Source organism: Diabrotica virgifera, chromosome 1 (assembly GCF_917563875.1).
Source record: "Diabrotica virgifera virgifera chromosome 1, PGI_DIABVI_V3a".
In the NCBI taxonomy this organism is placed as follows: Eukaryota; Metazoa; Arthropoda; class Insecta; order Coleoptera; family Chrysomelidae; genus Diabrotica; species Diabrotica virgifera.
The window spans coordinates 150,765,472-150,837,560 of record NC_065443.1 but is presented as its reverse complement, the minus strand read 5'-3'; positions in this window follow the sequence as shown (position 1 = coordinate 150,837,560).

Here is a 72,089-nt window from a genome sequence, read left to right as displayed (position 1 = left end):
ATATGATTCTTTCATGGCCACCTACTGCACAAAAATTTATTTATCCAATGAAAATAAAATTTAGATCTCGATCATCTCGAAGGCATACTTTTCCTTTATTAACTATAATTAGTATTAGTTAGCATGACATACATTTACATTTTTAGTGTACAAGAAAGAAAAATACGATATACATAAATATACACTCACCGATACAATTAACCGCCCACCTTGTATTTCTTTCAATTTACAGAAATTGAGATCTTAGACCACATTTTATGAAAGATATGGTGAAACCTAACTTTGAGGAAAAGAAAACGATAAATTTATTGAAAAATAAAAAAATATGAAAAAAATATTTTTAAGAAACGCCTTTCTTTAGTTAGGAGGGACTAAAATTAAAAATATTATAAAAAAAATCAACCAAAAAGCAAAAAATAAAAAAAATTGAAAAATCTAACACATTCGTCAAAGAAAAGCGTGGCGCATCTTCATAGAATAAACGGTTTTCGCACCAGCTTTTCTTTAACGAATGTGTTAGATTTTTTCAATTTTTTTATTTTTTGCTTTTTGGTTGATTTTTTTATATGTTTAATTTTAGTACCTCGTGTATGTTTTTACTTTTTAGTCTTACACTTTTCAAACACTAAAAAATATATAAAAATATGTATTAAACATATGATTTACAAACATGAAAAGTAGTCGGAATCGGCAAGAAATTTGAAACTTCATTGTTTATTTGTGAAGTATAACGTAAACAATTAACGTAAAAAGTGAAATTATGTATAGTTCATATTATTAGCTTCAACCTGTAAAAGTTTCAAGTTTCTACATTGTAAAAAACAAGAGAATTTAAGCATTTTCCGTTAAAGTCGTTTTTTTATTTAAACAATTAATAAACAAAAAAATGTTTTTAGTCATTTGCATTGAAGCAAAGGCAGTCAAATTAACGTCCAAAGATTTGACCCGAACGATTGAACTAAAGAAATACTCTGGGATAATTAGCAAAATTCATGGAAAAGTTATTTACCAGCAATTTTATTGCTGGAATCGAATTATAAGATCCTATATATTAATAATATAGGTATGCAAAGTCCGCAGATAGTATGCTACTTTTTTTATAAACAAAATGGCGCCGACAAATCGTATTTTTTTCAATTATTGCTCTATAATTCCGAAGATTTTAACTTTACAACAAAAACACTCAAATAAAAATTCACGGCAATTAAATTCTGCATAGAGATATGTTTTTCACGATTTGCCCCGACGAAAATTTTCCTCAGAAAATGCGGGTTTTCCTAACAAAAACTATAATTTTCAAATAAAGTTTTAGGTAAGTAATTATTAATCAATAATTAAATAACTTAGTGACATCAAAGATTTCTTGGTATAAATTGTAATTCCAGAAGCCGGTGAAAATTAAACGAATATTTTAGCAACAATTCAATTGTTAATTAACAATTTACGATCGCAATAATAACCAAAATAATCATGATACATTGATCAAACTTATAAAGATTATAAAGATGAGATGCTTGTTTAATATTTTATCGACAAAATATAAATTTTTCTTTTTTTTTGCATAATCTTTAAATTTTGAAAAAAAATAGTTATAATACGTTGGTCTAATTAGTAAAGTACAAAGAAAGGTTATTTACCAGCAATTTTATTGCTTTAATCGAATTATAAGATCTTATATATTATTAATATAGGTATGCAAGGTCCACAGATAGTGTGCTACTTTTTTTATAAACAAAATGGCGCCGACAAATCCTATTTTTTTCAATTATTGCTCTATAACTCCGAAGATTTTAACTTTACACCAAAAATACTCAAATAAAAATTCACCCCAATTTAATTCTACATAGAGGCATGTTTTTCTCGATTTGCTCCGACGAAAATTTTCCTCGGAAAATGTGGGTTTTCCCAACAAAATCTCGAATTTTCAAATAAATTTTTTGGGCCAGTAATTATTTATCAATAATTATATAGCTTCGTGAAACAAAAAACTTTCTTGGTATAGATTATAAATTCAGAAGCCGGTTAAAATGAAACGAATATTTTAGCAACAATTCAATTGTTAATTAACAATGTACAGTCGCAATAACAACCAAAATAATCATGAGACATTGATCAAACTTAGAAGGATTATAAAGGTGTGATGCCTATTTAATATTTTGTCGACAAAATATAAATTTTTCATTTTTTTGCATAATCTTTAAATGTTTAAAAAAAATTGTTATAAACAATGTAACATTTCTTAGAAATTGTTTATTATATTCTCATTGTAAAAAATACTTAAAATGCATATTTCATAGGTCTTGAAAATGAATGCTTTAAAAAAAATTTCCAACCATTTGCAAAAAAGTTAGGAAACGGCAAAATAAATATACGATATCTTCATTGTTTATAATTTGTTTTAATTGTTTCAAAGCTTAAAAGTGAGTCTATGGTACAATCTAATTACTCACAAAGAATGTCAAAAATTAGTGCAATGGTTATATTTTAATCAAAGATTAAAAATACTTTTTTTTGTAATTTTTAGCGCGAAAGTAGGCTTGATACAGAGCCGGAGATAAAATGTTCACTCGAAGCGACTGACACGCTTAAACTCGCGCGAGTTGTGTATGTGGGCGGGTAGCTACGGTACTGTATTATTCTACTTTCGCGCGTGTAAATTACAGAAAAATATATTTATAATCTTTAATTAAAATATAACCATTAAGCTGATAATCGATATTGTTTTATAAATAATTAGCTTGTACCTTAAACTCACTTCTACGCTTTGAAAGAATTAAAAAAAATTATTAACACCGTAGTAATAGTATGTTTACTTTGCTGTTTCATAACTTTTTTGCAAATGGTTGCAAAAAAGTTTTAAAGCATTCATTTTCAAGATATTTGAAATGCGCATTTTAGCTATTTTTTAAAATTATAATATAATAAAAACTTTCTGAGAAACGTTAATTTGTTTATAACTATTTTTTTTAAACATTTAAAGATTATGCAAAAAAATAAAAAATTTATATTTTGTCGACAAAATGTTAAATAGGCATCTCATCGTTATAAGATTTCAAAGTTTGATCAGTGCATCATAATTATTTTGGTTATTATTGCGACCGTAAATTATTAATTAACAATTGAATTGTTGCTAAAATATTCGTTTAATTTTCACCAGCTTCTGGAACTATAATCTAAACCAAGAAGGCTTTTAAGTCACCAAATTATTTAATTATTGTTAAATAATTACTTATCAAAAACTTTATTTGAAAATTAAAGATTTTGTTGGGAAAACCCGCATTTTCCGAGGAAAATTTTCGTCGGAGCAGATCGGTAAAAACACGTCTCTATGCAGAATTTAATCACGGTGAATTTTTATTTGAGTGTTTTTGTTGTAAAGTTAAAATCTTCGGAGTTCTAGAGCAATAATTGAAAAAAACACGATTTTCGGGCTCCATTTTGTTTATAAAAAAAGTAGCACACTATCTGAGGACTTTGCATACCTATATTATTAATATATAGGATCTTATAATTCGATTCCAGCAATAAAATTGCTGGTAAATAACTTTTCCCAAAAATGGACTATTCTCCGATAATCAGCCTAGACTAAAAAGCGTTTAATTAATTAATACGACAAAACGAATTCTAATGTTAATTGTAGCACAAAACGTCTCTACCGGTGGTTTTTCTAAGACTACGATAAAAACACGAATTTTTTGAATTCGAGTTTTGGTTAAAGTTTTGTTTCGTGTCGTATTGAAATTTGACTCGAATAAACGCCGATTTATATATAAACACATATGAGCGTTCAAAATTTAAAACTTTATTGTTTATTTATGAAGCATAACGTAAACAATTAACGTAAAAAGTAAAATTATGTATATTTAGTTCATATCATTAGCTACAATCCGTAAAAGTTTAAATTTTCTACATTGTAAAAAAGAAGAGAATTTAAGCATTTTCCATTAAAATCGTTTTTTATTTAAACCATTAATAAACACAAAAAAAAATTATTGACTATTCGTGTATTGTTCCCGCGAATGCAAATTCTGCAAATTTTATGTCTGCAAATTTTCATTCATTTGCATTGAAGAAAAGTCAGTCAAATTAACGTCTAAAGATTTGATGCAGTCTATTGAAGTAGGTAAAGAAAAGCGTTTAAAAAAGCCGTTTGTCAAGGGGTAGCAAAGAGCCAATGTTTAAAAATCTAAGAAAATTTAAAAACATAATTTTGAAAATCATAGTCTAATTAAAAAAAAATATGAATATTAGTAATGGACTTTGCCGCCTCTGGTCCTTAGGATTTCTTGGAGTCGGCTCGGCAATCCATTCATGATATCCTGGATATCCGATTGGAGGATATTGTGCCACTCCTCTACCGCAGCCGTCTTGAGCTCTCGGAAGGATGTAGAAAATTACTCGTTTTTAAGGTTGTCCCAAATGTGCTCAATTTTGGCACACCGGATTGAAATTTGAAACACCAAATTTTTGCTACATGTTGCAAAGTGGTCCACAAAAAGAACCACTTACTAATCTATTACTCTCAAGTTATATCTACGCAAGAGGTTTGTATTATTTATTCTCTCTGTCCATATTAAGTATAATCGTCAATTGGTAAAATTCCCACGGTTTAGTTATCAGTAAAAGTGAGGTCATTTTACACGTGCAATTGTATGTTTCTGTGCCGCAAGGGTCTAGAAAATCTAAAAAATTTCGTGCCGCACATAGTTAAGATCGGGACTGTGTGCTGGCCATGGTAAAACTTTGATGCCGAGAATGACATGATCTTGGAGAACTTCTTCCGCGATATTTGAGCATTCAGACTGCCTCTATTGAACACAACAAAATCGGTATGAGCTTCGACAGCGGTACCTCTCCAAATAATTATTTACCCTCCTCGATAAGCCACTGTTTCGGTTATAGTGCATGGAGCAAACCTTTCATTTTGACGCCTGTACATAGACCCGCTGACGTCCACCTGGACATCTTTGAGCTATTCTGCCAGTCCAGTCAGTCCAGTCAGCATATTCTCGCGCAAAACCAAGTCTAGATCTACGGTGTTGTGGGAGCAGCTGTGGGGCGCGAAGTGGATATAAAGCCCTCAAATTTCTATCTACCAGTGTTCTTCTACTATAGTGTGACCAAATCATACTTTTGAAAAAACGGGACACATTCAAAGAGGTTTGGGTGAAGATACTGTTCAGCTAAAGGGGGTCCGACGGGCCTCCATCGAGACGTAATCATTGAAAAACGCCCTGTTAGCTAATTTGAGACATAAACCTTTTTCAATTTACCTATGAATATGTAATTTAATTTAAAATGTGGGGCGTACCTATAATGCAAACCATGTGTTGGAACTCCTCGTCTCACTAATTAATGATTCCTTTGAAAAAGGTTCCAGAGTGCCTAAAGACAGCTATTATTATTCCTCTTTATAAGGGTGGTGAAAAATCGAATGCCTATAACTATAGACCTATTGCCTTACTACCGGTACTCTCCAAAATTATTGAGATATAAGAACCCGACTTATGTCCTTTCTCATTGATAACAACATTTTATCACAAAATCAGTTCGGCTTTTTAACTCATAAATGTACAACTGATGCCATGTTTTCTGTACTACATGAGGTTTACCAAGCACTAAACAATAATCTTTATACTGCCACTGTTTTCTGTGACTATGCCAAAGCATTTGATTGTGTAAATCACGACATTTTGATAAAAAACTAAATTTCTACGGAATTCGAGGTATTTCTTTGAATTGGTTCCAATCTTACTTGGATAATAGGAAACAACGGGTTATAGCAAAAAGTGATACTGACTCTAATCTCAAAAACATTGTACGTGGAGTACCACAAGGAGCAGTATTGGGTCCTCTACTTTTCCTTATCTTTATAAATGACATCAATAATTTAAAAATCGATGGAAAAATTTTTCTTTTTGCTGATGATACCACTATTACTTTAACTATTGCAATTCTTCATGCAACTATAACTTCTGATATTCTGATCTGTTACGGTAAAAACCTGGTCTGACTCTAATTTACTCTCTTTTAACGTGGATAAGACTAACGTATTACCCTATAAAGGTGTTCTTCAACCCTTGCTTGTTAATAACAGCCAGATCACTACCGTTTATTCTGTAAAATTTCTTGGTATTTTTTTTAGACAGCAACCTCAAATGGTCTCTTCATATCGATTTGTTAAATAAGAAACTCGTCTCAGCTTGCTATACTATAAGATCTGTTTCGAAGGAAATCAAATCTTCATATCATCTTATAAAATACCATATTTTTCTTTGTTCGAGTCTCATCTTCGATATGGTCTTCCTTTTTGGGGTTCTGATACAGCTGCCCAATCTAATGTTATTTTTAAATTACAAAAAAAGAGCAATAAGATATCTGTTTGGCCTCAGAAGAACAACACACTGCAAGTTACTTCAAAGATCATGAAATTTTAACCCTTCCATCTTTATATATTTTAGAAACTGTTTATTTAATTCGTAAACACCTACATGTATTTCCAGCAAGGCCTCATTATGACTACTCCACCAGAAATTCAACCTTTTATGTCTATTTACCGATGCCGTCCTCTGAGTTAGTAAAATAATCCATATATTATATTTCGCAAAAAAACTATAAAACCATCTCCCTGTACAACTTTACAATCTGCAACATATTTTCCCAAGTTACGTAAAATGACAAAAGCCCATCTATCTAAAAGACCATATTACTCAGTAGAAGAGTTTTAGTTATGATTAAGAAATTACAGTAAAGTACAAGTATCTAAACCTATAATATTTATCTATATTTGGGTGTTACATGCAGCAGCTTAAACTTATTATTAGTTCCTATTAGTCAAGAAAGCCACTGCGCATCCGTTAGGAAAAATATTCTTATTTGGATTTTTTGCACAATCTTTTTCGACACTATTTTCCACCGACAGTATGGTGCAAATGAAAGGAATAAATTCGTTATTTCGTAAACCGGCGACTTTAAGGAAAAAACCCGAAACAGGTCGATTTTGATTTATAAGTTATGATATTGTGGCATATATGGTATACTAGTGACGTCATCCATCTGGGCGTGATGACGTAATCGATTATTTTTTTTTAAATGAGAATAGGGGTCGTGTGGTATCTCATTTGAAATGCTCTTCAATTCTCTATTCAGTAATGTAAACATGTACCTAATTATTTATACAGGGTGTCCAAAAAAATTTTATTAAATTAAATTATTTGACAAAAAAAGAAGTAGAAGGACACCCTGTATAAATAATTATATAAATGTTTATATTACTGAATAGAGAATTGAAGAGCCTTTCAAATGAGCTAGCACACGACCCCTATTCTCATTTAAGAAAATCATCGATTACGTCATCACGCCCAAATGGATGACGTCACTAGTATACCATATATGCCACAATATCATAACTTAAAAATAAAAATCGACCTGTTTCGGGATTTTTCCATAAAGTCGCCGGTTTACGAAATAGCGAATTTATTTCCTTTCATTTGTACCATACTGTCGGTGGAAAATAGTGTCGCGTACGCTTGATTAGCAATTAAAAAACAAAGAAGTATTGAATATTGTATTGCAAAAAACTCTTCGGGATTTCATCAAACGATGTTTAAAGAATATCTACCTACCTTGGCAACATTCAAATTTTCAGTTTTTCACATAGTTTTTGAGGGTTAAAAATGTCCAATTTCGCTTTTTTTCAATTTTTAATCGCTTATATGTCAAAAACCATCAACTTTAGAGAAATGTCACTAAAGACCTTTTCTGTTTGGAATGATCCAAAAAAACTAAAAAAACTTCGTTCCATGCAAACAAAAATAATTTTAAGAAAAAACAAAAAAAGACGTTTAAAAAATTTTTGACCCACTTTTGGTCCTGGCAACATGCAAATTTGTTAAAAGGGGTCCTTTTTGAGTAAGATTGTGCAAAAAATCTGGATCGGAATATTTTTCCTAGCGGATGCGCAGTGGCTTTCTGGACTATATGTTTGTATTTTATTTTTCGTACTTCCGGGCCTAAAGTGACAACTTCACTCCCTTGTGACAGGTACTAAAGTGTCACATTTAATCCCTCCGGGATTAAATATTGACGAAACTCCCGGAACGATTAAATCACAAACAAACGAATTTAAGGGATATTTTATTGAAAAATATAATTAATTAGAATGGTAATTAACGTTAATATTCAAATTAATATTGTGACAGTTCGTCATATTGACCAGTCTTTCAGCGCATTTTCAGTAGGTTGTCTCACATTTTTTAAGCGGCACCACTTTTTAAAAGCATCGTACTGCTGCTCGTATAGTTTTCTAGATTTCGGTGGTAACAATTCTTCACCTACTTCGGCTGCTCTTTTATCAATATCAGATACACCTTCTTCACTCATGATACCAATAATTATCAATAACAATGTTTCTTTACAATGACACTAGTAATGACAATGTTTCTAAATTATAACTGTCACAACGCAATGTTACTATGGTAACTTATTTTAAAGACAGTTTATTAAATGAGTTGAAGAGAGAAAAAACTGATTGAAATTATTGAAATAATTAATAAAATCATACCGGAAGTACGAAAAGTATCGTATATACCTTGCGACTGAAGTACATTTAATCCTTCAGGTAAATTATGGCCCTCCCTGCGGTCGGGCCATAAACTTTACCTTCAGGATTAAATGTACTACTTCAGTCCCGCGGTATATAATGTACTATTGTTGTATGTTCAAATTGCAAATGACATTTATGTTACTATTTCAATATATTGTTTTGATTTATACTCTACTTTATTAACTTGAATTTTTTAAATAATATTGACGAATTATCTAATTTCATAAAATTGTATTTGTTATTATTTTTTTTACTCTATATAAGCTTTGTCCATAAAATTGTAAAATTTTCAGTGACCATAAAGCATATTTCTATTCTATTCTATAATAAATAAAAACAACAAATCTACAAGGAAATCAGTTTTCCTGTAGCTGGCTGTATATCATGTATCACAAAAAATGTTGTCAATTAAAATCCTTTATAAAAGATATATAATTTACTAACAATTCCCTTAAAGGGGTACATCACAAATGCAGAACGTTTTTGATCTAATACAGATCATCAGCATAATAAGACGTTTTCACTTCTTTCGCCACTCCCCAAGTCCACACTTATACGTGTAATTTTTAAAAATGTATAATTCTTGGAAGCTTTCTCTATCTAGTCCGATTTTATTCATCTGTATTTCTTCTACTGATTCATATAATACAGAGAGGTTTTAAAATATGGAATAAATTCATTTTTTCGACAATAGGCCACTTTGGAGAAAAATCACGAGACAGGTCTAATTTTATTTTTAAATTATGATTTCTTAACATATATGCCATAATAGTGACGTCATCGATATTGGCGTGATGACGTATATGATAATTTTTTTAAATGGTAATGGGAGTCGTGTGGTAACTCATTTGAAAGTATATTTAATTCTCTATTCAGTAATATAAACATTAATATCATTATTTATACCGGGTGGCCACAGAACTAATTTTTGAATTAAATTAATTGCTGCAAAAACAAGAATGTATGTAATTTATTTACCTGAAAATACATTTTACTGCTATCAGCAAGGAGAAAAAAATGTTTATTTGACATATAAACATTGCTTTTCGCTTAAATTAAATGTTCAAACTGTCTAGAGACAGGTGGGTGGGTTTTTGACATTTAATTTAAGCGAAAAGCAACGTTTATTATGAAATAAACATTTTTCTTATATTTTCTGACATCAGTAAAATGTATTTTGAGTTAAATAAATTACATATATTCTTCCTTTTGCGTCAATTAATTTCATTCAAAAAATATTTTTTGGTCACCCTGTATGAATAATGATGTTAATGTTTATATTACTGAATAGAGAATTAAATGACCTTTCAAATGAGCCACCACAGGACTCCTGTTGTATTTAAAAAAAGCATCGATTACGTCATCACGCCCAAATGAAAATTAAATTATTCCATAATTTTGAACCTCTCTATATATAAGACATATCAATATTTAATTCAAAATATAAGACTAGACATAATAAGTTCTTTTAATTGCCCATTAAGGAATTTTCCTCACAGGCCAAGTGATCCTATTTACTTTTATTTTATGGTATGGGCATGGGTGTCCTTGTTGTGTGGTACAACGAAGGCTCGGCTCTAGGGAGCCAGTCTCCTTTGTAGAAAATATACATTCAAATGAAGCGGTGGAGGCCTCGAAATTTGAGATCAGCCTTTTGTATACAATTTAAATTAGAGGTCTGCAGGATCACGGCTTGGCCATCGTCGTTTTAAAGTGTGTTCCATGAGAATTCGCCATCTTGGATAATAGGAAACGCATCACAAACAATTTTAACATTTAAACAGCAGTTGACGCACATTTCTATTATTTTTGAAAATTACGTGTGAAATAATATATTGTAGATTGTGTTTGACTTCCTAATCTCATTTCGTTTTATCAAACACAAAAATATGGTATCCTAAACCTCAAAAATTGCAAAATATTAGCGTGAAATGATAAGTATTTTGCTAATATTGTATAAAATATTTTTTATTGTATTCGTAAATGTTAAATGATCATGGATAATATTTTTACTATAAATTATCAACATTAATTATTACAAGGGAGTGAGAATAAATTGAATTTTTTTTAAACTTGTTGCCTGGCAATATACACGAGAGTCCGCAGGGTACGAGTGACTATTGCCGAATGGAAACAAGTTTTAGAAACAAATTGGAGCATTATTTTCTTCAACGTGGAATGAAGTAAACACTTCTGTTGTATGTAGGCATATAAATTTATTAAAAATCCTTAAAATTTATATACAAGGGAGTGGAAGTACTTTGTTTAAGGCACTTACATCTCTTTTAACGATATTTTCCTCTTTTAATATCAGTTCTCATTTCATTCTATACTTCACACAATTTACAGATATTAATAGTATTTTCTTATTCTACGTGCTACGTGCTACGTTTTCTCGACTCTGTTTTACGGAATGGAAGCATGGACCTTGAATGCGGCATCAATGAAAAAACTGGAATCATTCGAGATGTGGGTATATAGAAGAATTCTAAAAATATCGTGGACAGAACACGTCACAAACAAAGAGGTTCTGAGAAAGATGAATAAAGAAATGGAAGTCTTAAATACAATTAAAACCAGAAAATTGGAATATCTCGGACATATTACACGTGGAGAGAGATACAACTTGCTCCAACTCATTATGCAGGGAAAGATTCAAGGAAAAAGAAGCATAGGGAGACGCAGAACATCGTGGCTGCGCACCCTGAGAGAATGGTACGGATGTACATCAAACGAACTTTTCAGAGCAGCCGTCTCCAAGGTCCGAATAGCTATGATGATTGCCGACCTCCGTCGCGGAGATGGCACTTGAAAAAGAAGATTAATAATTAGTTTCCTGAAACATATGCAACCAACCATGCATTAAATACCACTGTTTTTTTAAATACTTTTAGATAATTCAACGATATTCATTCATCACAATGTCACAACTTTACTTAATTAAATTTAATTTTTCCACTCAGTTAATTTTGAAAAACAGTTTATGACGTCACATATTGTTGGAGCAGACTTTTGCTTTTAAATTCAGTTTGTACTAATGAATGTATTACAACTCATTAACCTTTAATTTCAAATTATAACTCACATTAAACTTTTTAATACCTGCATATTTCAATAGACCAATTAAAACAAAATATTAATTCCTGTTATTAAAAAATTTTTTCGGATGACAGATGAAAAATTCACCTAACTTCCTTTGACATCTTGTCATACATTTCTGGCACCAAACTGTCTAATAATCAGTTGGTTGTCTATGGTTGGTTGGCAACCTCTCACTTGAACACAAGTACTTACCTTGTGCAATTTTCGAGCAAGGATGAAATACATTCACATGTGATCTGTAAAATCTTAAGACATCGACTTCATGTCGACCACTTTTTAATATAGAATGTAACAATAATGTAGTTTAGAGGTTTTTATACCTTTTGAAGTGGCTAGGTACAATTACTTGTACACTGGACGTAAGTAACCACATTTTCTTAAATTTTTTCAACTGCCAAAATTTCACCCATTTGCTTTTTAACCTTAGTGGTTCACTTATTTCCAGGTTTACACTGATGATGGTCAGTTTGACCGAAAACGTTTTGTACTTCCACTCCCTTGTGGATAAATTTTAAGAATTTTTAATAAATTCATATTCCTACATACAACAGAAGTGTTTACTTTATTTCACGTTGTTATATTGAAGGTATACAGCCAACTACAGGGTTCACCCCTTTTTTAAAATTTCATTATTTTTTTATTTATTCTTACTATCGTGTAATATTCGTAAGATTATTTGTTAATACTTACAAACAAAATTCTAGTCTTTATAAATAAACCAACAGTGACATTTATCACAATTAATGTTTTTCATTATGTATGATGATCTCTTAAGAATGACCAGCAATTTGGTCGAATCAGTGAACGGTCAACAAATAGGAAGAGTAAAAACATACACCTACCTTGGTATGAACGTCAATGAAAATTGGGACCATTCCATAGAAATTAAGTGTAGGATAGAGAAATCAAGATCTGAATATCAAAAACTTGCTAAGTTATTAAAATGTCATGTTTATCAATATCCATAAAAATCAGGTTACTACAATGTTACATCTTTCCTATACTGTTGTACGGAGTTGAGCTGTGGACTCTCACAGACGCCACCACCTGCATGAAAATGGAGGCTTTTAAAATGTGGCTTTATCGTCGAGTCTTGAAGATATCTTATATCGACCACATTACTAGTCAGGGTGTTTTGCTGAGAATGCATAAAAAAAGAGCTCTTAATCACAATAAAAACAGCCAAAATCGAATGTCTCGGTCACATAATGAGGAACAGCGAAAGATATGGACTGCTGCAACTAATCTTGTAAGGAAAAGTAAGGGAAAACGCGAACCAGGAAGGCGAAGGATTTCCTGGCTGAAAAATCTACGTACGTGGTTGAACACAACATCCACAAATCTTTTTAAAGTAGCAGAGTGCAAAGTACAGATTGCTATGTACAGACTGCAAGCGGAAACAAACAGACTAGAATAATCTCAGAAGCTCAATTCGGATTCAGAGCAGAGCACTCCAGCGAGCTTAAAGTACTCAGACTAACTGAGTACATAGCAGCTGGATTCAACGACAAGCAGTACACTGGAGCAGCATTCCTGGACGTAAGCAAAGCTTTCGAGAGAGTATGGCATAAGGGGCTCATATATAAAATGCAAGGCTATGGGTACAGCACGGCGATGACGAGGCTGATCTCTTCGTACTTAGGCGGTCGGAATTTCAGGGTTCGGATAGGACAAGTCCTGTCCGAACTCGGAAACCCGGAGACTGGAGTACCACAAGGAGCAGTCCTGTCACCTCTGCTGTACACAATATACACCGCAGACGTACCTAGAACACTAGGTACCCTTATGAGTCTTTACGCCGACGACACAGCGATAGCGGCCAAACACAGAAACGTAGATATAGCAGTGACCAACCTGCAAACAGCGTTAGAAGACATCGAGGAATGGAGTATAAAGTGGAAGATAGCCATCAACTCCGAAAAGACGCAAGTGGTACTATACAAGAAAGGAAGACAACAGCCAGAAGAACAACGGATGGTGCAGAACAACCCCATCGAGTGGAAAGATGAAGCCAAATACCTGGGAGTCATCATGGACAAAGGACATCATACCAAAAACATATAGAAGCCACAGTCCAGAAGGCCAATATGGCGAGAGCAACATTAAGAGGACTCACAGGCAGAAAAAGTAAATTAAGACTAAAAACGAGGTTAAGATTAATAAACAGCATAATATTACCGGTACTAACATATGTATCTCTCGCATGGGGACAAGTGTGCAAAACACACAAAAAGACGATCAAGCGGTTCACAACAGCAGCCTAAGAGAAGCAGCCAAAGTCCCGAGATACGTCGCAGAAAGATTCCTGTTCAGAGAGCTACAACAGGTGAGAGTCACCGAAATGATGACAGACAAGGCAAGGGTCAAATTCGCGGAGCTGCAGCACCACCCAAGCCCCATACTGCGAGAGATGCTAGGGTATGACGCTTTCCACCGATGGAAGCACAAACGTCCTAAACAGCAAATAGTGGAATAAAGTAAAGGAAATAAAGTGAAATAAATAAAGTTAATAAAGCGAGACACAAAGAGTAAAGTGAAAGTAAAGTGATAAAGAAGTAAAAATAAAAAATAGTAGATAGTTCGTAGCTCGAAACACCAAGTGCCAAAGAAACACGTAACCCAAGCGTAGGTGCAACACCACGATCAGGTAAAGTCAGTCCATAAAAAATAGAAGAAAAAGGCGCAAGCCACCAAAAAAATATAAAAAACAAAAAAATACTTGAGCACCAAGCCATTGGACTGATCTCAGTGGGGCTTGGTACAATTACTAAGGGCCTAAGCAAGCAATTTTTAGTTCCGCGGATAAGTAATTAGAAGATAAAGGCATAGAGCGCTTCATGCTGGCCTAGTTTTGAATTCGATTAGGGTACCACATTGGAATCTTATTACCCAGGATTCCATTGTGAAGAGCATGTGGCTACGATAGTTGTGCCCCCATCGCGCATCAGCGTGCTATGGGGGGGAAAGGAATGGCCTGGGCATTGGAGCGAGGTGGAGTGATCTCTGTTTTTACTCGGGTCAAAACACCTCGCCCCAATGAATTGTTACACCCAAATGTACTTTTCGATAGGGTGGACATCTCCCACAGGTCGGGTTAAATCAAATTGCTTGCTTGCTAGAGATTGCTATGATGGTCGCCAACATTTGAAACGGATAGGCACTACAAAAAGAAAAATGTTTTTCAACTTGTCAAAGTGAACAGCACAGTTTAGCAAATATTCAGACAAAGATATCAATAAAATATTAGTCAAAATTATTTATAAAAATGCAGTTTTATTTATGAAATAGTCTTACCAAATTTACTCGAGCGCTTGAAATTACCGATGTGTATTGTCCTCGTGACAATTTGACATTAGATGCAGAACTAAAAGTTTATTATGGTTCATTTTCTTAAATGTGACAGTTGTCAAGACTAGAAAACTCGTTGTACTTAAACAGAAAGAAAATACTTAAAATTTATTCCCACTGTAATAATGTAAGTAGATTATTCCCAGTGTAATAATAATCTGATTGGACAGAATTAAACACGTGATGAAACGTTTAACTCTTTTGAAGTTATGGTTTTGACGGCTCTCCCCAAAGTAGAGCTTCACGATACGATACAATATCGATACTTTTTAAGTATTGAGTATTGTATTGGTTATGCCAATGAAGTATCGTATCGAGTATCTATATCGGGAATACTTTCTTATAAAAATATCGTATTGATATTGATTTCGATACGAGATCGATACAATACTCGATAAAATATCGACATAAAAAGAACAATTATACATCTGAGCTATGTAGGCTCTTTATGCCCACTTTTGCATGCTTGACAAATGGGCATTATTCTAAAAATATTACAAATATTTCTTATAATTTATAGATTCTTATAAAAATTGAATATGGCTGAATGCTTCTTTGAAACGACTTAATACTTACTAATTCTGTATCTATTGTTTAAAAACTACTTTTGAAAAGATAGGGAAATCCCGGAGATTCGGAATAAATCGCAATTCATTATTTTTGTTGAAAATTATTTTTGCGTCATCATCATTTACTTCCATAATATTGCCACAAGATATAAACAGTGTAACCATAACAGTCATTTAGTCACTCTCGAGAGCTTCAATTTCAAGCACTCAAGTGTAAAATATTATAAAATGCCGTCTACACTCTCGCTGAAGTCGATCGAAGTTCAACAAGTACGAGAATGTAGACGGCCACTTCTTGCAACCTTGCCTCGCTTCGTTCTACTTACGTTCGCTGTCGGTCTGGCGCGTCCGAGTCAAAGGGATCTTTGTCGGTATTGCACCGCTTGAATGTGTTCCTCGCGAAGTAGAACGAGGGTGTAGAGAGGTACTTCGAACTTCGGTCAACTTTGGCGAAGTAACTTCACCGAGAGTGTGGAGCCCGCTTAACAGTTGATGCTTGGGTTGCAGATCACTTATCTAAATGCCTATTCCACGAAATATAATTAAACAACTGTGGCGTTTTATTTTTTTTCTCGATATCGATATTTTCAATAATATAGAGGCAAGCGTATTGACAATACAAGAGTATTGTATTGATTTCAGATAATGAGAATCGTATCGACATTTTTATTGCTAAGGTGTGTATTGTATCGGTATCGTATTGATTTTCGAGACGATATCAATACAATATCGATATTTTTATCGAATATCGTGAACTCTACCTCAAAGTCCATCTCCAACAACTATAATACTTACTAAAATATCTGTACCAATAAGAGTATTTAACTCTTATTACTACGACTATAAACGCAGTACCTAATCATAAGTAGCTACAACGTTCTCAAAATTTTTTAGGACACGGAAACTTTGAGCATGCCTTGTATTTTCAGAATACCGCCCAGAGTAAATTTCTCGTGGGCCATACTCTTGTCAAATCGGTTGATCGGCATCTCGCGCTTTGGTCTTGTTATTATCTCTCGGTTCAAGAACCAGAGTATATAGAGAAGGTATGCGTCTCTGTAATTTGTAAATATGATTTGGGTCGAACCAGGCCCAAAAATTTCAACCCGCGAGCATGCCATTAGTACCCATACTCCTAACTTAGTTTCCAATCCGATAGTTTTTCGCTAATGGACTTATTACTGGAACCGTCTTCCGACGATATTTCGTGATCAGCCATTAAACAAAAACTACCGGCTCTTTTAAAATCCTGTTTTTAAAACGCTACGATATACATTGTAGGTAACGTTTCGGTAAAATTAGAAAATTTTATATATAGTCCATTCACTCACGGTAAATATTGCAAAACCTCCCAATCGTAAAGAACCGCTATGAGATTTGGCATACACATAGTTAACATGTCAAAGAGAAAAGGTGATATTGTACCGATGCGTAGATTTGCCCTGGGGGTGAAAGTTGCCCCTACTCGGGAGGTGAAAAAACATACGATAAAGATAAATCCGGAAATGGATTTATCTTTATCAGAATTATATAAAAATAAAAATCGACTAATTCTAAGCAACTTTTGTTCTGTATTTTAATAATTTTTTAAAGTTTAATAATAATTTTTTCACTTTCAATATTTTCTAGTTATTTGTTAGTAGTAGGGGAGGAAAGTATGCTAAATGTGCAGTCACTCGAGCGCTTTGGGGACCTATTGGGTTGTGAAGAGTAGGTTCTAAAACCAAAAAAAGTTAAGTAAAGTTTTCCATTTTAGTGGGGACTTTCCATTTTTAATTTAATTTTCCAGGCTAAATTTTTTTATTTGAAAATTCGTGTTAAAATACTATCTTTTCGAATATATAAAAGGATTGTCTCTACTGACAACATTTTTAAAGTTATTCTAAATGTTTATAAACTACAAAATTTCAAAAATTTGGCATTAGGATTTTTGACTATATTAATTATTTTTATCTTTTTTAATACATTTTGATACTATCACTCTTTTACTTTCATTTGGCATACTCAGAAGTGCCCTATCTTCATTATTTTCTGTCTTATCTTATTGCAAAATAAAGGTCTCTTGAATAAGCAAATAGAATAACTCTTAAACTAATTCATGGATCGGTCTTAAATTTTTAAGGTTTGTTAAGTACGCCAATACCCAACTTTGGGTGAAACACTAAAGTTCTAAGGTAGTTTAAGTAAAAGTTATTAACAAATAACGATTTTCACTTATTTTGCAGTTTGCGTAGCAACAAATTAATTTTTTAACTTTCAAAAATCGGCATTGTGAAGGTTTTTAAATGTTCTAAAAAACTGAATTTTGTAATTTTATGTCAAGTATTTAGCTTTTGAATGGAGTGCAATAAAATCGAGAAAATCGCGATTTTTGCACTAAATTGTTAATAATTAACAAACGGACGCGAACTCTAGGCAGGAAACAGGTTTTCTTCCTATAGGTCTACCATAACTAAAAAAGTAGTCAGCTATCTGGATCTTTGAGTGTCCCGATAAAATCCTTATTACTCTGGACTATAAGTAATTTTCATTGTGACTCAATCCCATAATATAACCATAATACTTAAATTAGTATATTCCACATTCCTATAGACATTCCACAATAAAGCAGTTTCAGAGCCTTGAATAAATTCTTTGTCATGAAACAAAAAGAATAGATAATATATCAATATTGTTTGTTTATTTTGATAAATATCTTTTGACAACGATTCCCGATTGTTATAATGAAAATAGAAAAACTGCGTTATCGTATATAGATATGTTTTAATATACTACATAATAGATTTTCCATTTCAAAAGGATTCACGACCATTAATAATGCGATATAATCTGCATATAAAGTGCTATACTATACGAGTACATAATATACATATTAATACTAAATCATTAAAGACAGGTCTGCTTTTTAGATATTACTACTACTATAAAAAGTCAATACTTTAGCTGATATAATCAGGACTTACTTTATTTTTCGGAAATTTCTAAAACGATCCTTTATATTACTGCGAAGCATAAGATAGGGATATAAAAAATTATGTTCTATTTTCATAGTTGATTTTCTCGTGAACAGATTAACGGACTCCGCTAAGTTTGATTTAATATTTTAGATTTTTCTTTATTATTTACACAGTTGTGCAAATGTTTACTCAAATTTCTTTTTTGTACTTATACTGGGTGGAAGAAAAGGGATGTTTTTCTTATGTTAAGTTTGAGACACCCTGGGGGGAGCGGGGAGTAGGAGTTACAAGTGTGAGTATACATCGAAATCGTGTTGTTGAACATTTTGTTGTTTGAATATCCCTGATATCTTTAGAAACAAAGAAAATATACGGTTTTCTAGTTTAACATATGTTTTAACCGAAACAAAAGTTTGAGACACCCTGTAGGAAGGAAAAGGTACAAAGGTTTATAAGGATTATAAATCAATATTATATTGCAGTTTCCAATATATTATTGTGAACATTTTATTTTTTCAATTTCTCTGATATCTTTAATAACAAAAAACTAGACGGTTTTACTTTTTATGTGTTTTTTTAACTGACGACATGCGATACGTGAGTAGGCCATGTCTTATCATACCACTAAGGTACCACTAAGATGAAATATTTCCTATATATTGCGAAAGGAACAGAGTGTTTAAAGAAACAAAATCTGTGTAATGTACAATTTTAACTATTTAGAATGGGAAATAAGCCACAATATTATTAAAAAATGATTTTTATTAACGTTTCGACGCCCAAATCGGGTGCCGTTGTCAAAATTAGTATTTTGTATTTTGACAACGGCACCCGATTTGGGCGTCGAAACGTTAATAAAAATCATTTTTTAATAATATTGTGGCTTATTTCCCATTCTAAAGAGTTAAAATTGTAAAAATGCCACAAGAAAATAGCTTCAAAACTGTGTAATGTACCTCTCGCTATTTAAAGAGCCTCTACGTAGACGCCAAATGCGTACTTACTCTCAAGGAAATTCCACCCCAAAACATCACAGGGCCTCTATTAAACAATCTCGTGTCTCTTATGTTGCGCTGTGCATACCGCTGACTTGGTCGACAAATAACTCTTAAAGGCGTCGATAAGAACTGTTTACGTTATGTGCCTTTTTGTTTTTAAAGTTTTGTTAACTGTTATTTTTGATTATTAATTTAGTTTTGTTTCAGTTAAAACACATGTTAAAGAGTAAAACCACTTATTTTCTTTATAGGCTAGGGTAATAAGGCAAAAATGTACCCTGTTCGTGACACTCGAGCAGCCAGGGTACTGAAGCGTTTTTTCGACAGGTAATACATATGAGAACAAATTGTAACTATTTCCTGCGTAGGATCTGGCGGCCATTTTTATTTATAAACAATTTAATCAAATAGATGAAATAGAGAATGTGGAAAAATCCCCTTACGAACAATTCACACATCCACCATTTCGGGCTGGGAAAAATTTTTCGAATAGAATCAAAGATCCAAACACCAGTTCTTAGAAAAATTTTTCCCAGCCCGAAATGGTGGATGTGTGAATTGTTCGTAAGGGGATTTTTCCACATTCTCTATTTCATCTATTTGATTTCGTACGAGTGGTCGTTAAACCAATAACCTTGGATCTTTGGTTCACTGAGTGTGTTTCAAAGATCTACATCTTATGTTTTTAAACAATTTAATGTCGAAAAACGGCATTTTTTCCGTTTTTTCTCAAATCAATGGAAAACAGTGTACCTTGTGGTTACATTAGTACAAACATCTTCGTCAGCATGGAAAAATCTTTAAAATGACGTATTACATAGATTGATATACTTATTTATTGTTAAAATAATTGAGAAAAAAGGTCTAAATTCCAAAAAAATTAATTTTGCAATAACTATTGTAAAAATTAGTGTACAGCTTTGAAATTTTTGTCAAATGAGGATTCTTTAGTGCGTAATATGTGACAAAAATTTCGAAGCGATTTATTCAATTGTTTATATTTTATTCAAATTGTTTATCCCAGAGAGCTTTTTTTTGCAATAAAATAAGTCAGAAAAACAGAATGTTAGAACCATTCTGCAGGTGTCAAATAAAAGATCATAAGCTAAACTTTCAAACTTGTTTAAAAAAAGTTAATAAAAAGTGCATTTATTAGTAATAAATAATTATGCAAAAGTCTCGTCAATTTTTCCTTATAAACAATTTGAATAGCTTTTTTGTTATGGCCGGCACAAACATTTTTTTACATATTCTACAAGATGGTATTTTTATACGAACTGTAAAAAAAAATAATTTAGCCTAGGTCAATTAGGGCCAAAGTTAGCAACATTTTTGTTTAAATTTACAGCTAATTTGTTTATAATAAATAAGGATCGAAAATAGCGCTTTTTCACTTTTAAAGACACGAAGTATTCATAAAAAAATTTTGGCTCTATTTGCCTTTCAAGGAAGTCGTCAATAAAGCTTTAGAAATGAAGTATGTAAATCCATGCGACCTAAAATTGAAATATTAACTTTAAAATCCTACAGTTTTTTGTATCTTGGGAACCAACCAATGGACTTTAATGTTTTTTTTTAATTTGTATGTACTTTTAGCGTACTTTACAAGTATGGAGTCACTTGACTCATAAATTATAATAACCAATTTAATTTATTTAAACAAAAAAAAAACAATTTATTTAATTTTTTACCGTGTTTTAGGTGCACAACTACCAAGTAATGTTATGTATATAATAATTGATAAAAAATTGTTATGAATATATATAATATATACAGGGAGGGGCTAAATTATGGAAAAAATTAATTTTCTCTAAAATGGAGGATTGTGGAGAAATCCCGAAACAGGCCGATTTTTATTTTTAAATTACCATGTTTTGGCATATATTTCATATTAGTGACGTCATCCACCAGAACGTGATGACGTAATCTATGATTTTTTTAAATAGGAATAGGGGTCGTGTGACACCCCATTTGAAAGGGTGTTCAATTCTCTATTCAGTAATATAAACATTAATATCATTATTTATACAGGGTAGCCAAAAAAATAATTTTTGAATTAAATTAATTGACGAAAAAAGAAGAATGTATACAGTTTATTTATCTCAAAATACTTTCTATCGCTGTCAGAAAATTGAAAAAAATGTTTATTTGGCAAATAAACATTGATTTTCGGTTAAATTAAATGTTAAAACTGCAAAGAGGTTGTCTGTGATTTAATTTAAGCGAAAAGAAATGTTTATTTGTGAAATAATTTTTTTTATTTACTGGCAGCAGTACAATGTAGGTATTTTGAGTTAAATAGATTACATACATTCTTCTTTTTGCGTCAATTAATTTAATTCAAAAATTATTATTTTGGTCACCCTGTATAAATAAGGATATAATTGTTTATATTACTGAATAGACAATTGAACACCCTTTCAGATGAGGTGCCACATGACCCCTGTTCCTATTTAAAAAAATCATCGATTACGACACTAGTATAAAATATATGCCAAAAAAATTGTAATTTAAAAATAAAAATCGACCTGTTTCGGGATTTTTCTTCAAAGTCGTCGATTTTAGAGAAAATGAATTTATTCCATAATTTAGCCCCTCTCTGTACATATTATTATATAATAAAAGAAAAATTTCTATAAAAGTGTGACTTTTACTCTATAAGTTTACTCACAGTTGCAGTAATTTGAATTTTGTGATTCATTGTTTATCAAATCATTTTTATGTCTTAGATTTTATATTTATATGAATAAAAAATAATATTACCTGGGGAATAGTCCGATATTCCTCTACCAAGGCCATAACTGTACCAAATTTTCTGGAGGCCTGGGATAACGGCGAATAGCTCTTTATAATTCATCCCATAAATGCTTAACAGGATTGAGATCTGGGCTGCATGCGGGCCATTCTAATATTATCAATCCAACCTCTATTTTATGAGTCAATCAATGTTTTACTTACAAAAAATGATACAGCTCTTACACGAAAAGAGATATTCGGATAATTCAAAAAACAAAATTTTAGTGATGTCTCTGGGATAATATGACAGGACTATGACACAAAATGAGCCCTTCCGTTTTTCCACAGAATTTTTTAAAGTTAGTAGAAAATACAACGCTTCCATTCACCCCTGTATAATGCCACGCAAGCAAATTTTTTTTGTTACCGGAAAAATACGAAACAATATCAATATACGTATCTACAAATTGGTGCAAGAATCTTAAAAATCGGAGCACAAATAATAAAGTTATAAACTATTAAACTTGTAAACAAACGGTGAGTGTAGTAATAATATATTTATTACAATTTTTTATCAATTATTACATACATAACATTGTAGTTGTTCACCTAAAATACGGTAAAAAAAATTTTTTTGAAAAAATTTTTTTTTAAACAAATTAAATTGTTTAATAAATCATTCATAAATCAACAGACTCCATCTTTGTAAAGTACGCTAAAAGTACATACAAATTAAAAAAAAAACATTAAAATCCATTGGTTGGTTCCCAAGTTACAAAAAATTGTAGGATTTTGAAGTTGATATTTCAATTTTAGGTCGCACGGATTTTATGCTTCTACTTCATTTTTGAAGCTTTATTGACGACTCTCTTAAAGAGCAAATAAATCCAAAAATTTTTCTGAATACTTCGTGTCTTTAAAAGTGGAAGAGCGCTATTTTCGATTCTTATTTATCATAAACAAATTAGTTGTGGATTTAAAAAAAAATGTTGCTAACTTTGGCCCTAATTGACCTAGGCTAACTTATTTTTTCCTAAGTTCGTATAAAAATGTCATCTTTTAGAATGTGCAAAAAAAATGTTTGTACCGGCCATAACAAGCAAGTTATTCAAATTGTTTATAAGGAAAAATTAACGAGACTTTTTCATAATTATTTATTACTAATAAATGCACTCTTTATTAACATTTTTTAAACAGGTTTGAAAGTTTAGCTTATGCTCTTATATGTGACACCTGCAGAGTGGTTCTAACATTGTGTTTTTCTGACTAATGTTATTGCAAAAAAAAGCTCTCTGGGATAAACAATTTGAATAAAATATAAACAATTACATGAATCGCTTTGAAATTTTTGTCACGTATTAAGCACTAATTAACCCTCATTTGACAAAAATTTCAAAGTTGTATACTAATTTTTACAATAGTTATTGCAAAATTAATTTTTTTGGAATTTAGACCTTTTTTCTCAATTATTTTAACAATAAATAAGTATATCAATCTATGTAATACGTCATTTTAAAGATTTTTCCATGCTCACGAAGATGTTTGTACTAATGTAACCAGAAGGTGCACTGTTTTCCATTGATTTGAAAAAAATCGGAGAAAATGCCGTTTTTCGACATTAAATTGTTTATAAATAAAAATGGCCGCCAGATCCTACGCAGGAAATAGTCACAATTTGTTCTCATAGGTATTACCTGTCGAAAAAATGCTTCAGTACCCTGGCTGCTCGAGTGTCATGGAAAAAACCTTATTACCCTGGACTATTATTTCCCAAGATATCAGAGACATTCAAAAAACAAAATTTTCACAAGACTGCAATACGATTTCGATGTATACTCGCATAATGTACCTCGTCCTTCCTACAGAGTGTCTCAAACCTAACATAAGAAAAATAAGTATTTTCTTCCACCCGGTATAAGTACAAAAAGGAAGTTTGAGTAAACCTTTGCACAGCTGTGTAAAGAAAAATCTAAAATAATAAAACAAAAATTAGCGGAATCCGTTAATCTGTTCACGAAAAAATCAACTATGAAAATTAGCATAATTTTCTATTCTTCTCCTTCTTCCTGCTTCCTGCCTGTTCCATCTTCGGATGCCTCCTCATCAGACATCCAGGTTATCACTTCATCTCTTCCTAGATCTTCCTATACTCTTTCGGCCGTTTGGTGATCTGTCTCGTGCTATCTTTACCATTTCCAGTCTTCCTTCTTCCATTCTGCTTATATGATTATATCATTCTTTTTTTCTTTTCAGTGTCCAGTCATTTCTTCTTCTTGATGTGCCTATCCGTGACGAATGTTGGCGATCATCATGGCAATCTTCACCTTATTTGCAGCAACGCGGAAAAGCTGCACAGATGTTGTGTTGAGCCAGGTTCTGAGGTTTTTTAACCAGGATGTTCTTCTTCTTCCTGGACCTCACTTTCCAAATATTTTTCCTTGCAGGATGGCTTGTAGGAGGGCATATCTGGATTCATTTCGCATAATGTGTCCAAAGTATTCCAACTTTTGAGATTTGATGGTGGTTAGTATTTCTCGGTTCTTCCCCATTCTTCTAAGAACCTCCTTATTTGTGACCCTATCAGTCCATGGGATTTTAAGAACTCTCCGATATAGCCACATCTCAAATGCTTCCAACTTTCGGCACATATCCTCGTTCAAGGTCCATGATTCAACACCATAAAAAAGGACAGAGAAGACGTAACATCTCAGCATTCTTACTTTTATATACCAAGAGAAAGGTTGTGGCTCTTGAAAAACGACCCCATACGGTTGAAGATTGATCTAGCTTTTCCGATGCGCGCTCTTATTTCTTGGTTATTGATCCATTCTTCATTTATTATGGTGCCGAGGTAGTTGTAGTGCCTCACTCTTTCTATAGGGGTTTGGTTGATATAGAGTTGACCTTCTGTTATCTTTTTCTTGCTGACAATCATAAGCTTTGTTTTCTTTACGTTTATATTGAGTCCATATTGCTGACTGTAATACGTGATTTTGTCCATGAGTACTTGTAGGTCTTCTAGGTTGTCCGCAAATACTATGGTGTCATCTGCATACCTGATATTATTTAGCCGGTACCCGTTTAGTAGAATACCTTTTTCAGTTTCGTGCAAAGCTTCGATAAATATTCTTTCAGAGTAAGGATTGAAAATTAGGGGGGACAAAATGCAGCCTTGCCTCACTCCACGCATGATTTTGACATATTCGGTGAGTGCACCGTCAACTCTGAGGTTTGCTGTCTGATTCCAGTAAAGGTTTCTAATTATTTTCAGATCTTGGTTGTTAATTCCTGCTTCTTTTAGTATTTGCATCATCTTGGCGTGTTGTACTCGATTAAACGCCTTCTCGTAATCAACCAGACATGCGTATACGTCGCAGTTTACGTCTCTGCATCTCTGGAATAAGACTTGTATTGAAAACAAAGCCTCTCTCGTACCAACAGCATTTATGAACACGAACTGGTTGGGCGAAATTTGACTTTCACATAGCTTGTAAATTCTCGTACGGATTACCTTTAGGAACAATTTTAGGAGATGACTTATCAGGCTTATCGTACGGTATTCTTCGCACTTTTTGGCTCCTGGTTTTTTTGGAAGTGCAATAAACTCAGACTTCAGCCATTCTGTTGGTATTTGTCCAGAGTTGTATATGTTGTTGAATATCTTTGTAATTATTGCTATTGATTCGTTGTCCATCAGTTTGAGTAGTTCTGCTTGTATATTATCGGGACCTGCTGCTTTGCCATCCTTTAGCTGTGGTATGGCAGAATAAACTTCCTGCTGTAATATTCTTGGTCCATCATTTACCTCTTCTTCTAGCTCAAAGGTGTTATCTCTTTGGTCTTCAAACAGTTTTTCTAGATATTCTTTCCACGTTCTAATTTTACTCTGTTTATCTAAGATGATGTTTCCGTCAGAATCAGTTAGATTTCCTCCCTGTCTCCGTCTTAGTCCACCTGTGGGTTCTTTAACTTTCCTATGTACATTATGACTATCGTACTTTGATTGTAGAATCTCAATTTGTTGGCATCTCTCCATTGCTTCTTTTTCTTTCGCTTCTCTAATTTTCCTTCTTATTGATATATGTATTGATTGTTTTGTATGTGTCGGGGTCATTTTTGGCATTTCTTCTTTCGTCCATTAGTTTCAGGATCTCATCTGTCATCCATGATTTCTTCTTGGTTAATTTATCTGCCTTTAAGTGTCTGTCCTTTACATTTTAAACTATTTCGGTCATCTGTTTGATCATTTGTTCTTCGTTCGATGCGTCTCTAATTGCAGTCACTTGCTCGTTTAACGTGGCTTAGACCCTCATTTTCGTGTCAGGGTCTTTTAGCATACGTAGATCGTATGATTGTGATTTCTTTTTCTGCACTATTTTGAGTTTGACGCGAAATACTCCCACCAGTGGAACGTGGTCCGTCTCTAAGTCTGCTTGGATAAGTCTTGACAGATGTAAAGCTGTTTCGGAATCTTTTGTTTACTAAAATGTAATCTATTTGATTTCTAATAATTCTCCCGGGTTTGTCTTGAGGGGATTTCCATGTGTACAGGTTTCGAGGTGGTAATTGGAAAAATGTGTTAGTGACAACGAGTTCTGAGTCTTCTGCGAATTTTTCTAGGAGGTCTCCTCTGTCGTTTCTGACTCCAAGTCCATGTGCGCCGATGTACTGCGTCTTATCTCCAGCTCCAATCTTGGCATTAAAGTCTCCCATAATGATAAGAACTTCCTGCCGTGGAATTTTCTGTATAATTCTGTTGATATTCTCATAAAACTCAATAGCTTCTTCCTCTTCTTTGTCTGCAGTGGGAGCATAAACTTGGATAATATTTATATTGATGGGGTTGGCTTGTACTTGTAGTAACATCACTCTCCCTGATATTGACGTAAAGTTAGTAACGCATTTGGCAACTTTGGGTGATACGATAAATCCGACTCCATATTCATGTGATCCATCACTTTTTCCCGAGTAGTATACCTTGTGATTTTCCACTTGTATTTCTCCAGAATCTGGCCATCTCATTTCTGCTATTACCATGATTTCAATATGCATTCTGTTTATCTCCTGTATTGCATTGTGGATTTTTCCTGCTTTATATAAGGTTTTGACATTCCATGTACAAATCTTGATATTCTTTCTACACTTCAATTTATTATCTTGTGGTGAACTCAAAACTGTCCTCCCCGGAGAACCGATCGGAGGACTTACTCCGGAATTTATTTTATTGTTGAGCATTACCATGATTGATTGATTAAGCGTATCGCTCTGGATCATTAATGGGGTGTTTGCCCTACTTGTGCTTCCCCATCCTTATACCGTTGACCAAAATATTTGGTTCATCCGCCTTCGGGGCCGATTTCACAACCTCAGGACAAAAGGGTGCCCTACCACTTACCAACTCATCCGCCCGAAGCCGTTGGTCAGTAAGTGGGGGATTGCTTATACCGGCAATCTTTCGGTGAAGAATATGTAGTAGAAAGAAATATAGCGACCCGTTTGCCTTCGGAAACCTAATCGCCATTCGGGGTCGGAAGAAACAAGAGTTAGCCAAGAGAGGCTGATAGGAAAGATTAAAGACATTTCACTCAAGACAAGTTGAAAAAGAGCAAAATGTGAAGGCCCTTATGATCCGGCAGGTGCGTTTCATAAGCGTATGAGTATTGATACACCTTGTATTCCCGCTCATACTTCGGGGTGTTGACTACAGACTGTATGGCTCGTCCAGCATGCCATAGCATGTAGTATAGGGTGCACGCCATTTTAACAATGTGCACACCCCAACTACATGGTCTGACTGATTTAGGTTCTCCAGTCATTTAGGTTCTCTATATTACCGCTTTGGGGTGTAAAGCTAGTTCGCGTCCGTAGTAGAATACTACACGTGCACCCTGGGTAATGCTAAATGAACTAGCACAATAGGCAGCCAGACAATCTAGAATCTCTAGATCTCCTGGCAAGGGACACATTAAAATAATTAAAATAATAAGATATGCCTCCTACCAATAACTTAAAGGGACCTTCTCAGGACCAAGCAACAAAATGACTCGGACCAAGCGTCCGAATATGCCATTTAAATATAGAAGGTATTAGTAGAAGTAAATGTGAGTAAATTCAAAAGGGAATCATTGAAAATAATATCGACGTAGTCGCAATTCAGGAAACTTATGTAGAAAACGAGGAACAAATTCTCGCTAGAGGAAGAATTCATGGTTACGATTTACTGGGTGAAACTTACCATCCAGCTTATGGAGTAGCAACCTATGTCCGAAACAAAATAGTAAATGCACACATATGTTCTACATCAGACATAAATAACATTCATACGGTTACCATACAAATTGGCGAAATTACTGTCAGCAATATTTATAAACCCCCGGCAGTTTTGTGGCCTCCGCATGTTATTCACGCCCACCCATACCCCTCAGTGTATGTTGGAGATTTCAACAGCCATCACGAACTCTGGAAATATAGACAAAGTGATCAAAATGGCGAGGCTTTGATAAACTGGAGCGAAGGGGCTGGCACGTATTTAGTCTTTGACGATAAAGATAGGGGAACTTTTCGATCTGCAGCCTGGAGGCGAGAATACAACCCAGACCTATGCTTTGTCTCCACAAACTAAAACAATCAACCCCTGGCAGCTTCACGTACAGTGCTCCCAGATTTTCCACATAGCCAACATAGACCAGTTGTAATAGAAGTTGGCATCAAAATATCAATAATAACATATTTCCCTCGACCTAGGTGGAACTTTAAAAAAGCAGACTGGGCGACTTTTACTGCGAGATTTGACAAATGTCTCGGATGGATAACCCCAACACGTACAAACTATATGAGATTTGTTGGCGCGGTTATATCTACAGCGAAGAAAAGTATACACAGAGGATATCGTAGAGATTATGTCCCAGGATGGGATGAAAAATGCAAAAAATTATATCAAGAATACAACGAAAGCCAAGACCGAGAAATTGCGGACGAACTGCTGCACAGTTTGGATGCAGCCAGACGGCAAAAATGGATGGAATCTGTGGAAAAACTAGACTTTAGTAAATCAAGCAGAAAAGCATGGTCCTTACTTAGAAAACTTGGTAGTAGCAGACACTCAACTAGAGATAAAGTACCAATAGTTCCCAACAGAGTGGCCTCCCACATTGTAGCAAACTCAAGGGCACCTAGAGATCGTGATCACACCACCAAAGTAAAACAAGAACTAAAAATACTAAAGTCTGCATGCCCACCTACATCTGAATACTCTGACGAGTTTACTCCAGAAGAAATTACCTCAGAAATATCAGAAATTAAGTCTGGAAAGGCACCCGGCTCCGATAAAATACATCCAGAATTTTTACTCCATTGTGGCAAGTATGCTAGGAAATGGCTGACTGATTTCTACACAGATGTATTAAAATCAGAAAAATCCCCCATTCCCTTAAAAAGGCCTCCATTATAGCCATATTGAAACCAGGAAAAGCAAATGATCAACCCCAAAACTACCTACCGATTGCACTGATGAGCTGTGTCTATAAACTGTTGGAACGCTTAATCCACAACAGAATTAGTAACAACATATTGGGAGTGATACCTATTGAGCAAGCAGGGTTTAGACCTAACCACAGCTGCACAGATCAGATCCTATCCCTAACAACACATATTGAAGCAGGTTTTCAAAGGAAGCAAAAAACATCCGTTGCTTTCATTGACCTATCAGCTGCATACGACACCGTCTGGAGACAAGGACTAATCTACAAACTGATCCGTGCCATCCCATGCCAAAAGGTAACCAAACTCATTGATAGCATGCTCACCGACAGACCTTTTCACGTTATAATGGGCAACTTAAGAAGTGTCCAAATGAAGCTCAGCAATGGACTGCCACAGGGATCTGTTTTGGCACCCTTACTCTTGAATTTATACATCGCGGACATACCTAGGACAACTTCGCAGAAATTTGACTACGCTGACGATTGGGCCATTGCAGCAAGACATAATAACATGAATGTTACAGAAACAATACTGACGGATGACTTTGCTGTTATGGGTGAATATTTTTGCAAATGGAGGCTACGGCCCAATGCAACGAAAACTGAAGTGTGCTGTTTCCATCTGAATAATGCCCAAGCCAACAAAAAACTCTCCGTTGACTTTGAAAACAGACTACTCACTCATAACTCAACACCAAAATATCTTGGAGTGACTCTTGACAGAACTTTAAGTTTTAAGGAACACCTACAAAGAACGGCAAAAAAACTGAAGACGCAAAATAATATAATCCAAAAGCTATGTGGCACCATATGGGGGTCCTCAGCCTCCGTAGTCAGATCATCCGCTCTCGGACTCGTATACTCGGCGGCTGAATATGCTTCGCCGGTATGGCTCAATAGCAAACACACGAAGATCATTAACACCCAATTAAACCAGACAATGCGAATGATCTCAGGTACAATTCAACCAACACCGAACTATTGGCTTCCCATTCTGAGTCACATTCCACCGCCGAAACTAAAAAGAAGTCATTCTCTTCTCAGAGAATATCGAAAAATCGAGGCTAACCATCAACTACCCATCCACCATGATAAGCTTGATATCGAAATGAACAGACTGCGCTCCAGATATCCCCCATTGTTAAGGGCCACCTCCCTACATCAGGAACATTTCGACCTCACCAACGCTTGGAGAAAACAATGGGAGAGCGACTCACCACAGGAATCACACCAAATGGCCTGTATCGATCAGAAACCGCCAGGCTTTGAACTGCCCCGCAATATATGGACGGCGCTGAACAGAATAAGAACAGGTACCGGTAGATGTGCTGACAGCTTGCATAGATGGGGAAAGGCCCTTACTCCTGAGTGTGACTGTGGTGCTCAACGGCAGACCGTCCGCCTCATTATTGAGGAATGCCCCCGAAGGCGGTACCCTGTAGTTTTCGATGAGTTCCTGAATGCGACCGAAAATGTTTTACATTATATTAATACATTAGATGTTCGTTTGTGATACTTCATGTAATGTTTTATATACTTTTTTTTAAATTATGTGTCCTTATTGTATCTATGCCATACGATAAATAAATAAATAAATATTACAGCTTTGCCTGAGGTCTGTGTTACGTTGTCTGTCCCATAATGATTTTCCTGTGATATCTTGGACTATTTTCATTTCACTATTTAACAACGACTATCTTCATTTTCCATCAGTGTTTTTGTCCTTGTGGTGTCAGGTCTTCTTTCCACAGTGTTAGTCATAATTGGCCTAACTACTGTCCTATAAATCTTGGCCTTTGTTTCTGTCCGTAGATATGTGTTGCGCCAGATAGTGTGTTTAGCTTTGTTCAACGTTCACGTTGCAGGTCCTAAGCCCTGATAAAGGAGAAATATTCTCGGGTGAGGCTATTAACTTGCCCGGAGTAAAAAGAAAGCATACTCACAGACCCGGAGACATGATTCGGAATAGAACTGATTTAAAATTGAAGAACCATTCAAGGAAACGGAAACATCAATGTCCTTTTAATTGACTAATGAAAAGTGTCTTTTCGGTCTATGAATATTTAACATTTCGTATATGAATTTCGCACCGAATAACATTCCATATATGCGTTTGGCACCTCGCCGCGTATTGGTTGAAATATGATCGCGTGCTGCAAAGAATCAATAGAAAACTCCTAGGTGCCAAATACATATACGGAATGTTTAGATACCAACGGTAGTGATGAAGACCAATAAATCGGATTTGTTCTAATTTTTTGTATGTATCTTTTATTTTCTCAACCAATATTTTTGAGCTTAAGCTAAGAAACTGTTTTACACCCCTGCCCCTTGCCAATTTCGACAAGAGATAGGGACTGATAGTAAAAGAGGAAATATTTAAAGAAGAAAAATGATGAAGTACGTTTTATTTTACTTGTTTAATACAAGTGAAAAGCTTCCTGATGACCAATGAGGATTCCTTGATACAAGACATCAAATGAATGATAAGTCTAGCAGACAAGCGGTATTAATGACGATGCTAAATACAGTTGAGTCCACGAGTCTTTTCCCGTGCGTCATCATTTAAAGCATACCAAATAAGTCGGAAATTTACTAAACGCAACACAAAGTGGGTATTATTCCGATCACGGGTTATAGTATAAAATTTTACGTTATAAAATAAATAAAATGTCAAATTTAAGTTTTTCTTTAAAATTGTGATGCATATAGTATTTTTACTACAAAAACGTTATTACGTAGGTCAAAATTTTTGACGTAAGAGAACTGTCAAAACATTAGAATGTGACTTTTATAAAAACATGGCAATAATGAAAAGTCACATTCTAAGGTTTTGACAGTTCTCTTACGTCAAAAATTTTGACCTACGTAATAACGTTTTTGTAGTAAAAATACTATAATTGCAGCTACATTTAAAGTAGCTTAATAAATTATTTTATTATCATTGATTAATAAATAAATAAACAATTTATAAAAAAATTCAATAACCTATTTTCTTTTTGTTATTTTATTCACGTTGGCGGAACATTAAACACAAGCATTCCTTACCTGTGTCAACAATCAGGTTAGCTTTGTACGTTGTTAAAATTTGTCCTAAAATAACATAAAGTTATCATAAAATTTTTAATTTCAATATAAAATTTGTTGTGAAAACAACTGTTTGTATACTATAAAAAACTTAAAAATGCAAAAATTTGGCAAAATAACAGCAAAAAATTTAACAAACTGACAGCCACAAAAGTAAACAAACCAAAACGTCAGAAATTGTACTTAAAATATGTGAAAACATCCCCAATCGTCTTTCTTTGTACCTATCTCTTTTCAATGCACTGAGTCTAGATCGTTCATAAAAATAACATATCTGTGTTTTTATTTAATAACAGGCGACAGCTGGTTTGTCATGAGTTTCATGCGTGGAAGAGAATGATGCTAGATAAAAAGTATGTGTTTTATCTCGCCAGGTATTAAATGACGAACGGGTAAAGACTCGTGGACTCAACTGTAAGTCAACTGGCAAATTGGTATTAGCACCCAGCACCCACCGCTAAATATAAATATTGACAGGTTAAGATCATTCATAATATTGATTACAGATTTTTTTGAAAACAATTTCCGGTTTGGAAATCGAAACGTCAAAGCAAATAATACAAAATGTAATTGTTATTAAAATATATTGTGGTTTGATCCCATTAAAATTAAATTTAAGTTTAACATGCCAACAGTTTAAGATGCCAAACAAGAAAACAGTTTCAGAACCTGTATAAAAAGAAGAAATACAGCCACAAAACAAAAATAAACTAGAAGTCAAACGATTGGAAATACACGTCATGGATTTCATGACATCATAACCCAACGGAAACAAATTCAACAAATTTTTCCTCATATTATATGGTTCTTTTCATGAGCATTTTTCAGTGCGTCACAAATGATAGAAAAAAGGTTAGTCCGTGATAAATACACATTTATGACATTTATTCTAACATGATATTTTAGTTAAATCTGACAGTTGTCACATTTTATTTGCAATTTGGTATAAAAACAAATTAGTTGTGTTTATTGCATTTATAAAATGGTATTTTCTTTGATTTGTATAGTCTTGTAAATTGTACAGATTAATTTTTTTTATATAGAATAATATAATATTATTTAATATTATATTATTAGCGCCATCTATTGACAACTAGATTAAATGTTATAAATGTCACCGACGAAATGTAATCAGCGACGTGCGTTTTTGTCTGTCACATACAATTTAATGCGTTAGACAGAAATCGAAAAACTGTGACGCACTGAAAAATGCTCGTGAAAAGAACCATATTAGCTTTTCCGGTACCGCCAAGTTTGGCAGGATAGCGCTGTTGCCAAATAAAAAACATAAATTTATTTACCAAAACTGCTAAAGCCTACACTGTTTCTCTTTGTCTTTAAGAGTGTGAAACAAAGATAACTAACTATCTTTACTATAAGTGTCAAACTGACATTGTCCGATATAAGGTTATGTAAGATGTTTGTTTGTTTATTTTTTTTTTCATCGTCTTTTATGCAGAGACATATAAAGAAGATAGACTTGGCCAGGGATATGCCACTCAATGCATCGAGGTGTAACGCCGACATAGGATTGAGTGGTCTAGCCATCTTTGTCGGTCACATGCGCAAGGTCGCTTGGTTAAAAGAGATAGATAGACCACCGATCGACTGTTTACATGCTGTTTCCGCGTTACGCTTTTTTGGTATGTCGAGTCTAGGCTTAATATGTCAATGCTTTTATGGCCTTTGTGAGCTGTGCCCATTTATCCAGCAACATTTCTTAAAATTAACGCCTAATAGGACTTTTCATTCACAGTCATTTGTTTCGAGATTCTGTCAAGTGTCACATAATATTAATATATCTACGTCATACGTTATTGATATAACCATTTTTTATACAAACCTAAGACTTGTGACGTAGATATATTAATATTATGTGACACATGACAGAAGCTCGAAACAAATGACAATCGATGAAAAGCCCTATTAAACCTACCTACCATACAACAAGACCAATCAAGGAGAAGGCAGGGAAAGTGAAGTTGTTGAAAAAATAAACTGTTGTTAAAATATAAACTAAATAAATAAAATATAATTTGAAAACAATAATTTGACATTACATTTTAATCTACAATATTATGACAGACGTCAGTTACCGTTACAATGACGTCATATATAATAGTCACTACTTCTACCCAATAAAATGCTCGCTGTAACAGGAATGGCATGTCAAAAAAATTTGTATTTTTTCCAATGAACTGTCAATACGGATGGAATAGGCACGAAGAAAATTAATGCGGCCACGATACAAGAGAGAGGTCCTAGAGCGAAACAGAGAATGTGCTGGAAAATTTGACAGGCCGTGTAATTTTAGTTGCCTATATCAACTTAAATCGGTGAAATGGGCCTCATATTTTTTAAATTTTATTAACTTAACTTAATTTTTAAATACTGCCTATCAGCCCTGATACCAAGTTAAAAAAATATGAGGTCCATTTCCCCGATTTAAGTTGATATAGGCAACTGAAATTACACGGTCTGTCAAATTTTCCAGCACATTCTCTGTCTCTCTCTAGGACATATCTCTTGTATGTTGGTGGCAATATCGCTTCACTATTTGAATGGGACAGGGCCATTCCATCCGTATTGACAGTTCATTGATTTTTTCACATTTAGAATATGGCAATAAGGGGAAATTACGTGCATTCCTTATTGTTTAACTTCTAGTTTAGTAATATACGAAACTTATACTACCAGTGCTGGTGTATGGATCGGAAACATGAATCATGTCCAAGCAAATGAAAACCTTCTGCTCATATTTGAACGAAAAATCCTGAGAGAAATATTTGGTGGCATCTGGGAAAACAGTATTTGGAGGAGGAGGTAGAATACCATGAGATATACCACAAAATATAAACACTGCAAATTAAGCTAAGAAATCTGTGTTTGACACCCTGTTTCTTGCCAATTTTGAAAAGAGATAGGGACTGCTAGTAAAAGAGGAAGTATTTAAAGTAGTAAAATGATAAAGTACGTTTTATTTTACATCTTTATTACAAGTGATAAAGTACCTATACAGGAAGCTATTGTACCGAATAGCATTAAATTTAGTTTATATCCACGGTTATGACTGTTAACATTGTGTTACCCATTTTTATTCCAGTACGATTTACCGTTCCCGGTAGGTTTTGGTATCAAAATACAACGATTATCTTGGTTGTATTGTTTCTAACACGTGCTTCACATAGAAATAGGTAATTTCACACACTCTTTGAGAGTGGTGCTGATAGTTATAACAAGATATTCTGATACTGAACTCTCTATCATAATGGGTAAATCAGCATTAAAAGTTTATTGATTTTACAGTTAAGCTACAAAACATTGGTATTTCAAAATAGGTATTACTTCCTGGTTGTACCAATAAAACGTGCAGATCCTAACAACTGGAGCGGAAATAAAAACTTTTCGATTGGTTGTAGTTGTAAAACTATTTATGGCTTTTTGTTCTGTATCAGAATTGACACTAAAGCCCGATTTCATAATAAAGTTATAGGAGACTTTAAAGTTAAATTTAAAGTTATTTTCATTTCATAATCATTTAAAGGAGCATCTTTATCAAAAGCCTTCTTTAACCTTAAAGTGAGGATTTCGAACTTTTAAGTTGTTAAAGTTTCCCTTAACAGTTGACATGTGGATGGCATACATGTGAGCAACTTAGTGCATCCACCAATGTGCGGACGGCTCGCATGTATGCCGTTGGAAATAGGCACTTCTTAGATGAAAATGAGTTTCAGTTCAGAGAATGAGTTCAAATTTGCATGCAACGTGTAGGGAACATAGTCTAGTGTTAAGATATTCAACATTGTTGTAAGTTAACAGCTAATAATATAGTTATTTATGTACCAAGTCAGTAAAGTGACTCTTTATCGAACTAGTCTGATATTACGAGCAGAGGGAGCGAGACGAGTAACAGACGAGTTCGATAAAGAGTCTTTACTGACGAGGTGCATACAAAAATTTATCGCCAATCATAAAAAAAATTATCACTTACTTAACACTTACTTACCTAATTACATCCTTCTAATAATAAGATTTGTATGAACGTACGAAGTTATACTTCTATTACCTATGTATTATGATTTCAACGAAATAAATATAATATTTTAAACATTTTAATTGTATTTTTATTTAAATATTAAACTAATTTAAATATTTATAATAATACCAAAAATTAAAAATAACGTTATGGGCATATGTGCAAAATGTCGCCTGTCAAAACGATCAATGTGTTTTAAATGTGACTATTCATTTTTTGCGAATCCTGAGAAAACTAATAAATATTTTTGAAAAATTTAAACGCATAATAAAATACTACATTATTACTGAGGGCCGAAAGTCCCTGAAAACTTCTATAATGTTTAGTTTAATAAGTTACAGGGGTGAAAATAAAAGAGAAAATTTAGTGTGATTTTTAATTGCAAATATTTTATTCAAAATAAACTTTTTATTCATTCTATGGGACTTTCGGCCTTCGGTAATAACGTATTCTTTCATTGTGCGTTTCGATTTTTCAAAAATACTTATTAGTTTTCTCAGGATTAAAAAAAATGAATACATTTAAACACATTAAAAATTTTGACAGGCGACATTTTGCACCTTTTCCCTTAATAGTTACGTCATTGTTTATGAGCAGTTGCTTTTCTCTTGATGAATCGTAGAAAATCTAAATAAATATATTTACTAACAAATTATCAGTAAATATCTATCACCGTCCTATAATATACCGGGTGGTGAATTGGAAAACGGGCCATAGGAAACTCAATGTAAAATTCTAAACTGTTAAATTCCTGCTTCCCTACTTATTTTACATCAAAAGACATTAGAAACTATTTGTAGAGAATTAAAATCTGTAGTGAAAATAACTGTCAAAATTGTTCTACGAATTAAACATATTCCAAAATTTTGTAAAAATGTAATACATTTTTCAGTTTTTCAGCCCAAAATTAGGCCACACACAGTGCAATATTGTGTCACAAAGTTATTATTTTCACATTTTTAAACTGTCAATATTTTTATTTTATCATTTATTGTTTAAAAACAATACAGTTGATAAGATACCCTCAGTTGCGGAGAAAGTATTCATAATGAAGATTTTTTATTCAGTCAATGGTGTGAGCACTGTCAGTTAAATAGTAACGTGTGGCCTAACTTTTACACACATACCTACTTTGGCAAATGTATTATATTTTTCAAAATTTTGGAATGCGTTTAAATCGTAGAACAATTTTAACTTTTGATTTTAATATAGATTTCAATTCTCTACAAATATTCTCTCATGATTATTGATGTAAAATAATTAGGGAAGCAGGAATTCAGCAGTTTAGAATTTTACATTGAGTTTCCTAATGATTCACCACCCGGTATATAATAATCGAATTAACAAAAACACCATTTCAAACTTTATTTGCATTAATACCTAAGTTAAGATTTAAGAATTTTTTTAATTTTAGACGAAATAAAAATTTCGTATGATAGTAATGAGTAATGACAGAATGCTTTTGCATCATGGCCGGTTTCGATGTTTAATCGATAGTTGTTATCAATATTGAATCGAAGATTTTCACATCGCAATTTCTACAGAATGGATCGATTTGCTTGAAAATATTAGAGTAAGTAGTGGATAATCCAAGGATCAAAATTTATATGACGCCGAAAGGCGGTGTTACTATGGGGGTGGTTGCCGCCCCATCTAGGGGGTGGATATTTTTTATTATATTTTGACCACAAAAATTGGTAAAAACATTGATTCTAAGCAAAAAAATTTCTATACATTTTTTTGATAAAATTAATAGTTTTCGATGTATTCTCTATCGAATGTGTTAGTTTTATATCGAAAAAATCAATGTTTTTAATCAGTTTTATGCTATAATAACTCAAAAATTTTTTCGTTTTATCAAAATAACTTTACTTACCAAAATTGTACCTTTTGAAAAAATAAACCAAATGGTTTATTTTAATCTTCTTTAAGACTAATAATAACCGAAACATACTTTACTATAGGTTGACTGTTTGTTCTTCGTCAAATGCCAAATTTTGCAGTTTCAAATTAAAAGACGAAAAAACTATGCATTTTTAGAGGATAACTTATTAAAACTAATTTAAAGCGTTTAAAAAGGTTTATAATAAAAAATAAAAAGGAAGTCTCTAGATCAAAAATTGAGTGACTTATGATGACAAGAATGTCAGTCACTATTTTTTTTCAGGGAAAAAGTGAGCGAAAAAAACCCTAATTACCACCCTAATTAAAATTAGTCATTGACCTTGTTCAGCCTTTTCTATGTATGTGTAAAATGTGTATGTATTGTTAATAGACTGACCGGATTGTTTGACTGGCTTAGAATGATTTGTTTTTAAAATGGAGTTAAAAGCCAATAACGAATTTTTGTAGTTTATTAAAAAATGTTTTTTTCTTGAGAATAGAAAGATTAGCATAAAAGATACGGAAAAATGTTTAATCAAATGTATATCAAATTGTAGCTAATTTAATTTCCAAGAACTTGTTACACGAAAATTTTTTGTGCTGCAAAAATTAAGTGAGCTATTGACAATTAAAACTTGTGCCAACATGCAAAAACCACCTGTACCAACCCTTTCAAAGTTACCTCTTTTTGCAACTGAGCATTTTAGAAGGATTTAATATTAAAAGCCTTATATATCTTATAAAAACATACAAACAACTTTTTCACCAAACTTTTTAAGATAAAAAATAAAAGAGTTACGGTTAAAAAACCAATATATTCTTTTGAAAAAAAAATGGAGAAATCCAATTTGAAGCATAATAATGTAGGTTATTGGGGTTTTTAGTCATTGGCCTTATCCAGTCTTCTTTATTTATTCATTATTAATAGATTCTAGAAGTTTGACTGGCCTATAATGATTACTTTTTAAAAAAAGTGGAGTTAAAAGCGAATAACGAATTTTTGTACTTTGGTAATAAATGCCCTTTTCTTCAGAATAGAAAGATTAGCATCAGAGATATTATGACAAAATGCTTACATATGAAACTGTAGGTCATTTCATTCCCAAGAACACGGTTTGCAAAAATTTTTTCTGCGCCAAAAATTCAGTGAGCTGTTGACAATTAAAACTTGTACTAACATGCAAAAACCACGTTTACCAACCCTTTCAATGCCCCTCTTTTTGCGACTGAGGGTTTTAAAAGGATTTTATATTAATATGTAGCCTTACAGGATCTTGTAAAAACCTACAAAAATTTTTTTTACCAAACTTTCTAAGATAAAAAATAAAAAATTTACAGTTAAAAAACCAACATATTTTTTGAAAAAAAAAGAGAGGTCCATTTTTTAAGCAATTTTGAGCAAATTTGAGCAGTAAGGGGTATTTTACACCCTTAAAAATGAACTTTTAAAGGGTCGAAATAGTCAATAAATATAGTTAAAGTACTAGACAATCATTATGTAATGCATCTGAACAAATTTATTTTTCAGCTTTTTGTAGATTTTAGCAATAAGCGGTAGTTTTCACCCTGCAAATACAAAATTTTAAGGGTTGAAATACTCAGGAATTATATTAAGAATATCAAACCATTATTACATAAATCATCCGAATCAAATGTTACCATCCTTAAGCATTTTTGAGTAATTTTGAGCAAATTTGAGCAGTTAGGGGTAATTTGCACCTTTGAAATGAACTTTTAAAGAGTCGAAATAGTCAACAAATACAGCTAGAGTATTAGAGAATCACCCTTTTTAAGCTTTTTTATAGGTTTTAGCAATAAGGGGTAGTTGTTACCCTTAAAAAATAAAAAGCGCCCATCAGCACAATATTGATTTTGAAGTAGAGGGTAAGGTGAACTTAATTTCAAATTTTCATGCAAATCGATCCATTCTGTAAAAATTGCGAGGTTCTGTCCTATTTTAAGCTTCATTACTTGGACTAATACCTAATTTACTAAATCTGTAAAGTTTTGATTTATGTTGTATGCATATAATTGTAAAATACTACAGAATTTTACTTTTTGACATAAATTTAATTAATAATAAAGTAAATTTTGTACAATATTTTTAATAATTAAAGTAGGTAAATAAATTTTAAGTTCACTCAAATAAATAATCGATTACTGCCATAATAATCGACCACTTACATTCAATATCGGTTAATTTGATTAATAATCGCGGCAGGTAAAGTAAAATTCTTCTTTCAATACAATAAAGTGTTACTGTACTGCCGCAAATGAGGGCAAATGACTACAGTAATGAATGACTTTAGTGACGGTTGGCGATAATAGTTATTTATGTACCAAGTCAGTAAAGTGACTCTTTATGGAACGAGTCTGATATTATGAGCAGAGCGAGCATAGCGAGCGAGGCGAATAACAGACGAGTTCGATAAAGAGTCTTACAAAGAGTCTTACGATAAAGAGTGCATACAAAATTTTATCGCCAACAATTTGATATTAGTTTTAACACTTAGGTACTTAAAATTTACAATTTGAAAACATTTTAAATTTTAGACGTTATAATAATTTCATGACAATGATGACAGATAACTTTTGCAAGATGGCCGCTTTCGATTTTTAATCGATAGTTATCAATACTGAATAACTACTAAATCGGTAAAGTTTTTTTGATTTTATATGAATATAATTACAAAATACTACAGAATTTTCCTTTTTGACATAAATTTAATCGATAATATCGCCAATTGTGTACATGTACAATATGTTTAATAATTAAAGTAAATAAACTTCTTCTTCCAGCTCCAGTAAACGGCTTCTTCCAGCATAGATGCATTCATAAATATACTCGGACCCAACCTACTATGAACCAGAAAAGTATAATTGATTATCTTTTGATAAAACAACGGAGTCGAATGAAAATTAAATGTAAGGGTTTATAGAGGAGCAACATGCGGCAGTGACCATCATCTTCTAAAAGCGGAAGTACTGTTCCCCGGAATGAAATCTCAAAAAAATCTAAATCCACGAGAACAAGGAGGAAACAAATTTGAACCAAAAAAGAAATACAACCTAGAAAGCTTACAACAAACAAGCATAAGAACGTTATACGAAAAGCGACTGGACGAGAAACTGAAAGGACAATATACATTTATAAATACGGAACATCTTCATACACATATAACACAATGTATACACGAAGCTGCATATAGGCATTGGGGGAGTACAAAGACAACATAAGAAATAAACCATACTGGTGGGACTTAGAAATAGCCACCGAAATAGACGATAAGAGAGAAAAGTACCGGAAATATATGAGTACACAGAAAGATTCCGATAAGGTTTTATACAAAGAAGCACAAGCAGGAGTGCGGAAAAAAATCACACAGAAGAAAAACGAAACGTGGACAAACAAATGCAATCAACTTAACGCCTATATAGGGGGGACAAGAAACACAGAGAGCTGGAAATTCCTTAAAACGTTGAGAACAGATACCAAAAGGGATATAATAACACCGATTACTCTGGAAAAGTGGGATGGCTATTTCAAGCAGTTACTAGTAGAAAATAGAGAAGATTTTATTAAAAACGAAGATCACGAAAGTTTCAATGTAATTGTCAGTGGCTCACCGATTCGGTTAAGACTGGAAGAAGTACGAAATGCATGCAAATCCCTAAAAAATAGAAAAGCGTCAGGGCCTGGCGACATAGCACCAGAACTGCTCAAATACGGTAGCAACACCCTGTATGAATACCTAAGAGATCTATTTAATAGATGTATGAATGGCGAAGTCATACCAAAAGAATGGCAATTGTCTGTAATTTCTACAATACACAAGAAAGGCAGTAAAAATATATGCGATAATTACCGGGGAATATCTGTCACAAGCACCATCAGCAGAGTTTACGGAAAAATTATCAAAAATAAAATAGAAGAAGAATACAAGGACTTAGAGGCCGAAGAGCAAGCCGGTTTCCGCGCTAGCAGATCCACCACTGACCACCTATATTGTGTAACACAAAAGCTGGATAGAAGGAATCCATAGGGAAATCGGAGAAAGAGGCTTGAACGAAGACATGTGCTACGATCGAGAGCAATGACGATTGGGAATCGGAAGACGTCGTAGAACGTTATGAACCGATTATATATATATATATATATATATATATATATATATATATATATATATATATATATATATATAAATCTTGTTAATTTTGAGGTTGCAGTCATAAATTTCAGGGGGCAGGATAAGTAAAACTCTTAGTTATTATCAAGCTTTCGCAAAATTTATTTGCTTCTTCAAGATATGCTAAAAAGTTTTAGTAAATACAATGAAATTAAGACGATAAAAAATATTGTACATAAAAGCATAAAAAAACTTACAACGTGAGGTTAATCCATTAAATTTTTGGCGTACATAACAAAAAAATATATAAAATTCTTAATCTAATTTGTAATCTTCTACAATGCCTTAATTTTAGATAATTTAAAAAGAGAAAAATAATTTGACAATTTAATTTGAAATTTAGTATGTCAGAAAGACATTTGTATCTGTTTATTATATTTTATTTTAAGTTGCTAATAACTAGTTTTTTATTATTTCTTATCTGCGTACTTATTATAGAATTTATGGATATAAGTAATTTGTAAAATATTAGTTTTAGCAATAAAGTGGCGCCAAATTTGAAAATTTAATTTTGAATTTAGTCAGGCAATTTAGTATTTTTAAATTAAAATATTAGTTTTCGTAAGATAGAAATTATTTACTTTTACCAATTTTACTATAGAAATAATATACTTTTTAAATTATATAAAATTAAGGCATTTTAGAAGATTAGAAATTAGATTAAGAATTTTATATATTTTTTTGTTATGTACGCCAAAAATTTAATGGATTAACCTCACGTTGTAAGTTTTTTTATGCTTTTATGTACAATATTTTTTATCGTCTTAATTTCATTGTATTTACTAAAACTTTTTTAGCATATCTTGAAGAAGCAAATAAATTTTGCGAAAGCTTGATAATAACTAAGAGTTTTACTTATCCTGCCCCCTGAAATTTATGACTGCAACCTCAAAATTAACAATATTTTACATAGTGTCAGTCAATATTACCTAACTGCTTTATATATATATATATATATATATATATATATATATATATATATATATATATATTTAAAAACATAAGATGTAGATCTTTGAAACACACTCAGTGAACCAAAGATCCAAGGTTATTGGTTTAACGACCACTCGTACGAAATCAAATAGATGAAATAGAGAATGTGGAAAAATCCCCTTACGAATATATATATATATATATATATATATATATATATATATATATATATATATATATATATATATATATATATATATATATATATTAAATAAAATGATGTTGGATAATCGAGTACAAATATAAAAATAAATAAGCAAAATCATTGGCTAATACTCGTAAAGTGAATGTGAATTTAGTTGGAAATATATAAAATGATGAAGGGTCATCATTCCATACATTTCTGTGCAACTATATACACCGGTGTTTCGGCCTATTTGGGCTTCGTCAGTATAGTGTAGCAAGTTAAAAAAGTTGTTTGTTAACTTGTAAAAGGATTACTACAGGAGCAAGGTTACCAATTTTGGTCAGGTTGTTAGAAGACCCGCAGTCGCAAGGCTACAACTAACATTGCCAAGGAGGTAAAGCTACCTGAGGAAATGAAAAGCCATAACATTATTAAATAAAATGATGTTGGATAATCGAGTACAAATATAAAAATAAATAAGCAAAATCATTGGCTAATACTCGTAAAGTGAATGTGAATTTAGTTGGAAATATATAAAATGATGAAGGGTCATCATTCCATACATTTCTGTGCAACTATATACACCGGTGTTTCGGCCTATTTGGGCTTCGTCAGTATAGTGTAGCAAGTTAAAAAAGTTGTTTGTTAACTTGTAAAAGGATTACTACAGGAGCAAGGTTACCAATTTTGGTCAGGTTGTTAGAAGACCCGCAGTCGTAAGGCTACAACTAACATTGCCAAGGAGGTAAAGCTACCTGAGGAAATGAAAAGCCATAACATTATTAAATAAAATGATGTTGGATAATCGAGTACAAATATAAAAATAAATAAGCAAAATCATTGGCTAATACTCGTAAAGTGAATGTGAATTTAGTTTACCTCCTTGGCAATGTTAGTTGTAGCCTTGCGACTGCGGGTCTTCTAACAACCTGACCAAAATTGGTAACCTTGCTCCTGTAGTAATCCTTTTACAAGTTAACAAACAACTTTTTTAACTTGCTACACTATACTGACGAAGCCCAAATAGGCCGAAACACCGGTGTATATAGTTGCACAGAAATGTATGGAATGATGACCCTTCATCATTTTATATATTTCCAACTAAATTCACATTCACTTTACGAGTATTAGCCAATGATTTTGCTTATTTATTTTTATATTTGTACTCGATTATCCAACATCATTTTATTTAATAATGTTATGGCTTTTCATTTCCTCAGGTAGCTTTACCTCCTTGGCAATGTTAGTTGTAGCCTTGCGACTGCGGGTCTTCTAACAACCTGACCAAAATTAGTAACCTTGCTCCTGTAGTAATCCTTTTACAAGTTAACAAACAACTTTTTTAACTTGCTACACTATACTGACGAAGCCCAAATAGGCCGAAACACCGGTGTATATAGTTGCACAGAAATGTATGGAATGATGACCCTTCATCATTTTATATATTTCCAACTAAATTCACATTCACTTTACGAGTATTAGCCAATGATTTTGCTTATTTATATATATATATATATATATATATATATATATATATATATATATATATATATATATATATATATAACTTTAAATTCACTCAAATACTCGCCATTCGATTACTGTGATCGACCACTTACATTCAATATCGGGTTAATTCGATTAATCGCGACAGGTAAAGTAAAATTCTTCTTTCAGTACAATAAGGTGTTACTTTCCTGCCGCAAATGAGGGCAAATGAGTACAATAATGAATGACTTTAGTGACGGTTGGTGATAAAATATATTACCTTATTAAACATATTTGTACTTTAAAAGCGCAATTATGCAAAACTTTGAAACTTCTAGTTCAAATTCATCTTAAAAGAGGAATGCATTTGAAATCATCTGATGAAATTCATCATAATATGAAAAATATATGATGAGCTATATTTTTATCAAAAAATATAGATTTGTATTTAGATTTAGGTATATACGATCCCTAACAACATATAAATACCTACAAATAATGACAGTTTTTATTTTCCCCCATAACTCTGAAAATATCGCCCGCACGAAAAAAATTGTAATGAAAGAAATTATAGAAAATCATATTTTCAACAATTTTAGTTGCCATACTTTTTGTTGAGAAGTTGAAAATGGCGGAGATATTGAGCAAAAACGATTTTGATGGCTCGAAAAGTCGAGATTTTAAATTAAGACTACTGTTTACCCTCCCTAAAGATTATAAAAATAAAATTTGGGGCAGCTCGGCGGCAAGTCCAGTCTAGCCCGACTGGACTATCCCTGCAATCTTTGTTATCTACCACATACGGAAATTGTTGTAAGGAAAAATGTTGGATGTCTCGTCAGAATAAAACTACTTGCGAAAAATTAGCTTATTAGTAAAGGGGAGTGCAATTAGAACGAAAACATTCATTGTTTCGGAAAAAATCAAACAATCTTATATTTTTCTAAAACTTTTTTTGTTAGTTTATATACACCTTAAAGTAAAAAGTTCTACTCGCAGATTTGGCCGTAAATTGTTTATTAATTGTTAAACAAAACAATAACAATTGTTTTGTATAAATAATTTTAACAATATCGTTGAATTTACCATTTTACTTTGATCAAATATGTTTCTATTTTGTTTTTGATTATGCTGAATCCGAATATGGATATGGATATATTACAATGTAAAAATTCTTATACAGAAGCTCTTATATAGTATGTCTGCGTAGCTAGGAACCACATGGAAAACTTTTTTATTATCAATTTTACGAAGAAAAGTTATTCTTCATAAAAGGCTCTGGATACTCAAAAATCTAAAACTCAACCATCAGATATCAAATTTATATGAGTTAGATATGTCAAAATATGTATGAATTTCGTTAAAGAGTAAAGTACCTTTATATTCCAGAATATCAAACAATTCTACAATGAATAGTGGTTTGAAATTAAAAACTATGTTTTAATATACAATTACATCACTCTAACCGAAAAAAAATTTCAATTTTTTCTCAAATTACGTATATACATAGGTAACCATCATCATTTTATTACAATTATGATAACTATCGTATTATCAATTTTTAGAAAAAAAGGTATTCTTCATAAAATGCTCTACCTGGTCTAAAATCTAAGACAAAACCATCAGATATCAAACTTTTTCAACTTTATACGAGGTATGTAAAAAATGTCAGACCATGGAGTTTAGGGTGTCTACATTGTAAAAATTACGTGAACCTTATCCTCCATGCTATGGCATGCTGGACGAGCCATACAGTCTGTAGTCAACACCCCGAAGTATGAGCGGGAACACAAAGCGTACCAATACTCATACGCTTATGAAACGCACCTGGCGGATCATAAGGGCCTTCACATTTTACTCTTCTTCAACTTGTCTTGAGTGAAATGTCTTTAATCTTTTCTATCAGCCTCTCTTGGCTAACTCTTGTTTTTTTTTCGACCCCGAATGGCGATTAGGTTTCCGAAGGCAGACGGGTCACTATATTTCTTTCTACTACAGATTCTTCCCATATACACCTTTTTCCCTCCCCATCTTACCCAACAAAATATGGAGAAAACCAGATGCAAAAAAATCCGTAAGTTAAGGTGGAAGCTATCGTGCTAAAAACTGAATGGTCGCACGTCACGCGGCCGCTAACGATGCTCTTGGGACACCGGGCGAAATCCCATTGAAAATTAGCCTTGTTCCTGTACGCGGGGTAGGGATGGACTCGAGCCGAGCCAAGCCGAGCTTTTGAAAAGCTTGTGCTCAGCTCGAAATTTCGAGCCGAGCTCGAGATAGAAGCTCGGCTTGAACTTCGATCTTGCAGGTTGAGCTCGTGGCTCGTGCCGGCTCGGCTCGAATAGTTCGAGCCGAGCCGAGCCGAGCTCAAAAACATAATAATGAATGTAAAATATAACATTCGTAGTAATTTTTTTTACTTATAATAGTCAAATATAAGAAATAATAAGAAATTCACTAAATGCTTTTCACATAATAGCTACATACTCTATCATAGTAACGTTAGGAGACAAGAAGAGCGAGATATTTTTTTTCTTAGATTAATGAACAAATAGGAGAAATTAAAAATGTTTATTTCACAGTTTGTCTTAATTTCTGTTTAAAAAACTATGATAATGTATGATTTTAGTGTTCGTCCTGAAATAATGTCAGTCTTTTTAAAATAACCCGATTTAAAGGAAGCCAAGAAAATAGTTTTATCGCTGAGAAACTATATAGGTAGATATATTACGATAGTTTAATATAAATTTCAAATAAGATGGCATATTTGTATTAAGTATTATGACAAGATAGTGGATGAATTGTTTGATAACACCCGGATTTCGTATAGTGTAGTGATAATAAATAATACAAATAACAATAAAAAGTAAAGTCTAATACGACCAGACTAATCCATAAATAATCGGAGTAGGAAAAAGCAGCATATTTTATGAAAACATTTTTTTAAATATCAATATTCATATGTACATACAGTGTGGCCAAGCCAAATGGAATAAATTTATTATTTCGTGAATAAGCGCTTTTGGAAAAAAAATCCGAAACAGGTCGGTTTTTATTTCTAAATTACAATTTTTTGGCATATACTCGTATATGATAGTAGCTCATTTGAACGGTTATGAAATTCTCTATTCAGTAATATAAATATTAACATAATATACAGGGTGTCCAATTTTTTTTTAATTAAATTAATTGACACAAAAATGAAAATGTATATGTAATTTATTTAATTCAAAATACATTTTGCTACTGTCAGTAAACAGAAAGAATGTTCATTTGACAAATAAACATAGCTTTTCACTTAAATTCAATGTTCAAGATGCCACTCACCTGCCTCTTGGTAGTTTGAACATTTAATTTAAGCGAAAAGCTGTGTTTATTTGTCAAATAAACATTTTTTATGTTTTCTGACAGCAGTAAAATGTATTGTGAATTAAATAAATTACATACATTCTTCTTTTTGTGTTAATTAATTTAATTCGAATTTTTTTTTGGACACACTGTATACATAATTGTTAATATTGATATTACTGAATAGAGAATTTAATAACCTTTCAAATGAGCTAGCACATGACCCCTATTCCCATTTAAAAAAATAATCGATTACGTCATGACGCCCAGATGGATGACGTCATTAGTATGATATATGTAGGTATTATATATGCCAAAAAATCGTAATTTAAAAATAAAAATCGACCTGTTTTGAGATCTTTTTCCAAAATCGCTCATTCACGAAATAATGAATTTATTCCATTTGGCTTTGCCACACTGTATAATACTATTGGTAATATTGTAATGTAGTACCTACCACCTAAAAGGCCTGCATAAATAAATAAAAAATATAAATAAAAAGTATCAAGTATTTTATTGTCTTATATTACTAGATTCGCATAAAATAAATCTTTCACTAAACTTAATACAGATGAGTTGTAACTCTTTTTTTTTTAATTTAAGTAACTAAAAAACCTGTGTCACCTGAAAAATATTTTTGTACACTTACAGTCAATTATAAATAGGTACATAGTATCTCCATTAACATTTTATATCGGAGATACTATTTAAAAAAAAATTACATTGTTAATAAAAATCATTTACAAGAGGAAAGGAGGAAAGTGTAGGTATATATTTAAAAATAACATTATAACTCTATTCTTACCAAATTATACATATACGACTCTACTTCAACAATAAATAAAATTAAACCTAGAACTAATTTAAACGATTAAAATTAAAAAAAAAATTGTTTTACACATTTTTCAAAATTGGGTTTTCTACCCAAGAGTTTAGACATAAGAGGCACTTAGCCGATTCATTAGTCAATCTATTGCGTTGTTTTCGAATAATTAAGCCAGCTTTCGAAAACAATCGCTCAGATGGTACGGACGTAGCAGGAATACTTAGTAAGTCTCTGGCCATTTCAGCAAGAACAGGAAATCTTCCTTTATTTACCTGCCACCACTTTAAAATATCTTCGTTGCCAGTACTTTGCGGGAGTGCTATGTAGTCATAGAATTCAGTACTTAAGTCTTTTGGTTTTGTTATGACCTTTGATTGATAATAGCTTTCGAAATTGATTTCAAGCTCATCTTGTACTTCCATGACCACCGACGATTCAGATGTACTTTGCGTTATATTTTCTACAGCTTGCTGATTTCCTTCATACTTTTTTAACAGTTTTTTAAACACTGAATACGATTCGTTCTTTAAGTCCCTTCCCCAAAGTGAGTTATCAAATGCTTCAAGTTTATGTCTTGGGTCTAAAATAAGTACTGCATAGTAAATCCAATTTGTTTGTCTGTAATGTTTTAAAATTTTATCTCTGGCCTTTTGAAATGCAGTTAAAAGTTGTTCATCTACACAGGAACGATTCGGTTTATCGTCAAGCAACTTTGATTGTAATTCGATTTTGTCTAACAGTATATTTAAACTGACTATCACTGATGGAAGCGTTGCGTATTTGTCTCCTCCAAGGTTTTCGCTTACTATTTTAAACATCTTTAAAAATTTACAGACGGAAGCTAACATCTGCCATTCGTTTTGGTGTAGTCGAAAATTGTTTAATTTATTGACACTGTCGCTTGCACATAGACAGTCGATCCCCTTTTTTAACTTTAATGCGACATCCAACATATCATGAGTGGAGTTCCATCTTGTTGGAACATCCAGAATAGGTGAAATCTGTGTAGATGCCCCAGCAGTTTGGCACGCACTTTTAAAACGGATCCGTAATTTTTCAGATTTTTTTATTTTCTTAAATATATAACGAATTTTATCCAAACAGTTAGTTGGTGTTTGAATATCTTCATCTAGAACATCGTTGTGTTCGAACTCAACCTCTTCATCTACGTTACTGCTTTCTTCATCTTCAGCCTCCCCTCCTACGTCTTCTTCTATTTTCAGAGATTTTAAGCAATCTTGAACAGCCAAGTTCAGAATATGTGCTACACATTTAAAATGTTGATTAACGTCATCAAAAGAAGGAATAAGCTTTTTTAACTCCTGCATGAACGTTGTATTTGCTGCAGTGTTGTCAACAGTTATGCCTTGAATTTTCGATGTGATGCCATAGCTCTGCAAAGATTCATAAAACAACTTGGCAATATCTCTCCCAGTATGAAGCCCATGTGAAGGTGAGAAATCGATAACTACAGACTGGAGTTGCCAATGGTCATCAATAAAGTGGGCGGTGATCCCATAATAAGATTTTCCATTAATTGCCGTCCAGCCATCAATGGTAAAAGATATTCTTGATGTGTTTTGTTGTAGTATATGCATAACTTTTTTTTGATCCTGTTCAAAACGGGACACAACCATTCTCTTTAAAGCTTTTCGTCCAGGCAGGTTTATTCCAGGTTTGATTTGATCGAAGAAGTTCCTTGTTGCTTCGTCGTCAAAAAACGAAAAAGGTAGGTATTTAGTGGCCACCCAATCAACGATAAAGTTTTCATCTTTAGGTTCATTCACGGATTTCTGCAATAAACATAAACGAGTGTAAATTACTTGATATTTGAATGTAAATTTGAATTATTTTTAAAATAAAGCTATTATTTTATTGTATTTATTTTGCTATTTATTATTTCCCAGCCAACATGAATTCACACTAAATTACCAGAGCCCGCTAATAGTTAAAATAGGATTGGAGGTCGTTGGGTAGGTACAATGAACTGCACACTAAAGGGATTACCGAATTGGGCGCTGAATTTTTTGAACTTTTTTTTTGGTTTTTCCATAAATAAACAAATTAAATTGACCTAGTCTTTTAGAAAATTATGAAATATAAAATATTTTAATTATAACTTTTATTTGTTCTTTAAGTCAATATCATTTACATTGTTAAAAAACTAAATCATTGAGAAAAGTAGTAATAGATAATGAGAAATTATCTAATTGTTTAGAATTATTATAGCAGCCCAGCGGGTAAACAAAATTATTTTTACCAACTTTACGGCAATTGAACCAACAAGAATATTAGCAAGAATAAGGAGACAATGGTTGTTAAGTGTTAAATGTTCTTTACGTATTTTATATTTTAATTTTTGGTTCCTTTCAGACTTTTGTAAGCTTTGGTTTCAAACAACACAAAAAAAGAAGTAATTAAAAACTAAATTATGGACGAAAACGGCAAGAATTACTTGTCGCAGACGGAAAAGTTTTATAAAAGTAAAATGAAAGTGATAAAACATGGTAAAAAACATAAAAGGGAGTTTGGGTGTGGTACCAATTATTAAAGATAAAATGAGATAAGTTTAAGGTGGTTATGGCGCGTACAATGCGCAAAGGTACCATTTCATCCAAAAAGCGAAAATGTGTGTCGCACCTGGAGCTAGTAAGAGAGGAAGAAGAAGCCGTTATGGTAAAGTTAGGAATGACATGGCGGTAAAGAATATTTATTCTGATGTGGCTCAAGACAAAAAAGGCAAATATGTATAACGATGATGATGTAATAGAAGAGAATATATTAGGCTATTGATTATGTTCAAAATAAGATGGCTAAAAGGAACTACAACGTTCACGGGGTTTTATTGTTTCTTGTTTCATATGGTCAATGGACCTCTAAATATGAAAACACCGCGGTGTGCTTCCATTTACAGGGGTGCGTTTTTGAGAAAGGGGTGAATTAACCCCTATGAACTAAGGTGCATAGTATGAGTTCTATGCCCTTTTAGTACATACATTTCTACAGCAAAATTGTTCGAAATTAAATTTACTATTGAATTATCACCTTTTAAAGTTTAAAAGTGTTTTTTAAAAAATATAATAAAAAAATGCAAATTCATCCTTCCTCTTTAAAATGACGTTTGGCAGAGGTCATCGCTTATAACTCGACAACAACTAATTTTAGACAAATATCACAAGAGACCTTTTTTGCTCAGAATTATCCAAAGAATCTAAAAAGACCTTAATACTATCAATTTCTTTACAGGGCTTCTCATAAAGCCCTTATTTTACCATAATTTGTTAATAACAATTAAACGGACCATATTTGGGCTTCCAGACCACTTCCATTGGATTCAGCGACCCAAAAAACTTATAATACCACCATTAAATCACGGGGAGCTCGAACTTTCCCACGGGACCCCCTCTGTTGCGACTAGACAATGGATCTCGGATTTGCATTTTAGGTTAAGTAGGTATATCAATTTTCATTATAATTAATGCAATTGTTAGTACTGAAAACTAACAGCTTAAAATTTTATAATTTTACTCAGTTTGACAACATTGTTTAACGTTAAGCAATTATTTAATGCCAAATATTTATCAGATTATTACATCGACCAAAATTTTATTAAGAAAATTCCCAAAAAAACTGGTTATGAACAAAAAATTTTATTACACTTTTTTTTCCAACAATAATAAATAAAAACTGAAACATCATGCAAAAAAATAATAAAATATTATTTTTGAATATTTGCATTGTTTTGGCACATCGAAAACTTTGGCGTTAATACTTTGAATATTGACATTACAATAGTAAAATGTGTTCTTACCTTAATTGTTAAGAAATTATGAAGTGGTCCAGCTTTGCTAGTTCCAGGTTGAGAGAGCTTTGGAAAAATAGTACCATATTCCTTTGGATGTTTACTTAATAAGTGCCTTTTTAAAGTAGTTGTAACGGAAAGTTTTACTTTAAACTCACTTTTAATTTTTCGTTTGTTACATAATTTGCATGTCGCTAATTTGTTTATTTTGTCAATAATTTTAAACTCAAAAAAGCATGTAAACTTGCTCCGAAATGTCGAAGTTTCGTCAAGAGTATAATCGCCGCTAACGCTTTCAGTCGACTTAGTTGACACTTCACTATTTTCACTTGGACTTGGAGAAGGAAGATTTGTGTCCATAAAACTATCATCACTATCGTAATTAAACATTTTAAAAACGCGAAAAATTTGGAATTAGGTTCCTAAACAGAAATGGACGAACAGCAACTTCAACTTCTTTCTCAAGACTGAAAAGATTGTAATAACTATTAGATTTCTTTCCTACTACCCGTAAAATACAAACGTGCTAGTTTTCTTAAAATCGGAATTATTTTCTTAATACCTACAGATTTAGCAAAGTTTATACTGAGAAATAAGTTACAATAAAACATTCAACTGTACAGATTAACAGTAAATTTCTATTGTTAAATTCATATCATTATGTCCAAAACCATTCAAGTATGGAGGTACGAGGTAGTAATACCTTTCCTTTAATAAAATTATTATAGAGATTCAAATTTTTGGGTAGATTATATTACCCCATGAACATATTTTTTTGTTATGGTAAAATGTAAATATTCGCATTCCTAGAAGTTAGTCTTTTTGATAAACAAATTCTTAAGAAGGTTACAAGAGGCAGTTTAAGTTTATGGAGGATTATAAAATTGGGATTCTACCTACATTAAAATTTTTACCTCTTCCGAGTAACTATAGTAAAAATGAGAAGTACATAACTGCATTTTATAAATCCTATTCAAATATTTAGTGACGATATTAGGGATAATCGAAATGCAAGAATATTATTTAAAAAGGAATTTATACAGAGTGTCCGTAAAATATGTAATAAATCAGATACTTCCTTAATCCTTTTTAAAAATATCTGGAATTCGTGGAGTTTTAATTTTAATGTTCTACCTTCTACCATAAAATTTGATTATACAGGGTGATATACATTAAGCTGATATGTATGAGGTAAATGTACACTCTGTACCTACGTTGTGACATTTTTAGATCGAAAAAATGAGCTGATGTTAAAAAGGTATGATACTTGGGGTCTAACGGACAGAATTTCAAAGATATGCGCTATGAAAATAAATTTTATTGATTTCAAATTATTAATCTAAGAATTTGAAAGTAATCCAGTAATTGATACATGACTTTATCTTAAATTTTCACACTCCCACGTCTTCCAATCCACCTGTTCGGAAAAATTTCGTCTACGTACCTTGGAACATCTACAGCATAATGCGGAGGCGCAATATCCTATTGAAACCATAAACTTTCATCAAAACCTCCAGGATTAATTCTACTGGGAAATAAATAAATTAAAGTAGGTGCGAGATACCCCGTTAAAGACTGATGTTATGCGACTCGTTTCAATTACCTTTGAAAAGTAGGGTCCGATAATTGTTAGCCCACATATTTACCTTTTGCAGGTATTGTGTATGAAGCTGTTATATTTACAAAAAATCCGATGGCGTCATCACCTTTATGTGTATCACTCTGTGTAATTAAATTTGGTTGTAAAATGTAGATCATTAAAATTAAAAATCGACGTGTTTTAGATTTTTTTCAAAAGACTTTTAGTTTAGGAAATATCCCATTTATTTAATACATTACGGACACACTGTATATTGCAAATACATATTTGTCGTCTAAATTACTTATTCTCAAACAAAAGTATCAGTGGTATCAAAAATAAATAGAAAAAATATTAGAGTATTAGCTAAAATATTGACAAGCTCGTTAAGGAAAGCTCGGCTCGTTTCCAATTCAGCTCGGCTCGGCTCGAAAAAAATTTGGCTCGGCTCGAAGCTCGGCTCGCAAGAAACAAACAGGCTTGAGCTCGAAGCTCGGCTCGTCAAACGAGCCGAGCCTCGAGCCGAGCCGAGCTAAGCTCGAGCTTGTGTCCATCCCTAACGCGGGGCTCTACAGGAATCGACAACGATCCCCAGCTACTCGTGGGAATAAATATGAATACTCACCGACATGCAAGGCAAGCACGGTGTTTAAATGCCACAAACCCGACCAGTGTAAACCAACCCTATTCAAAGTGCGTCAAAAATATAAACCTCAACATCGCCACATATAATGCTCGGTCGCTCTCTACCGAAGAAAGGTTCGAAGAAATGGAGGAAGAACTTTCAAAAGTGAATTGGGATATTGTGGGTATCAGCGAAGTTAGAAAAAAAGGAGAGAATCTTATCTCACTCCCATCAGGCCATCTGTGGTACTACAAAGGAGAAGAGGAATCGACAATCGGAGGAGTCGGCTTCTTTGTTCACAAAAGAATTGCGAACAGAATTGTGTCAATAAACCAAATATCAACAAGGGTGGTCTACTTAAACATCAAAATGAGCACCAGATATATCCTAAAGTTCATTCAAGTATACGCACCTACTACAGGCCATTCAGATGAAGAAGTCCAAATATTCTACGACCAAATATCCTGTGCAATCAAGGAAAATCCTGGCCACTTCTTAATAATAGGCGGTGATTTCAACGCCAAAATAGGTACCAAGGAAGACCCCTCTGAAATAATATTGGGAAATTTTGGAAGCGAAGGCAGAAATTATAGAGGCAAACAACTGTTAACTTTTCTTTTGGAAAACAATCTCTATCAAATGAACAGCTTCTTTAAAAAGAAAAAACACAGAAGATGGACCTGGGAAAGTCCAGATGGAAAAACAAGGAACGAAATCGACTATTTCTTAACAAATAAAAAAGAATTATTTAAAGACGTAAATGTGTTAAACCACTTCAGCACAAGCAGTGATCACAGGTTAGTAAGAGCTAAAATAACGATATCGATCGAAAAGGAAAGACTCAAAATGATAAATAAGAAACACCCAAAGAAATGGGTAAAACCAACTAATATTCAGGAGTTCGAAAAATATATTAATGATACATTGAAAGATACAACAACAACAGACATTAATATACTGAACAAGCAAATAATCACCACAATACAACAGGCTCAAACTAAATACTGTCCAACAAACCAAAAAGATGAAAAACTAAGTCAACCTACTAAAACCCTTATAGAACTAAGACGACAGATGAAAGGAGATACAAGTTCCAGCAAAGAAGCGCTACATCAAATAAATAAAACTATCACAAAGTCAATAAGAAAAGCCATAAGAAACTACAATGTAGAAAAAACAAAACAAGCAATAGAGCAAAATAAGAACATGAAAGTTTTGAAGAACTTAAGCGTACAAAAAGGAAAAATAGAAATCAACAAACTAAGAAACAGAACTGGAAAAGAAACTACAAACAGAGATGAAATATTAACAATAGTCGAAGAGTTCTACACAGAGTTATACAAATCAAGAAAAAAAGATGACAATGCGCAACCTCCAATTACAGTAAAAACTGGGGTATTAAATCAAGGATCGGATTTAATGCCCGATATAACAAAATCAGAAATCAAAGAGGCTCTGAAGAAAATGAAAAATAATCGAACCCCAGGTGAAGATGGAATAGTATCAGAAGCACTAAAAATTAGAGGAAATATACTACTTGAAAAAATTAAACAACTTTTCAATATCTGCCTTCACAACGCCAATATTCCAACAGACTGGAACAACGCTACTATGATTCTATTACACAAAGCAGGAGACAAAGCCAATTTAGAGAATTACAGACCGATTAGCCTCCTCAGCCATTTATATAAGTTATTTACGCGAATAATAGTTAAGAGAATGGAAAGAAAGTTAGAGACTTATCAACCAAGAGAACAGGCAGGATTCCGAAAAAATTACGGAACAAATGACCATCTACAAAGTATAAAAACCCTGATAGAGAAAGTAGTGGAATACAATAAACCCCTAGTTCTAGTTTTTATCGATTTTCATAAAGCCTTTGACACAGTTGAACTTAGCAAAATATTACAGGCGCTTAAAGAATGCAGGCTAGATTATAGGTATACAAAATTATTACACAAAATATACTTACAGGCAACAACCACTGTCAAATTACATACTAACAGTAATCGCATAAAAATAGAACGGGGGGTTAGACAAGGAGACCCAATGTCACCTAAACTTTTTAATACGGTCTTAGAACATGCTTTCAAGAGTTTGGATTGGATGACAAAGGGAATAAAAATAGATGGAGAATACCTAAACAACTTACGTTTCGCCGATGATATAGTCATAGTAGCTGAGGATCTAGGTATGGCAAGAGAGATGGTACAAGAACTCGTTGTAGCTACAGAAAATGTAGGTTTAAATATAAACATCTCAAAAACAAAAATAATGACAAATTTGGTACCCAACCAGAACATCAGTATTGGTGGGAAGGAAATAGAACTCGTAGATAGATATAAATACCTGGGACATGAAATTACGATTGGCAGGGATAACCAGACTCATGAGCTGAAGAGAAGAATCGGTCTTGGGTGGGCAGCATTTGGAAAACTGAGAGAAACTTTTAAAAGTGAGTTACCCACATGTCTAAAGAGAAAGGTATTCGATCAGTGCGTCCTCCCAGTCTTGACGTACGGATCAGAAACACTTACCTTAACTAAAGCCTCGGCTACCAAACTAAGAGTCACGCAGAGAAGAATGGAGCGGTCAATGTTAGGAATAACTCTGCGAGACAAAATCAGAAACGAAGAAATCAGGAGAAGAACAAAGGTGACTGACGTCATCGAGAGGATAGCCAGGTTGAAGTGGAGATGGGCAGGACACGTAGCCAGAATGACAGATGGGCGATGGACGAAGAGGTTATTGGAATGGAGGCCAAGAGAAGACAAGAGAAGCGTCGGTCGACCGCCTACAAGATGGACTGACGACTTAAGAAAGGTAAATAAAAACTGGATGAGGGCGGCGCAGGATAGATGGGGTTGGAAACGAGGGGAGGAGGCCTATGTTCAGCAGTGGACTTTTGAGGCTGGATGATGATGATGTAAAAAATATGAATTTTTCGTAAGAGTTAAGTGCCTTTATTTTTCACAATATTTTAACTAGATGTATGTAATTGAATACTGAAACATATTTTTTAAGTCCAAACAACTTTTCTTAAGAATAATTTTCGATATTGTGAAATATAAAGGTACTTTACTCTTGAGTGAAATTCATATTTTTTGACATACCTCGTATAAAATTAATAAAATTTGATATTTGATAGCTGCATCTTAGATTAAATACGATGCAGAGTATTTTATAAAGAATAACTTTTTTTCGTAAAATTCATAATAAAAAAGTTATCAATAGGTTCCAAGTCACGCAGGCATACTGTATAAGAGCTAAAAAAAAATATTTTTTATTAAGCATTTATTATTGTTGAAGCTTATTAATAAATGTATTTTTGGTAAGTTTTACAGAAAAAAATTTTGTTCACTTTGTATAAACATTTTTTTTAGCTGATAATTTTCGGTTTTTGTATTACATTTGTGTTATCTATCTTAATATTCTCAAAAAGAAATAGTTTATTTCACTTCTAAAGTAAAATCATTTAGTGCATTTTAAAGACTATACCCTAAGCTTTAAAAAAGCACCTATAAACTTGTAATAAATTTGTTCAAACTTGAGTAATACTGTCTAAAAGTGGTAGTAATTCTGTAAATCTACGAAGTTTTCAAAAATTACATTTTTTGAGACGTCGTATCATTTGAATTAAATTTTTAAAGATTTTTTTAATGAAACATCGTTTATAAAGATATTTGAAAGGTAAGTTGTGCAAAATTGAGAGTTTTATAAGAAAAATTGTATTAGTTACACATTTTTAAATCATTCACCGTACTTATGTCCAGATATTTTATTTCTTTTTATTATAACCGTAAGATAGCCTAATTATTCTTCTTTCGTGTCCAGTTTGTAAAATTTCATTTCATCCATTAGTTAAAGAATTACATTAAAATAACTCAAGTGTGCACTTCGCCGAACGCTAGTTTACAGTGCGCCAATGTTTGTAAGAAGGGTGACTTTAGCGTTATAAATAAAAAATTATAGAAGCTACAGATTTAATTTTAGAAAAATCTTTATACAAGGTTTTTTTTGTAAAATTTTCTGAATTTTTCAATGGTTAAGTCAGTTTTTTTCTAAAATTTATATTTTCGGAGTTATTTAAAAAAACACCTGCGATTCCTGACTATAACGTTTGCTCGTTTGCTACCTACAAAAATCCGAAAAACTATTTTTTAACGGTTTTTAGTAATTTTCCCTATTCTATAGACTTCAAAATGATCAAATCGACATTTTTTTATAGGTTATAATATGTGAATTGAAGTAACTAAGTCCTTTAAAATATTTAAAAACGGGAGAAACATGTTCAAACTCCCAAAAAGCCCCTAAAAACCAGTTTTTTTTGGATTTTTGAATGTGGCGAACCTTACGGAAACTTCTGAAAAAATTTAGAAATATAGTAAAATATAAAGATTAAATAAAAATAAGACCCATAAATGCAGCCATCCACAAAAAAATATCCACGCTTTTTTTCAAAAAAAAAAAATAAAACTGTTTTTTTAATATTATGTACACTTAACCTACGGGTCTATAAACAATAGACATGTTTTGTAAAATCCTCAACAATGCGTGTGAATTAATTGCATCCCACTGGATGGAGGTGGTGGGTTAAAATTACGCTGAGACTTATTTTTGATCAGATAGAACTTAAAAACATGAAAACAATAATTTAATTCTGGTAGTGAGGGAGCGTACATTTTAATTTATTTATCCCGTCCATAAGTGGAAAATTTAAGATGGAAAGAGCTGTTGAAGATTTTATTAATATTTCTGGATACCCTAGTAGACCAGGGCCCATCTGTAAAAATATTAGTACATTTGGACGTTGAGAGATGACTTAAATTTTTTTGCAGAAATTGCTTGAAAATAAATCAAATAATAATATTTGAGTTATCCTCCCTCTCAAAAAGGTCCGGAACATTGTTTAAATAATCAAAATGTCAAAAAATTATGGAAAAATTCGATTTTTTTCTTCGTTTTTTGATTATAACTTTAAAAGTATTCATTTTCGAGAAAAGTTGTACTAACATAAAAGTTGCGTAATTAAATTTCCTACAACATAGAAATGATTAAAAATTAAAAAATAGTCAACCTTGTTGCAAAATAGCAATAATTGCGAAAAAACCATACAAAAACAATTCGCATTTTACGTTTTTCAACCATTTATGCTACACTTAGGACCTTCATATTTTCACCCAGAAAAACTTTATGACACAGTAAAACAATACTGTAAATTTCATTAAGGTCGGTTCAACAGATTTTGCAAAATAAATTTTGCAATCCAGCTTTCGCAAAAAAATGCATTTTTTTCAAAATGTTACAGGACTGAAAATAAAGCAGATAGCAAGTTGAATTTTTTTTTGCATATAGAACTGTATTGTACCTCTCATTGGCAATTTTGCAAAATTAAAATCGATTAACACTACCGCGTCAGGAATTTTTTTAAATAAATATTAATTATTGGTGCTAGGCGCAGGACAGCGGATAGTTTGCTCTGATTGGGCATTCCAATGACCTTTGATAATGATTGATATATTTTAATTTTTATTACATTTCGATATAAATAAATACATTTGTTTATTGCAAAATAAAAACACATACTCTATCCTTTAAAATAACAATTTTTTTAGTAAAAACTTTCTTTGTTCATATATTTTAACTTAGAGAATAAAAGTTTATTATTTTTAAACATATGCAATTGTTTAAACAATATTTCATAAACAATAATAAAATTAGTTTGATTTTTGTGGAATTAAAATATTAAAATACAACAAAATATAGAGTAAGAAAATAATATAGTAAATAAAGATTGGAAGAAATTTTGGTGGAAATCAACTTGTGTGAATCCAACACCGCTGTCCTGCGCGTAGCACCAAAAATTAATGTTTATTTAAAAAATTTCCTGGCGCCGTGGTAATTAATCGATTTTAATTTTGCAAATTGCAAATGAAAGGTACAGTACACTTCTATAAGCAAAAAAAAAATTCAACTTGCTACCTGCTTTATTTTCAGTCCTGTAACATTTTGAAAAAATGTATTTTTTTTGCGAAAGCTGGATTGCAAAATTTATTTTGGAAAATGTGTTGAACCGATCTTAATTAAATTTACAGTTTTGTTTTAATGTGTCATAAAATTTTTCTGGGTGAAATATGAAGGTCCTAAGTGTAGCATAGATGGTTGAAAAACGTAAAATGCGAATACTTGTTTTTGTATGTTTTTTTTTTGCAATTAATTGCTATTTTGCAACTAGGGTGACTATTTTTTAAATTTTTAACCAATTTTATATTGTAGGAAATTTAATTACACAACTTTTATGTCAGTACAACTTTTCTCGGAAATGAATACTTTTAAAGTTATAATCAAAAAATGAAGAAGAAAATCGAATTTTTATTTCATTTTTTGACATTTTAATTATTTAAACAATGTTCCGGACCTTTTTGAGAGGGAGGATAACGCAAATATTATTATTTGATTTATTTTCAAGCAATTTCAGCAAAAAAATTTGAGTCACCTCTCAACGTCCATCTCAAAACAGATGCGCCCTGGACTATAGAACAATTGGTGCAATTGATAATACCTTAATTAAAATAGATTCTCGTGGTGGTCCAGACTCAGAAATATTTAGATCCAGAAAATTTTTGCAGTGAACATACAGACCTTGGGAACTAGGGATATACAGGAACATACAGAACTAGGGATATTGTACGGTGGCTTGTAATAATATATGCACCAGGCGAAGATGACAAAGCTGATGTAAAGAATCAATTTTGGTCACATCTACAAGAAACAATTGACGATTATGAAGGAATGTTGATAATACTGGGAAGCCACGCCAAAGTGGAAAATGATCAGAAAAAATCGCAGGAAGCAATAGGTATACATGGAGAAAATGCAATAAACACCAATAGCTATGTCCACACTGGTGCGCTTTCATTTTCAACATGCGTTTCAACGTTCCTTTCAAGATTCAATTCAACTTTCGTTAAGGCATGTCTTCTGGTGTGCGCTAAGCGCATCGTTGGAAAGAAACTGCATTGGAAATAAGAAACTACTACAGTTCTGCAACGATTTTTGACTATAAAGAATACATTTTTCGAGCACAAGTGGATCAACAAAATAACAAGAGAAGTACCCACACGAAACGAACGCTCAATAATAGATTATACATACAATAACACCAAGGTACTAGAATAAACAAATTAAAGATGTAAGAGTCAAAAGACGTTTTGAAGTAGGCACTGACCATTATCTAGTAGAAACTAGAATAAGAATTAATACAATGCTAAACAAAAGGGTGGAGATAGAGGAAGTGTCGCAACAGAACAAATAAAGAGCTATAGGCTGCGAGATCCACAAATCAGGATAAGATATGTGGAAGAAATGGAAAAGCAAATACAAAACTGTAACAGGTACGAAGAAAGGACGAATTTAGATGATAAATTGAAAGATTTCAAAGATTTAATATTAAAAGTGTCAAGACAAACATGTGGGTATAGTAGAAGTAGTAATAACAAGAAACAAACAAGCTGGTAGAGCGGAAATATCAAGAAAGAAGTTAAAGAAAAGAAAAGATTGTGGAAAAATTATATACAATGTTGAAGTCAACAACCATATCGTCGGTATACTGCGAAAACCAGGTAAATGCCGAAATACCGAAACCGGGAAAAAACGTTTTTAAAGTTTAGTGTTTTATTTTGAATTAAGAGGACAACTTGTGTTTGGTATTCGGTATTCCAGTGAAAGATGCATATATCAGAAATGATATTCTATCATTAGTTTGAAAAGGTTAAGACACCTAGCTGATTAAACCTAAATTTAAGATGGAGATGCGGTCACTTACCTGGTTTTACCTGTAAATCTAAATTAATCAGTTACTCTTAAAATAACACATTTATAACAAATATAATAAACCAAATATAATATTTTGTCGTTTTGTGATCGGAATATGAGGCTTTAACAGTTAATAGCAATGTTTTAAGGGATTAGTCGATAATTATAACATTTAACTGGTTTTCCCTGAACATTTTATTCAGAGCTGTTTGTAGTTATATGGACATTATTTAGATAAATGATAGGCAGTTATATAGAAAAAACAAATTTATTTTGAACGTGTTATAGATACAAGAAAATAATATTACTATGCGTATTACTCGTCAGATTAGTCACTGACAAGATGCCATTGGCATCGTAAAATACGATACCACCTGTTATATTCCTCCGGTATCACTTCCTTATCAAATAGCTGTAACAAATCTCTGTTTTTTGCTATGCTAGTTGGCGAAATTCTATCATAAAGTTGCTTAAGTTTTTATCGACTAACATAAGCATGCTTATGTTAGTTGATAATCCAGCTTGCTTTTTTCTTGTTGATTGCCGTGCAGTATCAATAAGGAAATGAAGCTAGGCGACGCGTCATAATTGAAATGGATTCTGTTTGTCCCTTCTTTCACGAATCTCATCTTTTTATCTTTAGCCACATTATTTTTTCGCCGGTTTGGTCTTTTGTTCGGTTTTTAATTAGAGTGTGTGACAATTTTTTTAAATCATAAAAGTCGTAGTACCTATTTAAAATCTTTACACTTGTATGGTTCTATACATACTTTTTTATCACTGACCTTGACATTTTTACTTTCCCTTGCATTTTGAGAAAACAGACAAGTAATCTGGCATACCATAGAGAGACCTGATTTCTAGCGGTTTAGATGCTGTTATGTATAGAGTCCTTCCATACAAGAATGTCCCGACTCTAAAAATTTATGTTACGATACTGTCCTCCGCAGGTGTAAGAAAATACACTTATTTCACTTGCTTACATATTCTGGGACACATTTTGATAAGTAGTCGAGTATAATGCTTTCTATTTCAGAACTTCCTCGTCTACCGTTAATTTCTGACCAGGCAAAACTGTAAGTTACATTAATTTGGTAATGCGGCTTCATTTTCACACAAATTGTAGACCCATAATTTTCGGGAAGAATATAGGAATTATCCAGTTAATCTGGAATCTGTAGTATAGCCTGTAGATCGAAGGTGATTGAAACAAAATTCCGTTGTTGGTTAGAGCTTTTCTTATCATTTCGTTTTTCGAGATTCCATACTTCTTTTTTTCTGATGTTGTCTGTAACTGTTTTCTAAATCCGGTTTCTTAGTTGGATTAGCCATGTCATAATATGATACGGCTAATAAATATTATTTATTACAAACTAAACATTGATTTTATTAGGACAAAAAAGCTTAAATTATAGTCGTTAGAAAATATTCTTCGGTATGTAATTTCGCTAATACCTTCCGGCTTCTTCAGCTGACAATCATTTATATAAAGAAAGTTGATACATTTTCCTTATACTCAAATGTTTGTTCAAATATCTACGCTTCGAACTTTGGCGAATATAATGTGGGACTATGGTTGGAAAAGACTCAATATGAGCCTTCACAATTTTTCGGTTTTCATTGCTTGTTTTATTTGGCAGTATATGCTTGCCTCTTTTGCCCGTATCTGAATAACAACATAGAATATCAATTTTTCTTACAACATCTTGCATTAACGACGCTGATATACAAAGTGTCTTACAAGAAAACTTCCCACATATCTGTACCTCTTGAACATTCAAAGAAACATAGTCGATACTATCGATTTTACCAGTCGATATGAATGATAAATTTGAATAAAATATACATGTAAAATGTATTAAAGACATTTATCACCTTTTTACTGAATATGGTATACAGCAGTAGAAATATATTGTTGTCCGGCAAAATAATATATGTGCGCTTACTTGGTTTTACATGCAACATACCTTTAATTTTGTGGAAGTAAGTAGCGATATATTGTTTTACTTGAAAATGAAAAGTTGGTTATGTGTAACTTATTTGTTTATCACACAAATTATCTGCCGAATGGTAAGTCGTATCATTTACTGGGTTTTACCTGTATGTAGAGCGAAAAAAGCTGAGAATTTTGGTATACTTAACTCAATATTTTAAAATTTGTCATTTACCTGGTTTTCGCAGTATACCGACGATATGAGATATACAAAATACAAAGAAATAAAGTTAAAGAAATGATCAAAGAGGCAAAAAAATATAGCTTTGAAGAGTTTGGACCAAAAATGCAGGATAATAATAAAAAGAACAAGAAGCTATTTTGCAGAACACTGAGGAACATGAAAAAACCAAAAACAGTAAATATTAATCAAATAAAAGATCAACAGGGAAATATCATAACATACGAAGAAAAAATTATCGAGCGGTGCATGGCAAGAATATTTTACAGGGCTACTAAAAAGTGAAAATAAAATATTGATAAAGGAACAGAAAAATGAGGTCAACAACATAACCGAATCAAATGATCAACCGAAATACAAATGGAAGAACTAGAATAAGCTCTGAGTAAAATTAAAGTAGGTAAAGCACCAGGATGTGATCAGCTAGATGCAGAAATATTAAAATTCTAAGGTCCAAATGGAAAGAAAGAATTGCTGGAAATACTAAATATGGCATAGAAAACTAAAAAGATTCCATCGGAGTGGAACATCGCAACACTCTTGCCAATACATAAGGAAGGAGATACAGTGGAACCTCGTTAACTCGGATTAATCGGGACTGCGGCCGATCCGGGTTATCGAAAATCCGGGTTAGCCGGAGAAAATGGTAAAAATTAATAAAGTACGGTATACTTTCAGATAGTTGGCGTATTCCATGACGTTTTTTCCATCTATCCAGCCAACCTTAAATTGCAGTGAAATTTGGTTCACAATCAGGCAACTTTTTATTCAGCTTGAGTGCTGATTCTTGAATAATTCGTCCAGAAACTGGTAAACCACGTTCGCGTTCCGCACAAAACCACACATACAAAGCGTCGTCGAGTCTCATTTTTAGCTTTATTAGCTTTGCACCGATTGTCCAAACTGTCTTTTTTTATCATTTTGAAACAAAATTCTTCGATTTTAGTTCTATTTTTCTTCCAATCCGATACTGTAGATGTACTGACACCATATGATGCTGCAATTGTTTTTAAAGATTCGCCTTTATCAATTCTACCTAATGCTTTCTAGTTTCTTTTCCATTGTCACTACAACATTTTTACGTTTTGTTGCCATTACGTAGACAAATAACACGCAAACACAAAATCTGAATAGATTTACGAACGATTACAGACGAAAGCGAACAATACGACTGTACTACACACAATAAGGTCTCAATCGCAACGATGTTTTGTTATTTAATAACAGTGAAAACTAAGACCATTGTTTAAAAAAGAATTTTTTAATAGTCTTTTAGTCTTTTTTAAACAATGCTAAGACAGTTTGAAATAAATACAGGATACTACAACAGGTGCCTGTTGTTTCCGATAACACAACAATGAACGTCGTGTGCCATGAGCCATGTTTACTACCCTGTATGTAGTTCAAATTACACAAATACCCATTATCTCTCAAATATTATATGACATACATTTTTATTGTTGAAATGTTTGTCTGATAAAAATCGGTCAGGGTTAGCCGGACTTCCGGGTTATCGGGGGCCGACTTAACGGGGTTCCACTGTACTAGGGTTTGTAAAAATTATAGAGAAATATCTCTCTTATGCGCAGGACTAAAAATATACGAAATAATAATGGAAAGTAAATCACGTAAGATGATAGAACCAAGACTAGCTGATGCACAAAGAGGATTTAGACCAGCGCACAGTGTACAAGATCACAATTTTACTTTGCAACAAATAATTGAAAAAGCTATAGTCAAAAATGAAGAAATCTATTTAGCATTATTAGATATGAAAAAGGAGTTTAATATGGTGGACAGAAAAGGAATCTGGCAGAGCCTAGAGAACAAGAATGTAGATGAAGAACTGTTAAAGGGGGTATGTAGTCTGTATAAAAATACTAATAACCAAGTAAGAACAAGAAACAGAACTTCAAAATTCTTTAATAATAACGATGGAGTCAGGCAGAGTGGTGTATTAAGCCCATTATTGTTTATAAATGTGATGGACGAAGTAACAAAAGCTTGCTGGCCAAAAACACAAAAATAATTACAGAAACATGCAAGTAGTCAAACTAGAGGCATGCGTATTTGCAGATGATATACAGGGTGTCCAGAAACTCTACCGACAAACGAAGACAGGAGATTCCTCAGATAATTTTAAGACAATTTAACCCAATTCACCTAGTCCGAAAATGCTTCCTAAGGGAGCTAGAGCTCTTTGAAGATTGCGCCATGTAATTAGTTTTTCTTAAATATCTCCAGAATGCTTCTATTTAGAAAAACTAAAATTTGTATACGTATTTACTTTCCTGAAATGAATCGATTGGGTAGGGCAACGGTTATTTTATCGCATAACTTTTTGTCTTCAAATTTTAAGCATTTTTGATACTGGATTATTAAATTGTGAGGTATTCTAGTACTTAAAGGTACTCTTACTTTAAGTCGGTAGGATACACGGTTTTCTAGAAAAATCGATTTGAAAGTTTTTAGTTTTGGGAATTTGAAAAAAAAAATAAAAAAAATTTAAAAAAAAAACGATGTATTTTACCAACTTAAAGCAAGAGTAACTTTAAGTACTCGAATATCTCATAATTGAATAATCTAGTGTCAAAAATACTTAAAAATTAAAGATAATAAAGTTATGCTATAAAATAACTATTGACCTACCCAAAACGGACGCCTATGACCGGTACTAGAAATTCGCCATTAATGAAATCGATTAATCTCTGGAATATAAATAAATGTACCAGTTTTCATCTTTCTAAATAGTTTTTTTTTAATATTTTTTTTAATTCAAGGAACGAAACATTTTCAAATCGATTTTTCTAGAAAACGGTGTATCCTATCGACTTAAACTAAGAGTACCTTTAGTACTAGAATAACTCACAATTTAATAATTCAGAGTCAAAAATGCTTAAAAATTAAAGACAAAAAAGTTAGGCGATAAAATAACCGTTTTCCTACCCAAAACGGACGCCTATGACCTGTACTAGAAATTCGCAATAGATGGAATCGATTCATTTCTTCAAATTAAATATGTATACCAATTTTCGTTTTTCTAAATAAAAGTGTTCTGGAGGTATTTAAGAAAAACTAATTACATGACGCCATCTTCAAAGAGCTCTAGCTCCCTTAGGAAGCAGTTTCGGACTAGGTGAATTGGGTTAAATTGTCTTAAAATTATCTGAGGAATCTCCTGTCCTCGTTTGTCGGTAGCGTTTCTGGACACCCTGTATAGTGCTTACAGCAAAAACAGAAAAAACCTTCAAAAGAACATGACAATATGGACAGAAGAACTAAAATCATACAACTTAAGAGTAAACACCGAGAAAACTAAAGTGATGGTAGTAACAAAATACAAAACAAAAATAAACATTACCATTGAAGGGGAAATATAATCGAACAGATAGAAGTATACAAGTATTTAGGGACAAGTTTAAATAATAAATAGACACAAGAAGACGAGATTGGTGCCAGAATAAATTCAGTAACTAGAATATATCATGCACTATACAAAAACTTCTTGAACAGAAAAGAAATAACAACAAAAACAAAAATGATCGTATACCAAACAGTGTACCAACCTGTATTAACCTAAGGGAGAGAAAACTGGGTACTCGACGAAAACAGAGCGACTGCAATCAAGTGAAATGAAATACTTAAGGAAAGTGCTGGGTGTTAGAAGAACAGACAGAAGAAGAAACGAAGACGTTAGACAAGAACTAAAAACGAAATCACTAAAGGCTAAAGCAGAAGAAAAGTAACTGAAATGGTGGGGATACATGATCAGCATGAACGAAACTAGACAGGTGAAGAAGATATGGGAAGCGAGAAAATAGGGAGAAACCGTAGAGGACGACCAAGAAAAACATGGAACAATAGTATATGCGAGATTCTCGAAGAAAGAGTGAAGACAAAAGTGAGGCGAAGGAACTAGCTAGAGACAGAAAAGAGTGACGTAAATTTGTAGAAAAAAATTTAAGAGACCTTGTACACCTCAACACCTACTGGTATAAGAGGTTTTCGATTATGTATGTACGGTGGCCAGGATCTGCACATGACCTGACATTTTTTTATAATAGTAGGCTGAAGCACAATATTGAAAGTGGTATGTTTGGTACTTACAACTTAGTTGGTGACAGTTGATAACATCAACTGGTTTTTATGGTTAAAAACTTATGACCAAATATTACGACCCAATTATAGCAAATATCAACGTCGAGATTTAAATAATGAATCAATTACAAGAATGGGAATGTAATATAATGGCCAATTGGGTTGTGGAAATAGTTATTTTCCTAACTAGTGCGGAAAGTGATACTTTCACGCACGAGACTGCCGTTGACCCGAACGACGCGATAGCGGAGTTCGGGCAAGCAGTCGAGTGCGGGGAAGACACTTTCCGCATGAATTAAGAACAATATTTTTTCTAGGGCCGTACGTTTGGAAAAAAGCCACAAAAAAATAGAGATATCAATTTTTTATTTAGAAGTGAAAATACACAAATTAATTCTTTAGCAAGATTGTCAAAACCAAACTTTCAATATAATGGGTTACCACGACGACGATATTGGTTTCCATGTCGACGATTCAAAACCATTGTAATTTTCTACTGATCTGACTTTTAAATATTATGTCAAAATAAGTTTATTTCATCGAATTATCAGTATTAATTGCACAAGAGCTCTGAAATTATTGAATTTTTCCCGAGTGACACTTTGACAGTTTTAATTTAACGAGCCGAAGGCGAGTGAAATTATGTCAAAGTGTCACGAGAGCAAAAAATTCTATATTAATTTCAGAGGTCGAGTGCAATTTGTTGCGATTATTTCATGAATAAAACTGTTCAAAACCAAAATTTTATTGTAATTTATTTATGTAAGTACCATTAAACACACAGTTTTTATAAATATTTGACGATTGAAAGTCATCACTTTTATAATTTTTAAAACATTAATTGTCATTAATGTCACTGAATGTATTTTTTCGTAGCAACGAAGGGCATCTGACATAATATACTTAACGACGGGAGATTATCAAAAATTATCGATTTAATTCAGATTTCTGTAGCTTTCTATTGGTCAGAATCTCCTATGAATGAAATAATCGCGTTAATTTCATTAAAACATGAACACAATAAGATAAATTTGAAATAAATTAGTAAATAATATCTAAATATTAGTTTATTGGTGTAGTCTAATAAGTCTTATAATAGCACCTTCAACAAAATGACAACATACTGCGAATCAAACTATCTTTAGCCAAACCCATGAAAAACTCGATGCTAATCTAATCTCTAACTCTAACTCTAGGTGTATTTCTTCCAACTTCTTAAGAGCGACGCTTCCAGAAAACTGAACATTCAATGATGTAATGAAATACCTGACAGTTATTTTGGATCCGTTGTCATTCAATGAATATTCTTTTAAACTGTAACCCAGTACTCTGGGTATTGTGATGGAGAGGGAGTAAAAAGTAAAATTGAGGTAGAAATAGAAGAGGGAAGTTATTGAAGATATTAATTATTGAGAAGGGCTTAGCTCATAAGAACCAATTGAAGCTGTTGGAGAGACACAGACTCTCAAGTGCGGATTCGAGCTAGCTTTATTACACTGAATATTGGCTTTGAATTATGAAAACAAAGATATTGGATAATGATATGATTAAACAAGGAAGAAAATAAGACCTTTTTTTAATACAAAACTCAATGCGACAAAATGAGACCACTGAAAATAAAAAGGATATGAAAAGTACGATAAGTAAGGAAGAAGAAAATGGGTGCCAACTCGAGACAGAAGTACGAGAAATTTGCTCGAGGTTTTTTTGAAGTAATGAACGACAATTGAGACGATAACCTGAAACACCAAGAAATAACTACTTACTTGCAATGCTGTTATATACTGTTAGTAAGAACTGAAATAAAAAGCAAAATAGTAACAAAAAATATATATTAACAAATATATAATAAATAATCTTTGTTCAACAATGTAGAACTAGTTGATACCAATATACATAAAATCTTAAACAGTAGTGATAGTGAGCAAGAGAGGACCGAAAAGCCGCAAACAAAAATGAAAGCACCGCTACTGGGCAAAGCAAAAGATATTAGTAGAGATAAGTAATCATAAGTCCATGTAAATAGCAAGTCTTAACACTACGGTTAGTTTATTAACATTAAATATCCTCGTCTAGGTAAAGTACAGGAAAAGAAGAATAAAACAACTACGGTTAATACAAATAACTGCTTTACCTAGCAGAAATTGAAATGGGGTGAAGTAATCACCCTGATGAATAACAGCAAAATCTATTTGAAGTAGCAAACAAGTATTATCTTTAAATG